This window comes from Triticum urartu, chromosome 4A (genome assembly GCF_056163025.1).
Source record: "Triticum urartu cultivar PI428250 chromosome 4A, HENAU_Tu73, whole genome shotgun sequence".
In the NCBI taxonomy this organism is placed as follows: Eukaryota; Viridiplantae; Streptophyta; class Magnoliopsida; order Poales; family Poaceae; genus Triticum; species Triticum urartu.
Window position 1 is genome coordinate 13097802 of NC_141876.1, and position 72089 is coordinate 13169890.

The following is a 72089-nucleotide window of genomic DNA, read 5'->3' on the forward strand; positions in this document are numbered from 1 at the left end:
GGAGAGAGTACATATTAAAGAAGAACGGAAGAGGAACATGGTAAAGAAGAGCAAGCAGATTTTGGATAATAAAATGTTGGTTGCGCAGTGCCCACACATGATGAACCAGAGCGCATTAAGAATGCAACTCCTAGTTGTCTCTCGACCATTTCAGGCGGTTGGATGAAGATCCTACGTCTCCTAACCCTTCTTCTTCGCCGTCTATGATTCTTCCCATACAAAACACCGCACGGGCCGCCGGCCGGACCACCGGCCCCCACCGCCTGTGTTCCTCCGCCACCCCCCCACCCCCACCCCAACCCCCACCCGCGTCAAGTTTTCTTCGTTCGGCGAGGCCCCACAACCACCCGAGCCCCTTCGATCGCACTGGCGAACTCCGGCGAGCTCTGAAAAATCGACTGACCCAATTTTGAAATTTAGTCTACTGTGATTTAACTAGTGTGGAATATAAAAGGGGAAAACCATAAGCATTGTGAGTATGGTGTTGAGCGTGCCATGGCGGATCTGAAGGTGCAAACCGGACAAAGGCGACTTCGCAACCAAGACAAGAAATCAGACTAAAGCAGTGGCGATCTATTTTCTTGATGCGATAAATAAGTCGAGCAGATACGAAAGAGTGCCGCCTCTGGTGCGGCGCCATGTAGGCATCTGCTGAGAATTTGATGGTGCTGCGGTAGCGATGGCTGTCGGCGGCGTGGAAGCAGATCTAGGAGGGTAGACGGTGGCGGCGGGGCCCAGTGGACGAGACGGTCGTAGGAGCGGCGCCGGCAAGGTGGACGACGGCGGGGATGAAGCGAGAGGACGGGATGCAAGGATCCCGGTCCGAAGCCGTGGATGAGAGAGGTCGATCTCTTGTAATGGACGGCGGCGTCGGGGTATCAGCTCCGGCATGGTGGAGGAGGACGGCGGTGGATGGGGTGGCGGACGGCGGCGGACGGAGGAGGGTGGGGTGGAGAGGGTGTTTTGGCGCCCACGGAGTACGAATGGGGAAAAGGGAGGTAGAGAGGAAGGGGGCACCATGTATTCAGGGCGCGCTTGTCTCAAATGCGAGGAAATTTACAAACTTAGCCCCCATTTCAAATTTCTACTACATCACAGCAACACTAGTCGGCCGGGGATAGGACGGTAATCTCCCATACACCGAATATTTGCCGACGAGAGTTTGTTTTTGGCGCCCACCGTGTATGAATATGAATCGGGGAGGGAGTCGATTTCGGCCGAGGACACACTATGTTTTGGCGCCCACCATGTATGAATCCGGGTGAGAGGCGGTTACATCACGTTTGTTTGAAATTACAAACCTACCCCTATCGAAACCTATAGAAATCCAGCATATAGGCTTTGCGTGGCAGGGATAGGCAGTAGTGATTTCCATCTCGCAGATTTTGGTTCCGGGCGGTTACTGCGACTTTCCCCGCTTCGTTCAAATTTTGCATAGTGCACGTTTACCGTGCCAACTCAATTCGAATCCCGTTTGTATTCTATTTTTTTCGGGCGGGATCCATTTTCAATTGGAATTACATTCTATATACATCATTTTTTTATATATACTTTCAAAGCACAACACCATTTATACATAAATATGGTTTACAAATGGCATGATCTCAGATTCATAAGGTTGTATCCATCAATTTGGATTTTCAAATATTTGAAACCACTTTATGTTGAAATCCAATGTATGCATTCCTCGCTAACTGTCTCCAATTAATGTATGTTTCATGCGGGTTTTTTTTACATCTCAAACATGTATAATGTGTTTCACACACGCAACATATAGTGTAATCCCGTTTAGACATTAATTGCATATAAACCATGCATTGTTTGTAATTGAAGAATCTATGGATCACCAATATTGACAAACTATATAACATTACACGTGTGCCCAAATTCAAATGAATATGCATGTTTGATACACCAATTTGCGTTATGATATTATCGATGTCGTGATCTCCAGTTTAAATATTTGAATCCCCTTTAATCCAGATATTCGTCTCATATAGCTATCACTCATGCTTATATAGGACTATCTCTCTGGACCTATACGCGTTCATCGTCTCTCAGGTATCTCTCGTGCTACCTGTATGTCGACAATGATCTTTTATCTTCGTAACACACTGACGGTACTCTCTCCCTCGACCTTCATCACTCTATCTCTCTCTAAGTATATCTCACTCCCTGCTATGTGTCTCTAACTATGATTCTCCAAGTGGAATCTCTTCCTCTCACACAAACACAAAACTTTGTCTCCCGGGGTCTCATTTCTCTCTACTATTCCCATGTGTGCCACTCGCACACCCCTCATACATAGATGTCTTTCGCTCCTTAGATATGAGAACCTACAACTCTTCCTCATCAATATCTCTTTCTCACACACAAACACAAACTCTGTCTCCCAGTGTCTCATATTTCTCCATTGTTCTCTTGTATGTCGCTCACACACACCCTCTCTCCCTAGAGATATCTTGGCGTTCCCTCGTATGTCTCTCTAGCTATCACTCTCGTTGTGAAATATCTTTCTCTCTCGCAGACACAAAACTCCGTCTCTCTGGATCTCATTTCTCTCTGATATCTGCTTGTATGTGACTCACACGCACCCTCTCTCTATCTCTCTCACACCCACACACATAACCCAACCTTCTGATCCACTCGACTCCTATCTCTAACGCACACTAGCTAGCATCTTTATATTTCTATTTATCTGTTTCTCCATCAACCTTCTTTCTCGCCCTCACTCTTGATTCCTATCACGCACACTACATATGTTTCTCTCTACATGCAGTCAAGTGCCCTCTCACACACATATATAACTTCACCCTTTGAACCACCCGACGGTCATCTCCAACACCCAAACTAGCGGATGTCCCTCTAGCTAGCATCTCCAACACCCAAACCACGGTTTTTTCCGTCATGGATGGCCCAAAGAATGTCATGCAGTTGCGTCTCCGGCCCGCCCAGGACGAAAAGCCCATTTTCTGTCATGGTTTTTTGTCATAGAAGTAGGAGCCCACCACATCTATGATGATACCGGGTTTTGTCACAATTATCGTCATAGAAGTGTCATATGTATGATGAAAAAAAAAATCATTCGGCCCAAAATGTCACGGATGTGTCTTTTTTTTGTAGTGTAACAGGATGAATCAGGAACGATGAACTAATCAAATTTACAAAAACAAGATAGGTCGAGTTCATACCAGCTTTTCTCATCTCAATCAATCCATCATATATCGTCATTATTGCCTTTCACTTGCACAACCGAACGGTGTGGATAATAATAATAGTGCACGTGCATTGGACTAAGCTGGAATCTGCAAGCATTCAATACAAGGGAGAAGACAAGGTAATATGGGTGATACGTCTCCAATGTATCTATAATTTTTGATTGCTCCATGCTATATTATCTAATGTTTTGGACTATATTGGGCTTTATTTCCAATTTTATATTATTTTTGCGACTAACCTATTAACCGGAGGCCCAGCCCAGAATTGTTGTTTTTTGCCTATTTCAGTGTTTCAAAGAAATAGAATATCAAACGGAGTCCAAACGGAATAAAATCTTCGGGAACGTGATTTTCTCACCGAACGTGATCCAGGAGACTTGGACCCTGCTCCAAGGAACAAAAGAGGCGGTCACGAGGGTGGGGGCGCCCCCCTAGGGCGCGCCCCCTGCCTCGTGGGCCCCTCGGTGCTCCTCCGGCGTACTTCTTCCTCCTATATATACACACGTACCCCCAAACGATCAGAACAGGAGCCAAAAACCTAATTCCACCGCCGCAACTTTCGGTATCCACGAGATCCCATCTTGGCGCCTGTTCCGGAGCTCCGTCGGAAGAGGGCCGTCATCACGGAGGGCTTCTACATCATCATAGCCTCTCCGATGAAGTGTGAGTAGTTTACCTCAGACCTTCGGGTCCATAGTTAGTAGCTAGATGGCTTCTTCTCTCTCTTTGAATCTCAATACAAAGTTCTTCCCCTCTCTTGTGGAGATCTATTCGATGTAATCTTCTTTTTACGGTGTGTTTGTTGAGAACGATGAATTGTGGGTTTATGATCAAGTCTATCTATGAATAATATTTGAATCTTCTCTGAATTCTTTTATGTATGATTGGTTATCTTTGCAAGTCTCTTCGAATTATCCATTTGGTTTGGCCAATTAGATTGGTAGTTCTTGCCATGGGAGAAGTGCTTAGCTTAGGGTTCGATCTTGCGGTGTCCTTTCCCAGTGACAAAAGGGGCAGCAAGGCACGTATTGCATTGTTGCCATCGAGGATAACAAGATGGGGTTTATTTCATATTGCATGAATTTATCTCTCTACATCATGTCATCTTGCTTAAGGCGTTACTCTGTTTTTAACTTAATACTCTAGATGCATGCTAGATAGCGGTTGATGAGTGGAGTAATAGTAGTAGATGCAGAATCGTTTCGATCTACTTGTCACGGACGTGATGCCTATATACATGATCATGCCTAGATATTCTCATAACTATGCTCAATTCTGTCAATTGCTCAACAGTAATTTGTTCACCCACCATAGAATACTTATGCTCTTGAGAGAAGCCACTAGTGAAACCTATGGCCCCCAGGTCTATTCTCATCATATCAATCTCCATCACTTTAATCTTGCTTTGCTTTTTTACTTTGCCTTTACTTTTTACTTTGCATCTTTATACCAAAAATACCAAAAATATTATATCTATCAGATCTCACTCTCGTAAGTGACCGTGAAGGTATTGACAACCCCTAATCGTGTTGGTTGCGAGTAGCTATCATTTTGTGCAGGTACGAGGGACTTGAGCGTGGCCTCCTACTGGATTGATACCTTGGTTCTCAAAAACTGAGGGAAATACTTACGCTACTCTGCTGCATCATCCCTTCCTCTTCAGGGAAAAACAACGCAAGCTCAAGACGTAGCAAGAAGGATTTCTGGCGCCGTTGCCGGGGAGTCTACGCAAAAAGTCAACATACCAAATACCCATCACAATCCCTATCTCTCGCATTACATTATTTGCCATTTGCCTCTCGTTTACCTCTCCCCCCACTTCACCCTTGCCGTTTTATTCGCCCTCTCTCTCTCTCTATCCTCCCTCTCTATTTGCCTCTTTTTGCCCGTTTGCTCTTGTTTGCTTGTGTGCTAGTTTGCTTGTTTGTCGCGATGGCTCAAGATACTACCAAATTGTGTGACTTCACCAATACCAATAATAATGATTTCCTTAGCACTCCGATTGCTCCTCTTACCGATGCTAAATCTTGTGAAATTAATGATGCTTTGTTGAATCTTGTTATGAAAGATCAATTCGCCGGCCTTCCTAGTGAAGATGCCGCTACTCATCTGAATAGCTTTGTTGATTTATGTGATATGCAAAAGAAAAAAGATGTCAATAATGATGTCGTTAAATTGAAGCTATTTCCTTTTTCGCTTAGAGATCGTGCTAAAGCTTGGTTTTCGTCTTTGCCTAAAAATAGTATTGATTCATGGAACAAGTGCAAGGATGCTTTTATCTCTAAGTATTTTCCTCCCGCTAAGATCATCTCTCTTAGAAATGATGTTATGAACTTTAAACAACTTGATCATGAACATGTTGCACAAGCTTGGGAGAGAATGAAATTAATGATACGTAATTGCCCTACTCATGGTTTGAATTTGTGGATGATTATACAAAATTTTTATGTGGGATTGAATTTTGCTTCTAGAAATCTTTTAGATTCGGCCGCGGGGGGCACTTTTATGGAAATAACTTTAGGAGATGCTACTAAACTCCTAGATAATATTATGGTTAATTATTCTCAATGGCATACTGAAAGATCTTCTAATAAAAAAGTGCATGCGATAGAAGAAATCAATGTGTTGAGTGGAAAGATGGATGAACTTATGAAATTATTTGCTACAAAGAGTGTTTCTTCTGATCCTAATGATATGCCTTTGTCTACTTTGATTGAGAATAACAATGAATCTATGGATGTGAATTTTGTTGGTAGGAATAATTTTGGTAACAACGCTTATAGAGGGAATTTTAATCCTAGGCCATATCCTAGTAATCCTTCTAATAATTATGGGAATTCCTACAACAACTCTTATGGAAATTATAATAAGATGCCCTGTGAATTTGAGAATAGTGTTAAAGAGTTTATGAATTCACAAAAGAATTTTAATGCTTTGCTTGAAGAGAAATTGCTTAAAGTTGATGATTTGGCTAGAAACGTTGATAGAATTTCTCTTGAGATTGATTCTTTAAAGCTTAGATCTATTCCTCCTAAGCATGATATCAATGAGTCTCTTAAAGCCATGAGAATTTCCATTGATGAGTGCAAGGAAAGAACCGCTAGGATGCGTGCTTCCAAAGATGCCTTTATTAAAGCGTGTTCTTCCAATTCCTATGAAAATGAAGATGAAGATCTAAAAGTTATTGATGTGTCCCCTATTAAATCTTTGTTTTGCAATATGAATCTTGATGAAACTGAATATGATCTTCCTTTACCTAGAAGGCGTTCTAAAAATTCGGAGTATTTAGATCTTAATGATGAAATTGATGAAAGTGGGATTGAAAGAAATAAAAATCTAGATGTTGCTAAACCCACTATATTGGATTTCAAGAAATTTAATTATGAAAGTTGTTCTTTAATTGATTGTATTTCCTTGTTGCAATCCGTGCTAAATTCTCCACATGCTTATAGTCAAAATAAAGCCTTCACCGAACATATTGTTGATGCCTTTATGCAATCTTATGAAGAAAAACTTGAGTTGAAAGTTTCTACCCCTAGAAAACTCTATGATGAGTGGGAACCAACTATTAATATTAAAATTAAAGATCATGAGTTTTATGCTTTGTGTGATTTGGGTGCTAGTGTCTCCACTATTCCCAAAACTTTGTGTGATTTGCTAGATTTCCGCAATTTTGATGATTGCTCTCTAAACTTGCATCTTGCGGATTCCACTATAAAGAAACCTATTGGAAGGATTAATGATGTTTTTATTGTTTCAAATAGGAATTATGTGCCCGTTGATTTCATTGTTCTTGATATAGATTGCAATCATTCTTTCCCTATTATTCTTGGTAGACCTTTCCTTAGAACGGTTGGTGCGATTATTGATATGAAGGAAGGGGATATTAGATTTCAATTTCCATTAAAAAGGGCATGGAACAATTTCCAAGAAATAAAATAAAATTACCATATGAAACTATCATGAGAGCCACTTATGGATTGCCTACCAAAGATGGCAATACCTAGATCTATCCTCGCTTTTATGCCTAGCTAGGGGCGTTAAACGATAGCGCTTGTTCGGAGGCAACCCAATTTTATTTTTATTCCTTGCTTTTTTATCCTGCTTAGTAATAAATAAATTATTTAGCCTCTGTTTTGGTTGTGTTTTTTGTGTTTAATTAGTGTTTGTGCCAAGTAGAACCGTTGGGAAGACTTGGGAAAAGTCTTGTTGAACTTGCTGTAAAAAACAGAAACTTTAGCGCTCACGAGAACTGCTGTCATTTTTATTTGAAGAGTTATATTTAGTTAATTCTTTTCGCAGATGATTAATAGATAAATTCCTCACGTCCAGAAATTTATTTTATAATTTTTGGGGTTCAGATCTTGCGCTAGCTACAGATTACTACAGACTGTTCTGTTTTTGACAGATTCTGTTTTTCGTGTGTTGTTTGCTTATTTTGATGAATCTATGGCTAGTAAAATAGTTTATAATCCATAGAGAAGTTGGAATACAGTAGGTTTAACACCAATATAAATAAATATTGAGTTCATTACAGTACCTTGAAGTGATCTTTTGTTTTCTTTCGCTAGAGCTCACGAGTTTTATATTTTTAGTTTTGTGTTGTGAAGTTTTCAAGTTTTGGGTGAATTCTTTTGATGGATTATGGAACAAGGAGTGGCAAGAGCCTAAGCTTGGGGATTCCCATGGCACCCCCAAGATAATCCAAGGAAACCAAAAATTCAAAGCTTGGGGATGCCCCGGGAGGCATCCCCTCTTTCGTCCACTTCCATCGGTAATTTACTTGGAGCTATATTTTTATTCACCAACATGATATGTGTTTTGCTTGGAGTGTCTTGTATTATTTGTGTCTTTGTGTCTTAGTATGCCACAATCATCCTTGATGTACACACCTTTTGAGAGAGCCATACATGAAATTAAAATTTGATAGAATACTCTATGCGCTTCACTTATATCTTTTGAGCTAAGTAGTTTTGCTCTATGTGCTTCACTTATATCTTTTGAGCTAAGTAGTTTTGCTCTATGTGCTTCACTTATATCTTTTGAGCGTTATAATTTTGCTCTATGTGCTTCACTTAGATCTTTTAGAGCACGGTGGTGGATTTGTTTTAAAGAAACTATTGATCTCTCATGCTTCACTTAAATTATTTTGAGAGTCTCTTAATAGCATGGTAATTTGCTTAATAATAATATGCTTGGTATTCAAGATTTGTGAAACTTTCTTTTGAGTGTGTTGAATACTAAGAAAAGATTGAAGCTTGATAATTGTTTTGAGATATGGAGGTGATAATATTAAAGTCATGCTAGTTGAGTAGTTGTGAATTTAAAGAATACTTGTGTTAAAGTTTGTGATTCCCGTAGCATGCACGTATGGTGAACCGTTATGTGATGAAGTCGAAGCATGATTTATTTATTGATTGTCTTCCTTATGAGTGGCGGTCGGGGATGAGCGATGGTCTTTTCCTACCAATCTATCCCCCTAAGAGCATGCGCGTAATACTTTGCTTTGATAACTTCTAGATTTTTGCAATAAGTATATGAGTTCTTTATGACTAATGTTGAGTCCATGGATTATGCGCACTCTCACCCTTCCACCTTTGCTAGCCTCTCTAATACCGCGCACTTTTCGCCGGTATCATACACCTACCATATACCTTCCTCAAAACAGCCACCATACCTACCTATCATGGCATTTCCATAGCCATTCCGAGATATATTGCCATGCAACTTTCCACCATCTAGTTCATCATGACACATTCCATCATTGTCATATTGCATATCCCGGTACACCGCCGGATGCATTCACATAGAGTCATATTTTGTTCTAAGTATCGAGTTGTAATTGTTGAGTTGTAAGAAAAATAAACGTGTGATGATCATCATTATTAGAGCATTGTCCCAGTGAGGAAAGGATGATGGAGACTATGATTCCCCCATAAGTCGGGATGAGACTCTGGACAAAAAATAAATAAAAGAGGCCAAAGAAGCCCAAATAAAAAAAAGAAAGAAAAGAGGCCATAAAAAAGAGAAAAGGCCCCAATAATATATATATATATATATATAATATAAAAAAATGAGAGAAAAAGAGAGAAGGGACAATGTTACTATCCTTTTACCACACTTGTGCTTCAAAGTAGCACCATGATCTTCATAGTAGAGAGTCTCTCATGTTATCACTTTCATATACTTGTGGGAATTTTACATTATAGAACTTGGCTTGTATATTCCAATGATGGGCTTCCTCAAATTCCCTAGGTCTTCATGAGCAAGCAAGTTGGATGCACACCCATTTAGTTTCTTTTTGAGCTTTTATATACTTATAGCTCTAGTGCATCCGTTGCATGGCAATCCCTACTCACTCACATTGATATCTATTGATGGGCATCTCCATAGCCCGTTGATACGCCTAGTTGATGTGAGACTATCTTCTCCTTTTTGTCTTCTCCACAACCACCATTCTATTCCACCTATAGTGCTATATCCATGGCTCACGCTCATGTATTGTGTGAAGATTGAAAAAGTTTTGAAAAAGTTAGAGTATGAAACAATTGCTTGGCTTGTCATCGGGGTTGTGCATGATTTAAATATTTTGTGTGGTGAAGATAGAGCATAGCCAGACTATATGATTTTGTAGGGATAACTTTCTTTGGCCATGTTATTTTGAGAAGACATAATTGCTTTGTTAGTATGCTTGAAGTTTTATTATTTTTATGTCAATATAAACTTTTGTCTTGAATCTTTCGAATCTGAATATTCATATCACAATTAAGAAGATTTGCGTTGAAATTATGCCAAGTAGCACTCCGCATCAAAAATTCTCTTTTTATCATTTACCTACTCGAGGACGAGCAAGAATTAAGCTTGGGGATGCCTGATACGTCTCCAACGTATCTATAATTTTTGATTGCTCCATGCTATATTATCTACTGTTTTGGACTATATTGGGCTTTATTTTCCACTTTTATATTATTTTTGGGACTAACCTATTAACTGGAGGCCCAACCCAGAATTGTTGTTTTTTTGCCTATTTAAGTGTTTTGAAGAAACGGAATATCAAACGGAGTCCAAACGGAATAAAATCTTCGGGAATGTGATTTTCTCACCGAAGGTGATCCAGGAGACTTGGACCATGCTCCAAGGAACAAAAGAGGCGGTCACGAGGGTGGGCGCCCGCCCCCCTAGGGCGCGCCCCCCTGCCTCGTGGGCCCCTTGGTGCTCCTCTGGCGTACTTCTTCCTCCTATATATACACACGTACCCCCAAACGATCAGAACAGGAGCCAAAAACCTAATTCCACCACCGCAACTTTCTGTATCCACGAGATCCCATCTTGGGGCCTGTTCCAGAGCTCCGCCGGAAGAGGGCCGTCATCATGGAGGGCTTCTACATCATCATAGCCTCTCCGATGAAGTGTGAGTAGTTTACCTCAGACCTTCGGGTCCATAGTTAGTAGCTAGATGGCTTCTTCTCTCTCTTTGAATCTCAATACAAAGTTCTCCCCCTCTCTTGTGGAGATCTATTCGATGTAATCTTCTTTTTGCGGTGTGTTTGTTGAGACCGATGAATTGTGGGTTTATGATCAAGTCTATCTATGAATAATATTTGAATCTTCTCTGAATTCTTTTATGTATAATTGGTTATCTTTGCAAGTCTCTTCGAATTATCCGTTTGGTTTGGCCAACTAGATTGGTAGTTTTTGCCATGGGAGAAGTGCTTAGCTTTGGGTTTTATCTTGCAGTGTCCTTTCCCGGTGATAGAAGGGGCAGCAAGGCACGTATTGCATCGTTGCCATCGAGGATAACAAGATGGGGTTTATTTCATATTGCATGAATTTATCTCTCTACATCATGTCATCTTGCTTAAGGCGTTACTCTGTTTTTAACTTAATACTCTAGATGCATGCTGGATAGCAGTCGATGAGTGGAGTAATAGTAGTAGATGCAGAATCGTTTCGATCTACTTGTCACGGACGTGATGGCTATATACATGATCATGCCTAGATATTCTCATAACTATGCTCAATTCTGACAATTGCTCAACAGTAATTTGTTCACCCACCATAGAATACTTATGCTCTTGAGAGAAGCCACTAGTGAAACCTATGGCCCCCGGGTCTACTCTCATCATATCAATCTCCATCACTTTAATCTTGCTTTGCTTTTTACTTTGCCTTTACTTTTTACTTTGCATCTTTATACCAAAAATATTATATCTATCAGATCTCACTCTCGTAAGTGACCGTGAAGGGATTGACAACCCCTAATCGCGTTGGTTGCGAGTAGCTATCGTTTTGTGCAGGTACGAGGGACTTGAGCATGGCCTCCTACTGGATTGATACCTTGGTTCTCAAAAACTAAGGGAAATACTTACGCTACTCTGCTGCATCATCCCTTCCTCTTCGGGGAAAACCAACGCAAGCTCAAGACGTAGGAATGGGCTCTTTGTTAGATCAACAATAATGCATATGAGAGCCACTCAATATTTTCATCATGGTCTTCTCCTCTCGACCCCCAAAGAAAAGAAAAGAAAAGAAAAGAAAAGAAACTATTTACACGGGAAAGCTCCCAACAAGCAAAATAAGAACGAGAAATATTTTTGGGTTTTCTTTTAATTATTAATACTGCAGGCATGGAAAGTAAACTAGCTAAAAGTTACAACTAATTATTTTTTTTGTTTTTCTTAAGGTTTTTCAAACACACAAGAAGAAGGCTTAAAAAGAAAATTAACTAGTATGGATAGTACAATGAAAAAGTATGAGCACCGACAACTGGCATGAGTGTGTGAACATGAATGTAATGTCGGTGAGAAATACATACTCCCCCAAGCTTAGGATTTTGGCCTAAGTTGGTCTAGGTCCATGGCTCAAAGCTGCCCTCTCCGGTGTACGGAGGAGTGTCCTCTGGGTGCCACTGGTTGGCGATCTCCTCCGGATCCCACTGATAAACATACTGTCGATAAGGGTCAAGGGGTGGCTCCGGCTCAGGCTCTGGAGCTGGTGTCAGGCTCCAGTATGCATGAACGGCCTCCAGCAAAACGAGGTACGTGCCTGAAAATATGTTAAACAAAGAGGGCGCAGGCAAGGTAATAATCTCATAGTAATTTTTATCAAATATCAATTTATACTTAAGCATCTTCTTCTTATTTTTAACAATAAAATCATGTGATACCATACTCTTATAATCTAGAAAAATAGGGGGCAGTGCTACCTCTTGAGTATGCGTTGGTTTTCTCTTGAAGAGGAAAGGGTGATGCAGCAAAGTAGCGTAAGTATTTTCCTCAGTTTTTGAGAACCAAGGTATCAATCCAGTAGGAGATTACACGAAAATCACCTAGTACCTGCACAAACAAATAAGAACCTTGCAACCAACGCGATGAAGGGGTTGTCAATCCCTTCACGGCCACTTGCAAAAGTGAGATCTGATAAAGATTAAAAGATAAATATTTTTGGTATTTTTGTATAGATTGGAAAGTAAAGATTGCATAATAAATAGTAAACTAGAATTGTAGATCGGAAACTTATATGATGTAAAGTAGACCCGGGGCCATAGGTTTCACTAGTGGCTTCTCTCAAGATAGCATATATTACGGTGGGTGAACAAATTACTGCCGAGCAATTGATAGAAAAGCGCATAGTTATGAGAATATCTAGGCATGATCATAAACATAGGCATCATGTCTGTGTCAAGTAGACCGAAACGATTCTGCATCTACTAATGTTACTCCACACATCGACTGCTGTCCAGCATGCATCTAGAGTATTAAGTTCATAAGAACAGAGTAACGCATTAGGCAAGATGACATCATGTAGAGGGATAAACTCAAGCAATATGATATAAACCCCATCTTTTTATCCTCAATGGCAACAATACAATACATGTCGGTTCCCTTTCTGTCACTGGGATCGAGCACCGCAAGATTCAACCCAAAGCTAAGCTCTTCTCCCATTGCAAGAAAGATGAATCTAGTAGGACAAACCAAACTGATAATTCAAAGAGACTTGCAAGGATATCAAATCATGCATATAAGAATTCAAAGAAGAATCATATATTGTTCATAGATAAACTTGATCATAAACCCACAATTCATCGGATCTCGGCAAACACACCACAAAAAGTATTACATCGAATAGATCTCCAAGAACATCGAGGACAACTTTGTATTGAGAACCAAAGAGAGAGAGAAGAAGCCATCTAGCTAATAACTATGGACCCGAAGGTCTGTGGTAAACTACTCACACATCATTGGAGAGGCTATGGTGTTGATGTAGAAGCCCTCCGTGATCAAATCCCCCTCCGGCAGATCACCGAAAAAGATCCCCAGATGGGATCTCATGGGTACAGAAGGTTGCGGCGGTGCAAAAGTGGTTTCGTAGCTCCCCTGGATGTTTTTGAGGGTATAAGAGTATATATAGGTGAAAGAAGTAGGTCGGTGGAGCTACGAGGGGCCACGAGGGTGGGGGCGCACCACCCTACCTCGTGGCCGCATTGTTGCTTCCTTGACCTCCACTCCAAGTCTCCTGGATTGCATTTGTTCCAAAAAAGATCCTCGCGAAGGTTTCATTCCGTTTGGATTCTGTTTGATATTCCTTTTCCGCGTAACACTGAAATAGGCAAAAAAAACATCAATTTGCAATGGGCCTTTGGTTAATAGGTTAGTCCCAAAAATAATATAAAAGTGCATAATAAAGCCCATTAAACATCCAAAACAGATAATATAATAGCATGGAACAATAAAAAATTATAGATACGTTGGAGACGTATCAAGCGTCCCCAAGCTTAATTCCTACTCGTCCTCGAGTAGGTAAATGATAAAAACAGAATTTTTGATGTGGAATGCTACCTAACATAATTTTCAATGTAATTTTCTTTACTGTGGCATGATTATTCAGATTCAAAAGATTCAAGACAAAAGTTTAATATTGACATAAAAACAATAATACTTCAAGCATACTAACCAAGCAATTATGTCTTCTCAAAATAACATGGCCAAAGAAAGCAATCCCTACAAAATCATATACTCTCGCTATGCTCTATCTTCATCACACAAAATATTTAAATCATGCACAACCCTGATGACAAGGCAAGCAATTGTTTCATACTTTTGATGTTCTTAAACTTTTTCAAGCTTCACGCAATACATGAGCGTGAGCCATGGATATAGCACTATAGGTGGAATAGAATGGTGGTTGTGGAGAAGACAAAAAGGAGAAGATAGTCTCACATCAACTAGGCGTATCAACAGGCTATGGAGATGCCCATCAATAGATATTAATGTGAGTGAGTAGGGATTGCCATGCAACGGATGCACTAGAGCTATAAGTATATGAAAGCTCAACAAAAGAAACAAAGTGCGTGTGCATCCAACATGCTTGCTCATGAAGACCTAGGGAATTTCGAGGAAGCCCATCATTGGAATATACAAGCCAAGTTCTATAATGAAAAATTCCCACTAGTATATGAAAGTGACAACATAAGAGACTCTCTATCATGAAGATCCTGGTGCTACTTTGAAGCACAAGTGTGGAAAAAGGATAGTAGCATTGCCCCTTCTCTCTTTTTCTCTCATTTTTATATGAAGATCTTGGTGCTACTTTGAAGCACAAGTGTGGAAAAAGGAAATCATCGTAGCAATTCCCAAAGGTAGAAGTGATAAGTATGGAGTGTCGAACCCACAAGGAGCTAAAGGTAAGATCAATATTCTCTCAAGCCCTGTCTGCCACTGATATGACTCTACGTACACCGAACGTTTTCTTCCAATTAGAAACGAGAAATAAAACTATGTTGTGGGTATGAAGAGGATAACTTTGCATGATATCGGAGAGCTAAAATATGAAAGTAGGTGCTGTTATCATAAAGTTAGAATATATTACTGAATATTATAAATAGCGAGTGTGGAATAATGATGGGTCGGTGTGCGGAATTATCCTAGGCAATCGTTAACAAGACCGGTGGTCGTCATTGCAATTTCATATGAGGGAGAGGCATAAGCTAACATACTTTCTCTTCTTGGATCATATGCACTTATGATTGGAACTCTAGCAAGCATCCGCAACTACTAAATATCATTAAGGTAAAACCCAACCATAGCATTAAAGCATCAAGTCCCATTTATCCCATACACAACAACCCCCTTACTCGGGTTTATGCTTCTGTCACTCAAGCAACCCACTATAAGCGAATCATGAACGTATTGCAACACCCTACAGCGGGAACCCCTCACGCTTGCGCGACGCGGAGGGCACAATAGGACAGCACCAAAATAAAACATACAGCTCATACCAATCTAGATCAACAATCAGCCCAAAGACAAAGGATATCTTCTCAAAACATCATAGGATGGCAACACATCATTGGATCATAATATGTGGCATAAATCACCATGTTCAAGTAGGGATTACAGCGGGGTGCGGGAGAGTGGACCACGTAAAAGAGATGAGGATGGTGATGATGATGGTGATGTTGATGAAGACGATCACCGCGGCGATGATTCCCCTCCCGATGGCACTCCGACGCCATTGAGAGAGAGGAGGAGAGGTTCTCCCCCTTGTGCTTCCTCCTCCATGGCCTCCCCCTAGATGGGGAGAGGTTCTCCATCTGGATCTTGACCTTCATGGCGATGATGGCCCCTCCATGATCCTCCTCCATAGCCTCCGGTGATGATGGCTCCCTCCGGCAGGGTGCCAGAGAGGGCCTAGATTGATTTCTCATGGCTACAGGGGCTTGCGGCGGTGGAACTTCCGATCTAGGTTTCTTTTTGGAACTTCCGATCAGCATCCCCAAGCTTAATTCCTGCTCGTCCTTGAGTAGGTAAATGATAAAAGAAATAATTTATGAAGTGTGAATGCTACAAGTGCATGGGTTTGATCAATGATAGTTCCAATCACTTTTTCTAGCATCATTAGATATCATAACAGTATCTCAACTCATAAAACTTCTCATGATCAAGTAACAAGCTATTCACATGTTAAAGTATAGATCATAAACTTTCTTGAAAACTTAACAAACCATGCTCTTAGTCTTACAATTGCAATTCATCTTATTTTCGGGAAGGGTCTATGTAAGAGCTTTGGTTCAGCAAACTCCACATACTCAACTATCATTTAATCTTTCACAATTGCTAACACTCACGTGATATTTATGGGTTCAAAGTTTTAATCGAACACAGAGAAAGATAGGGGCTTATAGTTTCGCCTCCCAACCTTTTACCTCGAGGGTAATGTCAACAATAATAATTTATGAAAACCTACATCCAAGTGATATATATATATCTGGATCGCTTCAACACAAAGTGCTTGCCAAAGGAAAAAAGTGTAAAAAGGGAAAGGTGATGATCACCATGACTCTTGTATAAAGTATAGGACAAAAATAAAAGATAGGCCCTTCGCAGAGGGAAGCAGAGGTTGTCATGTGTTTTTATGGTTGGATGCACGAAATCTTAGTGCAAAAGAATGTCACTTTATATTGCCACTTGTGATATGGACCTTTATTATGCAGTCCGTCGCTTTTATTTCTTCCACATCACAAGATCGTATAAAGCTTATTTTCTCCACACTAATAGATCATACATATTTAGAGAGCAATTTTTATTGCTTGCAACAATGACAACTTACTTGAAGGATCTTACTCAATCCATAGGTAGATATGGTGGACTCTCATGGCAAAACTGGGTTTAAGGATATTCGAAAGCACAAGTAGTATCTCTACTTGGTGCAAAGAATTTGGCTAGCATGAGGGGGAAAGGCAAGCTCAACATGTTGGATGATCCAAGACAATATAACGTTTCCGATATAGGAAAACATAACCCATTAAGTTGTCTTCCTTGTCCAACATCAACCTTTTAGCATGTCATATTTTAATGAGTGCTCACAATTGCAAAAGATGTCCAAGATAGTATATTTATATGTGAAATCTCTCTTCCTTCAATATTCTTTCATGAATTGTTCAAGTGACCAATTCTGCATTTGCTAACTTCCAATAAGTTTACTACCTATACTTATTATGTGTGAACTCATTACTCCCCACGTTGTAAGCATATGAAACGTATATAAATTCAGATTTATTATATTCAATTCATTCAACCATTTACTCATAGGATATATGTGAAGCACGTGGGTAAATGACAAACTACTCCAAAAAGATATAAGTGAAGAACACTAAGTAGTCAAATAATTAACTAGCCATGGGAGGATTATTTTTCATTCAAGATTTCAGATCCAATGATTTTATTCCAACAGCAAGTAAAATTTAAAATACGCTCCAAGCAAAACACATATCATGTAACGAATAAAAATATGGCTCCGAGTAAGGTATACTGATAGTTTTGAAGACGAAAGAGGGGATGCCTTCCGGGGCATCCCCAAGCTTAGGCGCTTGAGTCTTCCTTGAATATTACCTTGGGGTGCCTTGGGCATCCCCATGCTTAGGGTCTTTCCACTCCTTATTCTCCTCATATCGATATCTCACCCAAAGCTTGAAAATTTCAATCACACAAAACTTAACAGAAGTTCGTGAGATAGGTTAGTATGATAAAGAGTAAACCATTCACTTTGGTACTGTCAAAGACAAGGTTCATAATTGTTCTCACACAAATACTACTGTACCATATCATTTCTACAATTTATATTGAGAAATATAAGCCATAGAAACTAGAAAACAAGCAAACTATGCAATGAAAACAGAATCTGTCAGAAACATAACAGTCTGTAATGATCTGAACACCAACCATACTTCTGCTACTCCAAAAATTATGAAATAAATTGGTGGACGTGAGGAATTTTTCTATTAATCTTCTGAAAAAAGAATCAACTCAATCGCACTCCTTTGTAAAAAAAATTACAGCTAATCTCGTGAGCGCAAAGTTTCTGTTTTTTACAGCAAGATCAAATTAACTTTCACCCAAGTCTTCCCAAAGGTCTTACTTGGCAATTTATTGAAACAAAAGCTATAATACATGATTACTACATTAGCTTAATCATGAGAACATACAAAAACAGTAAGGGTAAATATTGGGTTGTCTCCCAACAAGCGCTTTTCTTTAATGCCTTTTAGCTAGGCATGATGATTTCAATGATGCTCACATAAAAGATAAGAATTGAAACATAAAGAGAGCATCATGAAGAATATTACTAGCACATTTGAACCTAACCCACTTCCTATGCCTAGGGATTTTGTGAGCACACAATTTATGGGAACAAGAATCAACTAACATAGGAAGGCAAAACAAGTATAACTTCAAAACTTTAAGCACACAGAGAGGAAACTTGATATTATTGCAAATCCTACAAGCATTTCTTCCTCCCTCATAATGATTTTCAGTAGCATCATGAATGAGTTCAACAATATAACCAGCACATAAAGAATTTTTTCATGATTTACAGTCATACAAAATTTTACTAGTCTTCACATAAGCAAAATTCTCCTCATTCGGAATAGTGGGAGCAAACTTCTTCTAAATCCACTTTAGATGAAAGTATTATTCATACTCCAAAAGATATAAATGAAGTTCATGGAGCATCCTACAATTAATATAGACTAAGCAATATCCAAGCTCAAAATATATAAGTGAAGCACACGAAGCATTCTATAAAACCATACTCAAAAGATTTAAGTGAAGCACAAAGAGCAATTCTATAAGATCATACTTAAAAGATATAAGTGAAGCACATGAAGTATTATATAAATCAATAAAGGGCTATCTCATAATAGCATAGTTCTTAAAGAAAAAACAAAAACACAAAGGACGCAAATTATGTGAACAAAACAAAAACCGAGGTATACCGATAATTGTTGAAGAAGAAAGATGGGATGCCAACCTGGGCATCCCCAAGCTTAGATGCTTGAGTATCCTTGAAATATTTACTTGGGGTGTCTTGGGCATCCCCAAGCTTGAGCTCTTGCCTCTCTTTATTCTTCTCATATTGATAGCTCCTCGATCTTCGAACACTTCATCCACACAAAACTTTAACAAAAACTTTGTGAGATCCGTTAGTGTAAATAAAGCAAATCACTACCTTTACAATTTCATATTAGAACTATATATATTGTATTCCAACTTCACCATGGTTCATACCCTCCCCCCCAATACTACCCATAGATTCATCAAAATAAGCGAGCAACTCATAGAAAACAGAATCTGTCAAAAACAAGACAGTCTGTAGTATTCTGGAAGTTTAGTAAACTTCCTTAACTCCAAAAATTCTAAAAATATATGAAAATTTAAACAATTTGTACAGAAGTAATGTGAAAAAAGTTTCAGACCCATTTGACTTTCCAGTAAAAAATTTAAAATCACATGCTACAACCAAAGTTTCTGTTTTTGTACTGCACAAAGTAAACAAGCAATTTAATCATCCTAAAACCGAGGCTTGGCACATTATTTTTATAATACAATGGATATATACAAGGGGATAATTATTTTCAGAGAAGCTTCCATGAATTTTTTTACATTGTTTCCATGAGCATGAACACAAGTGTTCAAGGTCGACCCTCATTTCTCCAATGCATAACCTTCCACTCACTTCTCTTATTGAAAAAACTTTTTAGGTATGAGAGGCAAGTAATTTTTTTGTATTTTCATTCTTTTAAAAAAATTGTTTGTTTCACCCACAACTAAACAGAAACAAAAAAGGAAAAACAAAATCTACTTAGTGAAGAAAGCAAACAAGCATACACAAGAATATCAACCCCACGCTATTGCTCCCCAGCAACGGCGCCAGAAAAGAGCTTGATAATCCCCAAGTGCAGGAAATCATCATAGCAATTCCCAAAGGTGGAAGTGATAAGTATGGAGTGTCAAACCCACAAGGAGCTAAAGGTAAGATCAATATTCTCTCAAGCCCTATCTGCCACTGATACGACTCTACGTACACCGAACGTTTGCTTCCAATTAGAAACGAGAAATAAAACTACGTTGTGGCTATGAAGAGGATAACTTTGCATGATATCGGAGAGATAAAATATGAAAGTAGGTGTTGTTATCATAAAGTTAGAATATATTACTGAATATTATAAATAATGAGTGTGAAATAATGATGGCTCGGTGTGCGGAATTATCCTATATAGGCAATCGTTAACAAGACCGGTGGTCGTCATTGCAATTTCATTTGAGGGAGAGGAATAAGCTAACATACTTTATCTTCTTGGATCATATGCACTTATGATTGGAACTCTATCAAGCATACGCAACTACTAAAGATCATTAAGGTAAAACCCAACCATAGCATTAAAGCATCAAGTCCCCTTTATCCCATACTCAACAACCCCCTTACTCGGGTTTATGCTTATGTCACTCAAGCAACCCACTATAAGCGAATCATGAACGTATTGCAACACCCTACAGCGGGAATCCCTCATGCTTGCGCGACACGGAGGGCACAATAGGACAGCACCAAAATAAAACGTACAACTCATACCAATCTAGATCAATAATCAACCCAAAGACAAAGGATATCTACTCAAAACATCATAGGATGGCAACACATCATTGGATCATAATATGTGGCATAAAGCACCATGTTTAAGTAGGGATTACAGCGGAGTACGGGAGAGTGGACCGCGTAAAAGAGATGAGGATGGTGATGTTGATGAAGACGATCACCGCGGCGATGATTTCCCTCCCGATGGCACTCCGACGCCATTGAGAGAGAGGAGGAGAGGTTCTCCCCCTTGTGCTTCCTCCTCCATGGCCTCCCCATGGATGGGGAGAGGTTCTCCCTCTGGATCTTAGCCTTCATGGAGATGATGGCCCCTCTAGGATCCTCCTCCATAGCCTCCGGTGATGATGGCTCCCTCCGGCAGGGTGCCAGAGAGGGCCTAGATTGATTTCTCATGGCTACAGGGGCTTGCGGCGGTGGAACTTCCGATCTAGGTTTCTTTTTGGAAGTTTGGGTATAAATAAGAGGTGTTGGAGTTGGGAACAAGTCAGGGGGGTCCCCGAGGCAGCCACGAGATAGGGGGGCGCGCCCCCCACCCTCGTGTTGGCCTCGGGACTCGCCTGGTCCATCTCCGGTACTCCGTGGGCTTCTTCTGGTCCAAAAACAATCTCCGTGAATTTTCAGGTCAATTGGACTCCGTTTGATTTTCCTTTTCTGTGATACTCAAAAACAAGAAAAAAAACAAAAACTAGCACTAGGCTCTAGGTTAATAGGTTAGTCCCAAAAATTATATAAAACAGCATATAAAGGCCCATTAAACATCTAAGATGGGTAATATAATAGCATGAATACTTCATAAATTATAGATACGTTGGAGACGTATCAATTATCATTCTTGGATGTTTTATAATCATTTTATAGTCATTTTATATCATTTTTTGGTACTAACCTATTGACATAGTGCCAAGTGCAATTTGTTGTTTTTTGCTTGTTTTTACATTGCAGAAAATCAATACCAAACGGAGTCCAAATGCAGCGAAAATTTTTGTGGATTTTTTATGGACCAGGAGACACCCAATGGGCCGAAGAAGCACCTAGGGGGTACCCCGAGGGGGGCACAACCCACCAGGGCGCGCCTAGGCCCCCAAGCGCGCCCAGGTGGGTTGTGCCCACCTCGGTGGCCTCCCGCACCACCTCTTTGCTCTATAAATGCCCCAATATTCTAGAAACCCTAGGGGAGTCGACGAAAATCAATTCCAGCGGCCGTAGTGTCCAGAACCACTAGATCCAATCTAGACACCACCACAGAGGGGTTCACCACTTCCATTGGTGCCTCTCTGATGATGCGTGAGTAGTTCTTTGTAGACCTTCGGGTCCGTAGTTAGTAGCTAGATGGCTTCCTCTCTATCGTTTGATTTTCAATACAATGGTATCTTGGAGATCCATATGATGTAACTCTTTTGCGGTGTGTTTGTTGTGATCCGATGAACTTTGACTTTATGATCAGATCTATCTCTTTTTATCCATGAAAGTTATTTGAGTTTCTTTTATCTCTTATATGCATGATTGCTTATAGACTCGTATTTCTTCTCCGATATTTGGGTTTTGTTTGGCCAACTTGATCTATTTATCTTGCAATGTGAAGAGGTGCTTTGTAGTGGATTCGATCTTACGGTGCTTGATCCCAGTGACAGAAGGGGAACCGACATGTATGTATCGTTGCTACTAAGGATAAAACGATGGGGTCTATTTCTACATAAATAGATCTTGTCTACATCATGTCATCGTTCTTATTGCATTACTCCGTTTCTCCATGAACTTAATACACTAGATGCATACTGGATAGCGGTCGATGTGTGGAGTAATAGTAGTAGATGCAGGCAGGAGTCTGTCTACTAATCTTGGACGTGATGCCTATATAATGATCATTGTCTCGATATCATCATGATTATTTGAAATTCTATCAATTGCCCAACAGTAATTTGTTTACCCACCATTTGCTATTTTTCTCGAGAGAAGCCACTAGTGAAACCTACGGCCCCCGGGTCCCTTTCTCATATTATTTGCCTTTGTGATCTATTTTATTTGCCTTTTATTTTCAAATCTATTAAACCAAAAATACAAAAATACCTTGCTGCAATTTATTTTATTTGGCGTTCGATCTATCAATCTACTACAATTTATTCACGTCCGTTTGCCAATTTCTGGCGCCGCTACCGGAAAGGGATTGACAACCCCTTTTACACGTCGGGTTGCGAGTATTTGTTGTTTGTGTGCAGGTGTCATTTACGTATTGTTGCTTGGTTCTCCTACTGGTTCGATAACCTTGGTCTCATCACTGAGGGAAATACCTACCGTCGCTGTGCTGCATTATCCCTTCCTCTTTGGGGAAATACCGACGTAGTTTCAAGTCGCATCATACATCATCTTGTAACTAACTCCTTAGTCATTTTGCTTGCAAGTTTCTTGTGATGCTATACTACAAAGAGGGCCCAGAGATACCTCTCCGTCATACGGAGTGACAAGTCCCAAACTCGATTCACGCTAACTCAACAGACACCTTCGAAGATACCTGTAGAGCACCTTTATGATCACCCAGTTACGTTGTGACGTTTGATAGCATTTAAGGTATTCCTCTGGTATCCGGGAGTTGTATGATCTCATGGTCGAAGGAATATGTATTTGACATTAAGAAAGCAGCCGCAAAAACTGAATGATCATATGCCTAACGGTTGGGCCTTGTCCATCACATCATTCTCCTAATGATGTGATCTCGTTATCATATGACAACTCATGTCTATGGTCAGGAAACCTTAACCATCTTTTGATCAACGAGCTTGTCTAGTAGAGGCTTACTAGGGACTTAGTATTTGCTTATGTATTCATTCATGTATTTAAGTTTCCAATCAATACAATTATAGCATGAATAATAAACCTTTATCATGGTTAAGGAAATATAATAATAACCACTTTATTATTGCCTCTAGGGCAAATTTCCAACAGTGTTGTCTTATTTGCACGTGGCATCGTCGGTGTTAGATTTGGAGATGTTGGTTGTCTAGTTGTTGCTTGGGCTGCTTCCCTGGTTCGCGAGTTTAGTTGTGTTTTTTCTTTATTTGGGTCGAGCATCTCTTGTCTCTCTGCTTCAGCAACCATGTCCGTGCCTCTTGCGTTCGTGCCATGGGTTGTACCACCCCCTGTACTCACTCTAACTTCTTCTATCAATGAAGTGATACACAAGCTTTGCGTATTCATGAAAAAAGCTTTCATTGCAGGAAGTGCAATAAAGGTGAAGAAGAAAAGGAGTGGAAACTACAAACAAACAAGTTGAAGATTTGCATCAACACATCAAAACTGTCGGTTCACACATTATTCATATTCGTCAACTATCTCACTGATGCCCATGATATGGAATTCATCCTCAGGTATGATTAGTTACCCTCCATGTTATTATTTTGATCCACATATGCAATATAATTTCTTACGCCGTGAGAGGGTATTACCACATCCCTATACATTCGATTAGCTGCACTTTTATTGCTAATCCAATACATTATTATCGTCCTAAGTGTAAATATGGTCGAATATACTTATTGCCATTAGCACATAAAAATGGCCAATGGAGTGTTAACATCGTCCTTGGAACAAACTCGATGCAAGTTATTTTTTGGCACACGAGCTTTGCCAAACAAATTGAGGCATATGTTGATACCGGATTTTATCATGATAGAAAACGTAAAATAAGATGGCCTCAAATTAATTAGTGTCCACTATGAAAACCTTGTGCCAACAAAACTAACAAATTTAATGTTTGGGTCATCTTAATCTGAGTTCATCTCGAGGGCCAAAATAGTGCTCGTGGTGCTGAAAGTTGTTGCTCGGTTAATTACACACCGAAGATCACATCAGATGGAAAACCTTCTTCTCGTTTAGGAAAACGGTTTTGATATTTGGATCCTCTCAATTCAAGATCGCATGCAAAAGTTACAACCAAGATAATGCGGCCCGACCACATGTAAAAAAGTGACGTCCGACATGAGACATCATGTATACCCATGTCTGATACATGGCTCCAGCCATCACTTTTTTGGCGGGAGTGATTCGATTCTTAAGATGACCTCCGATCAAAAAGCGTTCAACATGAAATTTCTTATTTTGCTTTTTGGATCATTTTAATCCGAATTCGTTTGTGGCATGTGGATCTCGAAAACCGAACTACTGTCTTAGGCTCACGTATAATCCGAGTTCGGTTTATTTGAATTTGGGGTCCTTCTCTTGTACGGAAGTCTAGCGGTCTCATAAATAGGTAAGAAATGATGGTTGATTGGACAACACACAATCGATCAATCAATCTATCATCTTTTATCTTTGATCTCTTCTCATTTACCCTAGTTTTCTTCTTCCTCATTATTCGTTGTTCTACTTGTTGCAAGGCAACGATCCACGAGGCCTGGGGGCGACTATGTCGACTTATGGCAGACCATAGCCGTTGCGCGGCCCGACGGGTCTCTCCCGGACGTGATGGGGTTTCGGGTCCTCAAAAACCTCGCCGGCTTGGCTAGCGCACCGCGCTCTCGACGAGGCTCCTACTCCGACGTGTCCCGCGTACCACGCTTGACGTCGGGGCTCACGGGGCTCACGTACCATAGATTTTTTTTTTGAAAAGAAGAATAACCTCCGACCTCTGTATCTGGGAGATGCATGCAGCCACAACCATAGATAGGCCCAACCGTAGGTGGACGGGCTAGGGCTAGGGCTAGAGTACATTATCCCGGAAAAAAAGGAGGGGGCAGAGTACATTGAAATCGTCGCCTCCTTCTCCACCACGCCAAACATTTTCGTCTTGCTCTATTTATTTTGCGCTTTTAGTTTAGGGGGTTCCTTCTTTACCCTTTCTCTTTCGAGAAAATTCTTTAGCTTGGACGTTGTTGGAGGGTCACCACCCGTGCCCCGTTGGTGGTCAGGAGAAGCAAATGAACCCCGGCCGGCCTGTTTGAAACTTGTTTGGTAATAAATGAATGAGCTGCGAGATACCGTAATGGTCACATCGTTCCCCGGGTGTCACATAAATCGGGAACCGGCCGAGGAGTACAACCGAGCGCACTTGGTGGGGTTTTTTCTTTTGATAACCTTGGTGGGGGTTATTACTACAAGGGACAAAGCTCGCAACAAAGAGACTGCCCGGGGGGACCCACACCAGACCAGACCGCTTGTGTTCAGCTCACATGATGCCCGCCCGCCCGCCCGGAAGAGACATGCATGCGTCGCCGCCGCGTACGTACATATACATGCACACATACGTGATTCCTCAGGGTATACAAGACAAGCATTGGCAGCACAATGCCGTGCCGGCGAGCCGCTGCGTCCGGGTGCCGGCGCCGCGTGGGAGACGGCGGCGAGCGGCGCACGGGCGGCGCGAGCGAGCGAAGCCGAGGGAGGAAGGGAGGGGAGGCGCAATGAATGAAGGCGGGCCTTGAAAAGCGTCACCTCAACCTCGTGACCGCGCAGGGTGACGGGTGATGCGACGGGGATGGGGGCCTCCTGCCTGCACCTGCCGGCACGCCACGCCACGCAGCCGCACTGCCAGAGCTCGCTCCTGCACGCGCCGTGCTTTGCGTGCCGATGTGCGCGCGCATACATACCCGCCGCTCTCTCTCTCTCTCTCTCTCTCTTCCTTAGGAAAGAAATCAGATGTATTACAAAAGGTTCTGCCAAAAATACAAAGTACCTCAAACATGATAAAATTACATCAAGATTCTAACATCATCGAACAACCACATCAAATCCACGAGAAAACCTTAACCTCACTATCCCAAAGAGACACCAGGAAGCGCCGCCATCCCCCGAGCAAGTGAATCTACACCGAAACTCCGTCGACTACGTCCAAACAAACAAATAAGCTCGAGTACCACCGAAACCCGCAAGACAAACTCGAACAAGAAGCGCCGTCATCCCCTCCAAACGCCGCACCCGCGAGGACTAAAAACCCTAACCAAAACTAACGGAGGCACCGAGGTTCTCGTCCCAGGCCCCATTCGCCGGAGGAGCAGACAGAGGGGAAGCGAATCCATATGCTCTCCGCCTCTCCTCTGCTCGGCTTTGTCACTACTCCATCACTTCCTTTGAAATGTACTACAACAAATGCATACCGTTTTTGTGTCACCACAAGTGTTAACGCGTGTCTTGTTGCCCTTGACTCGGGAAGGAACGAACGGAGCAAGCCTAGGGAAAGAAGAGAGAATGCGTAGCCAGCTAGGTAGGCGTCGTCCTCCATTAACGCCCGGGCTCAAGACGATTTCGATTTGAAAGCGAGCGGCCGTGCAGGGTGCTTGGGGGGAGACATTCATTCACTTGCAAGCATACAAGGGCACTACTCCTACTTAGTAGTAGTAGTAATTGCAGGTACTCACAAGGAAATTCATTGTGCTCGCGCGTACCGCGCGCCATGTAGTTATGGAATCGCATTGCTTGCAACCCCTGCTAGTCGTACCACAAAGTTACTACTACAGCACCCCAACTAATTGCTATAGAAAAGGCCGGCTGGCTCTTGCGAGTGCTAGAAGTACAACCAAACTTTTTTAATTAATATTTCAACCAAGTAGCACTGCTATCTCCTGTCCTTTTTAGTCGATGTAAAATTTGTCCGAAGCCAAAATTCGTAAAGTTTGATCAACTTTATGGAAAAAAACATCAACACTCGGCATACGAAATCAATACCACTAGACGGGTCACTAATTTAATTTTCATATTGTAGCGGCGCGTCGACAACTTGTTCGGACGGCGGCAATGGTCGGTCGGTGGTCCATGAACATCGACGTATTTTTTATTATGTTTGAGATGCTTGGCACTTCCGGTGAATCTTTATACAGTATATTTGATCATTGTCGAAAAAAATAACCTTTGAATTATTTTTTCATACTAATATAGTCATTTTTTTGTAAGGTTCGACTTCAGACAAATATCACATGCAGAGTAAAAAGGACCGAAGAGAATATCAGCACTGTACTTCCAAGCCATTGAGGCAAGAGCCGTGGGCCACGAGCCGGGCACACTATGCGCGCATCTATCACCACAGCGCAGTGTAAATACGTGCCATCACCATTACCACCACTCGCTGTCACCGGCCACCAAAGCGTCGTCGAGCATCACTCGCTCAAAAACACCGACGATAAAGAAAGAAAACGAGAGCAAAGCAAAAGGCCCCAGTGAAAAGACAGGCCGTTGCTATTTAAGGGCCACCCCCAGTCCCCCAAAGAGGCACACTCCCTGCCTCCCACTCCCACTCCCACTCCACTTCAGCCACGCCACTGCCTCCAGCTCCAGCGATGCCCGCCGCCCCCTCCCCGCTCCCCCCTAACGCTTCCTGAGCTCCCCGCCGCCGCCATGGAGCTCGGGCAGGTGCTGGGCTACACGCCGCCGGCGACCAAGGACGCGAGATCCGGCGGCGGCTTCACCCAGGCTGCCGCTTGCCCCTACCCCTACCCCTCCCCCTTCCTCGACGAGCAGAAGATGCTCAGCTTCTCCAAGGCCGCCGCCGCTCACCAGCCGCCCTCAGGTCTTTCTTGGATCCGCTCCTCCCTCTTCCACACATTTTTTCTGGCATCTGTGATGTACTCCGCTCGATCTGCTCTCTGCAAGCCATGATAGATGGGCAGTCCTCTGGCGTCCTACTGTTCCCATGTTCAAAGATAAAAGGAAAAGAGTCAAAAGCAGCACTCCATGAGCCCTCTCTCTCACCTCTCACTCAGCAGCGCCACCAGCTCGATTCATGGCCATGGGGATTCGCTCGAACCTACCCATTCACTGGGGGCCCTCCTGCTCAGCCAAGGCTGCTCCATTCCATTGCTTCTTTTTACTGCTTTATTTATCTACACTTTTGTCTTCACTCGGCGCCTGCAATAACAAGAAACAAATAAATAAGCATATCCATGGATATTTTCAAGATAAGGCTGTTGCTTCACTGAGCATTTTTGCTCATGCTGAGTGGGGTTTCCTCTTCTTCTTTTTGCATCTAGGTATGGATTTTGGGAGGTCCAATGAGCAGAGGCTGTTGCTGGCCAGGAGCAAGATGCCCTTCACCCCTTCACAGTGGATGGAGCTGGAGCACCAGGCCCTCATTTACAAGTATCTCAATGCAAAGGCCCCCATACCTTCCGGCCTGCTCATCTCCATCAGCAAGAGCTTCAGACCCTCCTCCGATAGAAGTAAGCATCCAGCCAAAAACATGTACTATACTCACATCTCATTTTTTTTACTGAGGTAGAAACGCAGCCAACGTTGTGTATAGATATGACTGCCTGTAAATGTGATGCAGTAAAAGATCTGTCTTGGTAGAAAAAGTACTGTCCTGCACGTGATATCTAAAAGCATGTCAGCAAATATTGTTTTTTTTGCATATTTGTAAGTATTTCTAAATAAGAATATATCAGTCAGTAGGCATGGCACAAATGCTGCATATAAGATGTTGCCTCAGCTATCTATTTAGATTTAGTCACCAAGCAAGTTAACATATGCATCAAGCACAACCTTAATACTGTCTACTACTACCTCCGTATCAAAATATAAGACGTTTTGAACTGCAAAAACGCCTTATATTTTGATACAGAGGAATACTTGGTTACAAAGCTATAAATGCAAGCAGAGCATGACCTGCTTCCCTGCAATGCAGTGCCCTGGAGGCCTGTCTATCAAGGGTTCACCAATGCAGATTCTGACCCGGAACCTGGAAGATGCCGTCGAACAGACGGCAAGAAATGGCGGTGCTCAAAGGAGGCGATGGCCGAGCACAAGTACTGTGAGCGGCACATCAATAGGAACCGCCATCGTTCAAGAAAGCCTGTGGAAAACCAAACAAGGAAGAACGCCAAAGAGACACCTGCTGCTGGCTCGATATCGGCCCCTGTCTCACAGGGTGGCTGTAAGAAAGCAAAAGCTGGTGATGAACTGAAGCCAGGGAGCGTCAGTTATTGGACAGATAATTTAAACAGGTTTGTATACATTGAATCTTAGTTTCTTATATGGATCAGAACTATTTCACAGCTATGGAGTGACTGAAAAAATGCAACTGCTAAGCTAGGGAGGCAAAGAAACAAGCAAAAACATTTAAATTTTATTGCAAGGTCATAATTTCGATTTAACACTTGTACTCGTTTGCAGGGCAATGGTGAGCAAAGCCAGGGGAAACAACCCTGAAGAAGGCAACAGTGCTCCACTCCTGAATTCTACTAATCAACAACACACATTGTCCTTGTTCTCTCAACTGAAGCAACAGAGCAAACCAGATAAGTTCAGCCCGGCAGTCGATAGTGAATCGATCTCCTCAAATACTGTATTGAAGCCTTGGGAAAGAAGCAACCAGCAGAGCAGTAAGGACGTTTCTTCCACGACACTCCATGATCGCGGGTGCCTTCAATCAGTCCTTCAAGATTTCAGCATGCATAAGAATGACAAGATCGAGTCTCAGAAAAACAATGCTTCAGTGCCATCTACTTTCTATTCATCTACAGAAGGTCGACACATCAGCTGCCTTGCATCTAACATGATGCAAGTGCAGGAGGATTGCATCTCAAGCTCTTGGGAGATACCTCAAGGTGGGCCTTTAGGTGAAATCCTAACAAACTCCAAGAATACTGATGACTTGACCAATAAGTGTGAATCAAGATCATATGGTTGGTTACTGAGTCTTGATGAACATGAAATGTGAGTTCGCAGTAAATGGAGAGCTAGACATAGCAAAATTCACCATGGAAGGGAACAATGCTGATGGAAGCAGGATGAAGTAGCTTAGATGTGTGACCCATCCATGCTTGTTCTTCTCTCCATATTTTCAATCTTCTGTTTTGTAATATCCAGTAGTTGCAACTTTTAGTGTTTAGGAATTTGGCTGTATCCTAAAATATTATGGCTTGCCTTGTATCAAGCTTATTAGCTACATCTTTTAACAGGTAAACTATAAGGATCCATTTCTTCATATCCATCCAGTAGTTCCAACTTCCAAGGAACTTTTCTGAAATTATTTGAGCCCATAACACCCATGGTTCTGTTTGTCAATGTCCAAGACCATAACTGTCAACTCTTCATAAGGATGGCATATATTGTAATAATCATATAACAAGCAGATGAATATCAATTCAAATCGTCCTGACAAACATATAAGGCCATTTGGTTATCAAGCCTTGGACAACTTACTGCAGGTTAAATGAGCCCAGTAATCATAGTACAATTATACAGTCAATTTCTGGAAACTTTTATCATACTTTCTGAGGACAGTTTATCATCTCTAGTATGATTCAAAAGAATGAACCCATGTCTGGTACGGTGATGGCCCTTAAATTTGATATACTCCTGTATTGATTATGTCCAGGACAGGATTGATACAGTGAGGAGTATTACAGCAGAGATACGTATCAATAGGACATCCGGCAGATAAGAACAGTATCCAGCTAGCTACCTATACAGGAGGATCATACAGTCTCTCTTAGGCCGATGTTATTTGATTTTGCCAGTTTATCAGTATGAAGCAAGTTCCTGAAAAACCCATTGTTTTGTTGTGCCCGTACGGAAATATCAACCATAAGAACAATTTTGATGTCAATCACACATGAAAATGCAAAGCGAATATGATGAATTGATCATATCCGCCTAATCTAGTTTGCAAATGCATGAGAATCAAGAAATACGCAGAGTTGATATAAGTACCTTTAACAGTCGGTTAATCAGAAACAAAACCTGGGCAAACCAAACTGAAATAGTACAAAAGGTTTAGCAACAAGGAGCACACCGAGAATAAGCAGCATTGGCTCGGATATGCACAGAGCTCGTCAAATGATAAATAAAGTATCAGCACCAAGAAACAGAATATCTCAGCTAGACAAGAACACTATACAAAACCGAGCTAACACACTACAAAGCACAAAGGCATATTTGCATATGTCGAAGGCAGGCCTAACCCGAAGTCCAACCATATTCATGGAACAAGGGCTATCTTGCATTGCATCAATATGGGAGTAACTGAAGCCAGTAGCTATCAAGAAGCAATGGCTTGCCAAAACTGTGGAACTCCCATGAACAATGATTGGTGATGTTACATAAACCACAATAGATACTGGAGAATGCAAAATCGATATGCTAGTTCGTCTAATACACAGTTTTCACCTAAAATACAAGAACAAATAATAGAGACCAAAAAAACTTAATAAGGTAGGAGAGAATGAAACTTAAAAAACTGTACAGAACAAGTGCTCCGGCTCAGACACGCACAAACAAAGTCATCGGTTTTGGTCCTTAACTGAAATTAAGGTATGAAGAAGTAATCTTGTTGTCATCACAGCCACGCAAACTAGTTCCTCTAATAAACAATTGTCGTCACCTAAAACACAGACCAGAAAATTGAGACGAAAATAAACTTAAGAAGGTGGGACAGAATCGAACTTAAGCAACTGTACAGACATACAAGTGTGCCGGCTCAAACACGCACAAATAAAGTCGTCGGATTTGGTATTAACTGAAATTAAATTATGAACAAGTAATCTAGTTGTCATCACAGCCTCCCAAACTAGTTCCTCTAATACACAACTGTCGCGTAAAATGCAAGAAACAAAATCTGAGACGAAAATCAGCTTAAGAAGGTAGAAGAGAATCAAACTTATACAACTACACAGAGAAACAAGTGCGCCGGCTCAGACACGCACAAATAAAGTCATCAGGTTTGGTCCTTAACTGAAATTAAGTTATGAAGAAGTGATCTTGTTGTCATCACAGCCACGCAAAACTAGTTCCTCTAATACACAATTGCACCTAAAATACAAGAGCAAAAATCAAAACAAAACCAACATAAGATGGTAGAAGAGAACCAAATTTAAACAACTGCACTGCATACACAAACAAGTGTGCCGGCTCAGACACGCACAAATAAAGTCATCAGATTTGGTCCTCAACTGAAATTAAGGTATGAACAAGTAATATTGTAGTCATTGAAGCCACGCAAACTAGTTCCTTTAATAAACAATTGTCGCCTAAAATACAAGAAACAAAATCTGTGACGAAAATCAGATTAAGAAGGTAGGACAGAACCACTTAAACAACTGCACAGACAAACAAGTGTACCGGCTCAGACACGCACAAATAAAGTCATCAGATTTGGTCCTTAACTGAAATTAAGGTATGAATAAGTTATCTTATTGTCATCACAGCCAGGCAAACCAGTTCCTCTATTACACAATTTTGTCACCTAAAACACAAGAACAAAAATCATGACAAAAACCAACGTTACAAGGTACTCCCTCCGCTCACAAATATAAGATGATCTTTTTTTTTTCTGAATAGGATGTATATACACACGTTTTAGTGTGTTTGTTCACTCATTTCAGTCCGCATGTAGTCCATTTGAAATTTCCAAAACAACTTATATTTGTGAACGGAGGGAGTAGAAGTAGAAGAGAACCAAATTTAAACAAGTGCACTGCATAAACAAACAAGTGCGCCGGCTCAGACACGCACAAATAAAGTCATCAGATTTGGTCCTTAACTGAAATTAAATTATGAACAAATAATCTAGTTGTCATCACAGCTAGGCAAGCTAGTTCGTCTAATACACAATTGTTGCCTAAAATACAAAAACAAAAATCCAGACAAACCAACGTAAGAAGGTAGAAAAGAACCAGATTTAAACAGCTGCACTCAAGACACAAACAAGTGCGCCGGCTCAGACACGCACAAATAAAGTCATCAGATTTGGTCCTTAACTGAAATTAAGGTATGAAGAAGTAATCTAGCTGTCATCACAGCCAGGCAAGCTAGTTCCTCTAATACACAATTGTCACGTAAAATACAAGAACAAAAATCCAGACAAACCAACGTAAGAAGGTAGAAAAGAACCAGATTTAAGCAGCTGCACTCAAGACACAAACAAGTGCGCCGTCTCAGACACGCACAAATAAAGTCATCAGGTTTGGTCCTTAACTGAAATTAAGTTATGAACAAGTAATCTAGTTGTCATCACAGCCGCACAAACTAGCTCCTCCAATACACAATTGTCACCTTAAATACAAGAACCAAAATCGAGACAAAAACCAACATAAGAAGGTAGGTACTGTATAAGAGAACCAAACTTGAACAACTGCGCTCCAGGAAAAAAGAACAAGTGCAGAGGCTCAGACACGCACAAATGAAGTCATCAGCTTTGGTCCTTCGCTGAAATTAAGGTATGAACAAGTAATCTTGTTGTCATCACAGCCACGCAAGAACAATTGTATGTAAGGATCCTAAAAAAAGATGGAGAAATCACATATGCAGACTCCTGACAGTAATAATGCAGAAATAACCAAACTAAAAAAATGAAGCGCCAATTAAAATACTGAGATTAATTAAAGAACAAAACGCAAGCGCAACAATAAACTTATAAGCGTGCGGGGGAATCTATTTCTCGGGCTATGGCTATCAGAATCGCAGGATCTGGTAGTAACTGGAAGAAGAAAGCTACAGGTCGTCAAAATGACCCCAACTCCTGTAAAATCGATCCGTCGGGCTGCGGCGGCTCAAGATGCTATCCAGCGCGTGCTTAATAATCGGGGAAAAGAAAATTCACAATCGATTTGCGGAGGTCGACGAGCCTACAATCGAGGCCGATAGAAATTGCAGAGGAGAGGGGGGAATTCGCCGGAAAATAGCTTATCCCTGGTAGAATCAGGGAGGAGATCTGGTCAGATCTGGTAGCTGCTGATTCAGTGTGGGGGGGGGGGGGGGGGAAGCTGCAGGTCTGACAGTAGAGCACTGGTCAGATCTGTTCGGGATGCAGGTGCTCAAAACAGAGGAACAGAAAAAAAATGTAGGAACAGGGTGGAGGACAAAGTCAAAATCTACAGGCTTGAAATTGGAGGAATTTTTTTAACTAGTGGTGCTCGGAACGCAGGAAGCCAGTGTAGCTGTACTGGAGATAGAATGCGCTTATGGCTGGACTAAAAAAATCAAGGGCAACCTGCTGTGCTTAAATTTCGTGTTTTGACCCCTTTTCTGATATCTATTCATGTTCTGACCCTAGTCTGATAAAATTTCGAGATCTGATCCTTTTGCTACCGTCAAGGTCCATGATGGTAGGGTCTAACAGCCTACCGTCAAGGTCCCTGACGATAGGGTTGCATGCCCTACCGCAAAATTCTCCTAAATGTTGAACATAATACGTGCTCGTGCCTACCGTCAGGCACCTTAGCGGTAGGGTTGTACAGGCTACCGTCAGTATGTTTGGCAGTAAGGATGTTTCCTACCGCCAAGGTCCCTGGCGGGTAGGCTGTTACACCCTACCGTCATGAACCCTGACGATAGCAAAAGAGTTAGATCTTGACTTTTTTTAAACTAGGATCAGATTTTGAATGGGTTTCAGAAAAGAGTCAAAACACAGAATTTTACCACCTGCTATGCATGTGAATCGTTGTTACATGTGAACATAGACCACATGCACCACCACCGTTTTAGCAACACAGATCCATGCATGGTCCATGTAAACCAGGTCTACCCCACTTCTGGAGCCAGACATGTCAAATCCAGTTACTCCTACACTGCGCCAGTTTTCCTCGGGCCTACACGAAAAATGAGCTTCCAGCGGATGTTTCAGTTCCCATAAAAACCGCAGGCTAAGAAGCCTTACCTTTGGAATCTATTGGGTTGTTTCATTTGTACCGAACGCTCCTAAAGAAAAAAAATACCGAAGGAAAGGAAACCACCACAATTCCCGTAAAATCCCTTCGTCCCGAACAGGGCCTGAGCTTGTGCCTGCTGCCATTTGGAACTCACAGAGACTGGGCCGAGTTGTTGTTCTTCGGCCTGTGGTGGTTAGATGGTTAGAGAGACTGTGGTATTTACAGCCCATTACGATTCAAATTCTGATGCTCGCATTTATTTCTGGATTTAATTTAGGATTTCGGCGATGCGCATTCAGTGGGAGGAAACATTCCCGTCAACGACAAGGCGCTTACCGTAACTTCGTAAATCTCAAGATAATATATCGGCTCAGTCTTTCGGAGGTGCTCATAGGGGTAGGGTATGCGTCTATGCGTTTATAAGGGCGAGTTTATGTGCGTGTATATGAGCGCTTATGTCTGTACTAATATTTATAAAAACCATTTTAACCCTGCAGGCCCAAAAGTTTGGACCAGATTATAATAGGGTACATGAGAGAGAAATAACAGTGATCTCCCCACGCCCATAACACCTCAGAATGTTTTGACATATTTAAAAGCTTGTCTGAGAAAAAAAAACTATTTAAAAATTGCAAAATGTATGAAATAAAACTGTAACATTGCTATGACGACTAGTTTCAAATCAAAATCAATATGCAGCTTTAGAAACAAGGAAGAAGACTACATATTCCGTGTTGGTTGTGCTAATAGGCCGAATCCGCGTACCAAGTTAAATTAGTTACTAATCATAGCTAGATTTTTTTGTTTTATTGCTAAAGATGCATTGTGAATTTGGATTTGAACTTTTTTTGTCATCTACTTTTGTTAGTTCATTTTTGTGACTTATGTTCCCAATACCTGGGATATGATCTTTTAGCACCGGAGACGCCCTTTTTCATGACGTTTGTGGTGATTTTTTTTATTTGGAAATACCCCATGTGTGGGAGTACCCCGATACGTTTACAGGAACACATGCCAAAGCTCTCATAGGAGGAGAACACGTAGAAGCAATACAAGTGAAAATGAATAAAACTGGTCCTTATATGAAACTTCAACGCAAAATGACCTCAATCTAAAAACATTTCACGAAATGGCCCTCTTTTGCATGACGCCCGTAGCTAAGGCGCCATGCTAGAGAGCATGACACCCTGGGCTAGGGCGCAATGGTAGCGACATGTAGCATGACGCCCCGGCCTAGGGCGTCATGCTAGGCCGTCATGCCACATAGCATGACGCCCTAACCCGGGGCGTCATGCTATCCAGCATGGCGCCCTAGCCCCGGGCGTCATGCAAAATGGGCCATTTCGTGAAATATATTTAGATTGGGGCCATTTTGTGTTGAAGTTTCAGATAAGGGTCATTTTTTTCCATTTTCACGCAATACACGATGAATAAAAGGACGCACACACACGCACACACAATCCTAGTAGACTAAGGCCCAGTTCTTTTGAGCAGATTATGGAGAATCTCGGTCTGGAAAATCTTTGATCGAAAGAACTCGGTTGCCTCTCCAAAATCTCGAGAGGATTCTGTAGAGTCCTAGTGCAATCCAAAATCTCCTAAAAACTTGGATTTTCCCAGAATATTGGCATTTTGCAGAGTCCCTCAAACAAAAATTGTTCGAGTTAAAAGAGTACCCCTATTGCAACAAGTTATTACGACCAAAATGCCATTGAAGCATCCACGCTTCGTACAGAAGAAAACGAGCGCGCGTTTGCGCTCGATGCCCAACAATTTCGCATCGAGGGAAATTCGACCCGCATCACGCACCGAGCACTAGGGTTCGAGCACCGCCGCCGGCCGCGCCTTGCCGTCCCGGTCCACGACGTTGCCGGCCCCATCCCCCGCCACAGACCCTCCTCCTCAGCCCCCGTGGGACGCCCGAAGCTGCCTGCGCTGCTCTGCACATATTGCAGCCGACACCTTCCTTCCTTCCTGAAGCTGCATGGCGACCGCAAGTCCACTTCGAGCCATCCCCTTTCTCAGCATGTTGTTCTTCTTCTTTTTAGCTAAAATGTTCGAAACAAGTGTTAACAATTCATCAAACATTTTATGTCTAGGGGTAATACAGAGATTTTATCATATAACTCAATCCACAATCTCAAACTACAATCTCAGAAAAGAACTCGACGAAAGATTCTTGGGGAAGCAGATTCTGGGAGAATTTTCCACAATCTTGATTCTGCAAAATCATGTACGAAAAGAACTAGGGCTAAGAACCATGTGTCCAGATGAAGTGTTGCAAGTGTCCACCGCTAAAGAAGCACGGGAAGAATGTGGAGCATCGAGTAGGTCAAGCCCCTAGTGTAGGATGCTACCTCTTGAGCATTGCGTTGGTTTTTCCTTGAAGAGAAAAGGGTGATGCAGCAAAGTAGCGTAAGTATTTCCCTCAGTTTTTGAGAACCAAGGTATCAATCTAGTAGGAGATCATGCTTGAGTCCCATGCACCTACATAAACAAATAAGAACCTCGCAACCAACGCAATAAAGGGCTTGTCAATCCCTTCACGGTCACTTACGAGAGTGAGATCTGATAGATATGATAAGATAATATTTTTGGTATTTTTATGATAAAGAGAAATAAAGATGTAAAGTAAAATAAACGGCAAAGGAAATAACTAAGTATTGGGCGATTAATATGATGGAAGATAGACCCGGGGGCCATAGGTTTCACTAGTGGCTTCTCTCGAGAGCATAAGTATTATGGTGGGTAAACGAATTACCATCGAGCAATTGATAGAATTGAGCATAGTTATGAAAATATCTAAGTATGATCATGTATATAGGCATCACGTCCGCGACAAGTAGACCGAAACGATTCTGCATCTACTACTATTACTCCACACATCGACCGCCATCCAGCATGCATCTAGAGTATTAAGTTCATAAGAACAGAGTAATGCTTTAAGTAAGATGACATGATGTAGATGGATAAACTTATCCAATATGATATAAGCTCCATTTTTTATCCTCGATGGCAACAATACAATACGTGCCTTGCTGCCCCTGCTATCACTGGGAAAGGATACCACAAGATTGAACCCAAAGCTAAGCACTTCTCCCATTGCAAGAAAGATTAATCTAGTAGGCCAAACCAAACTGATAATTCGAAGAGACTTGCAAAGATAAACCAATCATACATAAAAGAATTCAGAGGAGATTTAAATATTGTTCATAGATAAACTTGATCATGAACCCACAATTCATCAGATCTCGACAAACACACCGCAAAAGAAGATTACATCGAATAGATCTCCAAGAGAATCGAGGAAAACTTTGTATTGAGATCCAAACAGAGAGAAGCCGCCATCTAGCTAATAACTATGGACCCGTAGGTCTGAAGTAAACTACTCACACATCACCGGAGAGGCCATGGAGTTGATGTAGAGGCCCTCCGTGACCAATGCCCCCTCCGGCGGAGCTCCGGAAAAGGCCCCGAGATGGGATCTCTCGGGTACATAAGGTTGGGGCGGTGGAATTAGATTTTCGTGGTGCTCCTGGATGTTTGGGGGATACGTGGATATATATATAGGAGGAAGAAGTACATCGGTGGAGCATCGAGGGGCCCACGAGGGTGGAGGGCGCGCCCAGGGGGGTAGGCGCGTCCCCTGCCTCGTGCCCTCCTCGATCGTTTCTTGACGCCCACTCCAAGTCTCCTGGATCATGTTTGTTAAGAAAATCACGTTCCCGAAGGTTTCATTCCGTTTGGACTCCGTTTGATATTCCTTTTCTTCGAAACCCTAAAATAGGCAAAAAAACAGCAATTTGGGCTGGGCCTCCGTTTAGTAGGTTAGTCCCAAAAATGATATAAAAGTGTAAAATAAAGCCCATTAACATCAAAAATAGATAATATAATAGCATTGAGCAATCAAAAATTATAGATACGTTGGAGACGTATCAAGCATCCCCAAGCTTAATTCCTGCTCGTCCTTGAGTAGGTAAATGAAAAAAGAAGAATTTTTAATGTGGAATGCTTTCTAACATATTTCTCAATGTATTTTTTCTTTATTGTGGCATGAATGTTCAGATCCGAAAGATTCAAGATAAAAGTTTAATATTGACATAGAAATAATAATACTTCAAGCATACTAACTAAGCAATTATGTCTTCTCAAAATAACATGGCCAAAGAAAGTTATCCCTACAAAATCATATAGTCTGGCTATGCTCTATCTTCACCACACAAAATATTTAAATCATGCACAACCCCGATGACAAGCCAAGCAATTGTTTCATACTTTTGATGTTCCCAAACTTTTTCAATCTTCACACAATATATGAGCGTGAGCCATGGATATAACACTATATGTGGAATAAAATGGTGGTTGTGGAGAAGACAAAAAAGGAGAAGATAGTCTCACATCAACTAGGCGTATCAATGGGCTATGGAGATGCCCATCAATAGATATCAATGTGAGTGAGTAGGGATTGCCATGCAACAGATGCACTAGAGCTATAAGTATATGAAAGCTCAAAAAAATAAACTAAGTGGGTGTGCATCCAACTCGCCTGCTCACGAAGACCTAGGGCATTTTGAGGAAGCCCATCATTGGAATATATAAGCCAAGTTCAATAATGAAAAATTCCCACTAGTATATGAAAGTGATATCATAAGAGGCTCTCTATCAGGAAGATCATGGTGCTACTTTGAAGCACAAGTGTGGAAAAAGAATAGTAGCATTGTCCCTTCTCTCTTTTTCTCTCATTTTTTTATTTGGGCCTTCTCTTTTTTTTGGCCTCTTTTCTCTTTTTTTTCGTCCGGAGTCTCATGCCGACTTGTGGGGGAATCATAGTCTCCATCATCCTTTCCTCACTTGGGACAATGCTCTAATAATGATGATCATCACACTTTATTTACTTACAGCTCAAGAATTACAACTCAATACTTAGAACAAAAATATGACTCTATGTGAATGCCTCCGGCGGTGTACCGGGATGTGCAATGATGCATGAGTGACATGTATGAAGAATTATGAACGGTGGCTTTGCCACAAATACGATGTCAACTACATGATCATGCAAGCAATATGACAATGATGAAGTGTGTCATAATAAAGGAACGGTGGAAAGTTGCATGGCAATATATCTCGGAATGGCTATGGAAATGCCATAATAGGTAGGAATGGTAGCTGTTTTGAGGAAGGTATATGGTGGGTTTAAGGTACCAGCAAAAGTTGCGCGATACTAGAGAGGCTAGCAATTGTGGAAGGGTGAGAGTGCGTATAATCCATGGACTCAAAATTAGTCATAAAGAGCTCACATACTTATTGCAAAAATCTATTAGTTATCGAAACAAAGTATTACGCGCATGCTCCTAGGGGGATAGATTGGTAGGAAAATACCATCGCTCGTCCCCGACCGCCACTCATAAGGAAGACAATCAATAAATAAATCATGCTCGGACTTCATCACATAACGGTTCACCATACATGCATGCTACGGGAGTCACAAACTTCAACACAAGTATTTCTCAAATTCACAACTACTCAACTAGCATGACTCTAATATCACCATCTCCATATCTCAAAACAATTATCAAGTATCAAACTTCTCATAGTATTCAATGAACTTCTATGAAAGTTTTTATATTAAAGCAAATTTCCATGTTGTTCTAAGGGACTCTCAAAATAATATAAGTGAAGCATGAGAGATCAATAGTTTCTATAAAACAAATCCACCACCGTGCTCTAAAAGATATAAGTGAAGCACTAGAGCAAAAACTATATAGCTCAAAAGATATAAGTGAAGCACATAGAGTATTCTAATAAATTTCAAATCATGTGAGTCTCTCTCAAAAGGTGTGTACAGCAAGGATGATTATGGTAAATTAAAAAGCAAAGACTAAAATCATACAAGACTCTCCAAGCAAAACACATATCATGTGGTGAATAAAAATATAGCTCCAAGTAAAGTTACCGATAGACGAAGACGAAAGAGGGGATGCCTTCCGGGGCATCCCCAAGCTTAGGCTTTTTGGTGTCCTTGAATTTTACCTTGGGGTTCCATGGTCATCCCCAAGCTTAGGCTTTTGCCACTCTTTGTTCCATAATCCATCAAATCTTTACCCAAAACTTGAAATCTTCACAACACAAAACTCAAAATAGAAAATCTCGTGAGCTCCGTTAGCAAAAGAAAACAAAACACCACTTCAAGGTACTGTAATGAACTGATTCTTTATTTATATTGGTGTTAAACCAAATGTATTCCAACTTTTATATGGTTTATAAACTCTTTTACTAGCCATAGATTCATCAAAATAAGCAAACAACACAAGAAAAACAGAATCTGTCAAAAACAGAACAGTCTGTAGTAATCTGTAGCTAACGCAACTTATGGAACCCAAAAAATTCTAAAATAAATTTCTGGACGTGAGTAATTTATCTATTAATCATTTTCAAAAAGAATTAACTAAATAGCACTCTCCAAATAAAAATGGCAGCAATTGTCGTGAGCGCTAAAGTTTCTGTTTTTTACAGCAAGATCAAAAGGACTTTTCTCAAGTCTTCCCAATGGTTCTACTTGGCACAAACACTAATTAAACACAAAAAACACAACCAAAACAGAGGCTAGATAAATTATTTATTACTAAACAGGAGCAAAAGCAAGGAATAAAAACAAAATTGGGTTGCCTCCCAACAAGCGCTATCGTTTAACGCCCCTAGCTAGGCATAAAAGCGAAGATAGATCTAGGTATTGCCATGTTTGGTAGGTAATTCTTCAATAATACACCTATAACTCTTAGGAATTTCTTTATTTTTATTAATTATCAAACTCCTAGGCACGAAATCAAGAAAATCATTTGTAGCAAACGGTTCCTTAATGATAGCAAAAAGATTGGGGTGAACACTTATTGATTTTAAATCCACAGTTTCCTTACTAGAGGATTCACCCTTATTTTTAGGAACATAAACAAGCTTGGCAATTTTGGTAGGAGGATTTGGAGTATTTTTAACGGAAGAAAAAGTGGACCCCAAGTTGGTGATAATTCCCTCAAGTTTATCGATTCTAGTAGAATCTTGATCTATTCTTTCATTAACTATGGGTTCTTTTTCCGTAAAACTTTTCAGAGTAACTCCCACCTTAGATCCATATTGGATAATTTGGTTGTGGATCTTTTTATCCAAATTCTCAATCAACTCTACAGTAGCAACTTTATTCTCAATAATTTCAAGCCTTTGCATCACATGTTCCAGAGTTAACATAGTTCCATTAACCAAAAGAGGTGGTGAGCCAAACAAATCTATCATAGCATTATAAGAATCAAAACTACGGCTACCCAAGAAATTCCCTCCGATAATGGTATCAAGAATATATCTATACCAAGGAGTAGCGCCTACATAAAAATTGCGAAGAAGATTGCTTCCTGGTAGATCTATTTTGAGCATTGCAAATTCTATACCAAGCGTCTATTAGATTTTCTCCCTCCCTTTGCTTAAAATTAAGAACTTCATTCTCGGGAGACAACGAAGAAGATAGAGGACTAGCCATAACGACAAGGCAAGCAAGAAAGCGACAAAACGGAAAAGAGAGGGCGAATAAAACGACAATGGTGAAGTGGGGGAGAGGAAAACGAGAGGCAAATGGCAAATAATGTAATGCGAGGGATAAGAGTTTGTGATGGGTACTTGGTATGTCTTGACTTGTGCATAGACTCCGGCAACGGTGCCAAAAATGGATCATTGTTAGGAGTCAAATCTTGACTTGACTTGGCGCGAATCTCCCCGGCAACGGCGCCAGAAATCCTTCTTGCTACCTCTTGAGCACTGCGTTGGTTTTCTCTTCAAGAGGAAAGGATGATGTAGCAAAGTAGCATAAGTATTTCCCTCCGTTTTTGAGAACCAAGGTATCCATCCAGTAGGAGATCACGCTCGAGTCCCACGCACCTACACAAACAAATAAGAACCTCGCAACCAACGCGATAAAGGGGTTGTCAATCCCTTCACGGTCACTTACGAGAGTGAGATCTGATAGATATGATAAGATAATATTTTTGGTATTTTTATGATAAAGATGCAAAGTAAAATAAATGGCAAAGGAAAAAACTAAGTGTTGGAAGATTAATATGATGGAAGATAGACCCGGGGGCCATAGGTTTCACTAGTGGCTTCTCTCAAGAGCATAAGTATTACGGTGGGTAAACGAATTACTGTCGAGCAATTGAAAGAATTGTGCATAGTTATGAGAATATCTAGGTATGGTCATGTATATATGTGTAAGTGCATCTAGTGCCACCCCTAGTTGGTTTTGGAGTATTGACGACAAACCTAGTTGAGGGACTAATGTGTTTGTGAGAATTGCAGGATAACACAGGTAGAAGTCCCTCATTGATTCGGTTTTCCTACCAGAGATGACCCCTAAAAATGTATGAAGACATTGAAGTCAAAGGTGGTATGTGAAGACATTCACATTGAAGACTATGACAAGAGAAGACATCGCATGAAGACTATGGAGCGCGAAGACTTAGATCTTTCGTAGTTCTTTTTCTACTTTGTTGAGTCATAGGAACCACCGTACTGTTAAGTGGGGTCCAAGAGAACCAGTCAGAATGACTGAAGTGATGCTTAACTAAAATCCTATGTCTTCGAGTGAAGACTATGAGAGCGAATCTTGTCCAGAGTTGGACAAGTCAGCTTTGCTTGTAGCCCAAGTAAAGTTGCCGTGTGTGTTTGAAATCTGACCGTTGGAACACGTGTCAGTTCCTTAGTGACCCAGGGTCATTTCGGACAAATCAGGTCAGGTTGCCTAGTGGCTATAAATAGCCCAACCCCTACAACCATAAACGGTTGGCTGCTCAGAGTTAAAGTACGGCTTTTGTCGTTTGAGAGAAAACCACCTCGAAGCCTTTGAGAGAGAATTCCTTGAGAGGATAAAGCCCTAACCACCCAGAGCCAAAGAGTGTTAGGAATCACTTAAGTCTTCTTGTCTGTGTGATCTGAAGACTTATTACACTTGAGGACTGTGAATCCTCCAGCCGGTTAGGCATCGCGTTTGAGCATCTAAGAGTCATTGTGGATCGCCGGTGAACGAAGTCTGTGAAGGTTTGGAAGTCTACCTTGAAGACCTACCAGAGTGATTGGGCGAGGTCCGTGTGACCTTAGCTCAAGGGGAATACGGTGAGGACTAAGTGTCCTGAGCTGCGTGTTCAGGACTAAGTGTCCGGGACTGAGTGTCCTCAGGTTTAAATACCTATCCGCCCTAACCAGACGTACAACTGTCACCGCAGTTGGAACTGGTCTACCAAACCTTTGTCTTCATCACGCACACTGGTTCTATCCTTCTCATCTCTTTATTTACAGTTGGCACTTGTGAAGTCAGTGCCTATTTGCTTTATCTATTTGTCTTCACTGTGTACCTGATCCTTACTGCCTAGCTGCTATTGGTCATTGTGGTTTCACTTCATTAAATGCTTGACTATGGTCTGCCTAGTGTAGTCTACCTTCCGCTGCATGGTAATAGGTTTATTTCTATCATTTGTCTTTGAAACTTCCATGTTTTGAAGACTTTCATAAAAATTGCCTATTCACCCCCCCTCTAGTCGATATAACACACTTTCAATTGGTATCAGAGCAAGGTACTCCCTTGTTCTGTGTGATTTTGGTTTAACCGCCTGGAGTTTTAGTTATGTCGACCACAGGTATGAAGACTATGTCATGCCCCATCTTTGACGGTCACGAGTATCCCAAGTGGAAGGCCATGATGAAGAAGCGCCTCATGGCAACAAACAGCGAGCTGTGGACCGTCACTAAGATTGGTCTGACCGATCTGTGCAAGATGGCGGAAGCTGATGACATTCGCAAGTACACTCTTCTCAACCTCACGGCGAAGGACGTCATCTGCTCCTATCTATCTCAAAATCAGTTTAGGAATATCATGCATCTCGATCATGCGAAGCTCATATGGGACCGTCTCTCTGAGGTCTATGAGGGTCATCGAACTCGTCATGATCCTTGGTTCGAGGACTTTAAGGAGTCTCTCAAAGCGATGACATTCGAACCAGAATCATCATCTTCTGCATCATGCCTTATGGCAAATGATGCTAAGGTAATAGAATGCTATTTATCTGAATCCAGTGATGATGAATCTGGTGATGAATTTGGACCCAGCTATGCAAAACTTGCTTCCCTTGTCACTAAGCAACAGAAAGCTATGGAACATATTCAAAAACTGTTAGAAAAAAGCGATGACCTGTTGGACGCTGAAATGACTCGATCTCAGTCCTTAATTGAAGACATAAAAAATCTTCATATGAAGTATGAGGAACTTGAAAGTCGTCATGAAACGCTCTCAACAACTCATGAAGAACTCGAGAAATTGAGAACGACTCATGAAGGTCTTCAAAAGGAAAACGAGTCACTTCGCGCCGAACAGATCAGTTCAGCTCAGGAAGGATTTGAACCACCATGTATTAAATGCCTTCAGCGTGATAACTCTACTTCTGTTGCTAATTGTTCTACTGCTGCCACTGTTGCACTGTGTTCAACTGTTGATGTGGTAACTAACCCCTCTGCTAAGGATACCACTGCTATTGCTGATGAGAATGCTAGGTTGAAGACATTGCTTGAAATAGAGATGTACAAAAGTCTCAAAGGGCATCAGACACTATGTGATGTCCTCAAAAGGCAGATCCTGAACCGAAACCCTAGGAAAGAGGGTGTTGGGTTCGAAAGGAAAATGAATGCTGATGGCTCTTACTGGAAACCTGAGCAGTACCCCAAAACCACATGGGTTGCTGCAAAGGAACCTTCAGCAGATCCATCCACCCTATCTGGCTTCACTTGTGCTAACCCCATTGTTATTGATGAATCCTTTGATGCAAACTATAAACTGTTTAAGGATCAGAATGGTGAAGTGTTTGCCAGGTACATCGGTACTAACTGCAGGAATGGACCGCCTATGAAGAAGATCTGGGTGCCGAAAAGGTGTTTGGAGAATCTTCCCGTGAATGTCATCATGACACCACAGGTGAAGAAGACAAACCCCAGACCACAGGCTTCATACGGTCCAAAGGCTTCATACAGATAGAGGACTCACCAGAGTCACACTAATGCAAATGTTTTGCAGGGAAGCCATACTCAGGCCTATGAATATGAGCGCGGTCCATCAAACCGCCATGTTCATAAGACCAAGAACTATTCTGCTTATTCTTATGAGTACTATTGTCCACCTGCAAGACTTTTTGCTAGGGCTCCAAAGCCAAAGTTCTCAGATGCTGCACTTAGACTTACTGCTTCGAAGCCACCCCTGAAGATGTGGGTGGCTAAGAAAGCTTAACTCTCTTTTGCAGGGAAAGGTCTCCAGCCGAAGACCAAAATCGTCTGACACTATTGCTGGGGACCTTAAACATCTTGTAGGGCGCAAGATCAAATGCCCAAATGGTCTTACTATGTACTTTGTTTCTGAATCGCTTGCAACTTGCCTATCAGTCCTAATCTCGATCTAAGCTTTAATAATCCACTGGTTTGTCAAATGTTTTTTCTTCACAATTCTCTTCGTGAAGCCTATCCCCCTAACTGCACTGTAGGGTACGACACCAGCTGCTTCAGAATGGATTATTGATAGTGGGTGTACAAATCACATGACTGGCAAGCGAAGCCTTCTCATGGACTCAACTTTACGTCCATCTGACAAAAGTCACATCACATTTGCTGACACTGGTAAAAGCAAGGTATTGGGTCTAGGTAGAGTTGCAATCTCAAAGGATCAACACATGGATAAAGTCATGCTTGTTGAATCCCTTGGTTTCAACTTAATGTCTGTCTCAATGCTTTGCGATTTAAACATGATTGTGATGTTTGGAAAATATTGTTGCCTTGTACTAATGGAATCTGACAAGTCTCTAGTGTTTGAAGGGTATCGGAAAGATGATTTGTACGTGGTAGATTTCTCAGCAGGACCACAACTTGCCGTATGTCTTCTAGCAAAAGCTTCTGAATGCTGGCTCTGGCATCGAAGGCTAGGGCATGCTGGCATGAGGAACCTCCACACCATTGCAAGGAAGAAGCATGTCATAGGCATCGAGGGCATCAAGTTCAAGAAGGATCACTTATGCGGTGCCTGTGAAGCAGGAAAGATGACGAGGGCGAAGCATCCCTCGAAGACAATCATGACAACGACTCAACCCTTCGAACTGCTACACATGGATCTTTTCGGTCCCACTCATTACTCAACTCTTACTACTACTGCTTTTCTCTATGGCTTTGTCATTGTTGATGATTATTCAAGATATACTTGGGTGCATATAATCCTTTACAAGACTGAAGTGCAGGATGTCTTCAGACGCTTCGCCAATCGAGCAATGAACAACTATGGCGCCAAGATAAAGCACATCAGAAGTGACAATGGCACTGAATTCAAGAACACTGGCCTAGATACATATATTGATACTTTGGGCATCACACATGAATTCTCAGCTCCGTACATGCCACAGCAGAATGGCACTGAATTCAAGAACACTAGCCTAGATACATATATTGATACTTTGGGCATCACACATGAATTCTCAGCTCCGTACATGCCACAGCAGAATGGCGTAGTCGAACGCAAGAACAGAACACTTATTGAGATGGCTCGGACGATGCTTGATGAATACAAGACTCCAAGAAAATTCTGGCCTGAAGCCATTGACACTGTATGCCATATCATCAACCGTGTTTATCTTCACAAGCTTCTGAACAAGACATCCTATGAGCTCCTTACTGGCAAGAAGCCAAATGTCAGTTACTTCAGAGTATTTGGCGCCAGGTGCTGGATCAAGGATCCACATCACACTTCAAAATTTGCACCAAAATCACATGAGGGTTTTATGCTTGGATATGGAAAGGATTGGCACTCCTACAGAGTCTTCAATCTCTTTCATTATAAAGTGGTTGAAACAGTGGATGTGCGGTTCGATGAGACTAACGGCTCACAAAGAGAGCACCTGCCAAATGTGCTGGATGAAGTTCCATCCAGTGAATCAATCAAACTTATGGGAACTGGAGAAATCATACCTTCTGAAGCTCAACCTGAAGAAGAACTTATCATCTCCGCACTTGATCAACCTGAAGACAATGCTCAGCCTGAAGACAATCCCTCTAACAATGACAATGATCAGCAAGAGCAAAATCTTCGTCCTGTACATCCTCGTGTTGTAAATGAAGTGCAGATTGAGAGAATAATTGATAGCATCAATGCACCAGGTCCACTCACTCGTTCAAGGGCAACACAACTAGCAAATTTCTGTGGGCACTTCACATTCGTCTCAATAACAGAACCCAAGAAAGTTGAAGAAGCCTTCATGGAACCTGAATGGATTCAAGCTATGCAGGAAGAGCTTCAACAATTTGAGCTGAATAATGTATGGGAACTGGTTAAGCATCCTGATCCTCGGAAGCACAATATAATAGGCACCAAATGGATCTATCGCAACAAGCAAGATGAGCATGGTCAAGTTGTCAGAAACAAAGCTCGTCTCGTTGCTCAAGGATACACTCAAGTTGAAGGGATTGACTTCGATGAAACACTTGCTCCCGTGGCTAGACTTGAAGCCATACGCATACTGCTGGCCTATGCAAATCATCATAACATACTTCTATATCAAATGGATGTGAAGAGCGCTTTTCTCAATGGCAAGATTGAAGAAGAAGTATATGTTGCACAACCGCTTGGCTTTGAAGATCCAAAACATCCTGACATGGTGTACAAGCTCAACAAGGCACCGTATGGCCTCAAACAAGCCCCTCGGGCTTGGTATGACACACTCAAAGACTTCCTGAAGAGCAAAGGCTTTAAATCTGGTTCCCTCGACCCCACTCTCTTCACGAAGACATATGATGGTGAACTGTTTGTGTGCCAAATATATGTGGATAACATTATCTTCGGCTGCACCAATCAGAAATACAGTGAAGAGTTTGGATATATGATGCAAGAGCAATATCAGATGTCCATGCTGGGTGAGCTGAAGTTCTTCCTTGGTCTTCAAATACGTCAGCAACGCAACGACATCTTTATATCTCAAGAGACGTATCTCAAAGATTGCCTGAAGAAGTTTGGTATGCAAGACTGCAAAGGCTTCACGATGCCAATGCCAGCCAAACATCATCTGGGTCCCGACGACAATGGTAAAGAGTTTGATCAAAAGGTATACCGCTCCATGATTGGTTCTTTACTTTATCTATGTGCATCTAGGCCAGATATTATGCTTACTGTTTGCATGTGTGCTCGATTCCAAGCGGCACCAAAGGAATCGCATCACTTGGTAGTGAAGCGAATTCTTTGATATTTGGCTTACACCCCAACTCTAGGATTATGGTATCCAAAGGGCTCAGAGTTTGATCTGGTTGGATTCTCGGATGCTGATTATGCTGGTGACAAGGTGGATCGCAAGTCTACATCAGGCACATGTCATTTTCTGGGACGATCACTTGTATGTTGGTCTTCAAAGAAGCAGAACTGTGTATCTCTCTCCACTGCTGAATCTGAATGCATTGCTGCTGGATCTTGCTGCGCTCAGCTTCTGTGGATGAAGCAAACACTCAAAGACTATGACATCCATCTGAAGCAAGTGCCACTCTACTACGACAACGAAAGCGCCATCAAGATTGCCAACAACCCAGTTCAGCACTCGAAGACAAAGCACATTGAAATTCGTCATCACTTCCTCAGAGATCATGTTGTGAAGGAAGATATTGATATCATACACGTCAGCACTGAAGATCAATTGGCAGATATCTTCACCAAGCCCTTGGATGAGAAGAGATTTTGCAAGTTACGGTGTGAGCTAAATATCTTGGAATCCTCAAATGTCCTGTGATCAGGCACACATCCTAACACTTATGCATATTGATGACTTAGGTGTGCAACACACGAAGTAAAGTATATCTTCAATCAATGAAGACATACATTCTAAGTGTGAATACATTAATGTGGAATTTGTCTTCGGAGCGCCATGATAATTGTGCGCCGTGTCTGGGTCTAATACTTCCTATACGGTGGGTAACGCCACCACCAAATTCTTCTGTTTGAAGTGTTTTACCCATGTTGTTGCATTTGCTATGTCTTCACATTTGGTTTGGCTTCAATCTCAACCTGTCTTCATGATTATCTTCACTATGTTGATTATATATACTAGTGTTCTGTCCTCTACAGCATTCACTTATAGCTATGTCTTCTTGTTGAATCTTTTGAACTAAGTGAATGTGATCGGACTCTAACCTCTCTATGCTTTCTATCTCAAACTCTATATCTCCAAATCATATGCATTCTCTTGAAACTGTCGAATGTCTTCTCTGCGTCCTTGTCAGCAGAAGATACAGAGACAAACATTAAGTCCGCTTTCAATGCTAATTCCTTCACCTGAAACCCGGAGAAGTGGGAACGACCACCCGACAATCCAGGCATGCGTGGGACGTGGAACAACCTCCGATATGTTGCATGATGGCCACGTGTCCTTCAGATGTGAATCGCCAGGGGCACCTGTGTAATAACACTGTGCCGTCCTTGTCCCTATAAATACACGCCTCACCACAGTCATTATCCTTTCTTCCACTCTTGCACAAACCCTAGCGCCACCGCTAGCCCTCGACGACGCCGGCGATGAAGCGCTTAGCTGTCGCAACCTCTCCGACGCCGTCTTCACGCCGGCCGCGGACATCGTCTTCTCCGCCGTCGCCTTAGGTGTCCTCCGTCGCCAAGTTAGGGCACGGACGATCGAACTGCTCGGCCTCCTCTTCCACTCCGTCTAGCAGTTCTTTGTGTGGTAAATAAAACTTCCTTTTTACGGCCCCTTTGATCCTATAGATTCATCACTTTCTACCACAAGCAGTTTCTGTTCACACAAGTTGGATCTATTTCATACTACATCTCATAATATGCCTAGTATGTTCACTTATGCTTCACAAAGTAGTTAGATTCCACACTTGTACTGATCCGTGGATTCATACAAATCTGGAACCAACTCCTTATCTATGAGTGAATGTCTTCGCACGATGAGGTCAATGTCTTCTAAACTGATTTATCTTCAAAATCTTCTGAGAATGCATATGACCTCTTCCCCTTCCCTCGCACCTTAATGCTGTCACAGGTACATGTCCATGGGAGAATCCCTTGGTTCTCATAGTCTGCATTCATTTGCAGAATTCTTACAGCATCATATAAATTCTCCCGAAGCCAGTTCCTGTTTGTCCAGCAAGCGAAAGCCTTTGAAGCCTTTGAACGTATTGAAGCCATTCGGTTTAAAGTTCATGGCTGCAGAGAAATCAGCAAGGAAGGGTGGCAGAAAGCATCGAGGTGAAACATCAAGAGATCTGCCCGATGACCTCTCAGAGCTGTACAAGACAGATCCAGAAGAGGATTACAATCAGCGCAAGACACGAATCCAATGGATTCGACGATATTGGGCAGAACAGTGGTTTAAGTACAGGTTTGTGACCAAGGAATATGCTGAGAAGAATGCCATCAAGCGACCATGGGGAGACATCCTATACAGAAATCTTCAACCCAGGTCCAGAGATGAAGCCATTGAACAAGGCTTCTATCGCTGCATGGTCCGTGGACCACAGCCTGTGGATGCTGACCCATCGTCACTGCTATGGTGTCGTGACGACAATCTGTTCAAGCGCAACTTCCAGTTTGTCCAGAATTCGGTGAAGCAGAATAAGAAGTCATTGGGACTAGACTTCAACCCTGGTCCCTCTGCTCCCCGTGCCAATGGCACCCGAGAAGCTGAACCCAATCTTGTTGGGCCCTTCTACAACCTGGAAGGTCTCATCACTCATATCGTGGTTCAAGGGACAGCCATGGATGAGCCTGCAGAAGACGCTGAATCTGATGAAGCGCCTGCATCGCCGAAGCCAAAGAAACTGAAGCAGCCTAAAGCTTCAAAGCCTGCCTCAGCACCAAAAATATCATGGGCGAAGCCACTGGCTACTGCACCTCCTGAAGACAGTGTGCAGTCTGAAGATTTGTCACGCATCTCCAAGCCCTCGAAAGTCAAGCTGCCTCTGCAACACACCAGCTAAGAACTGACTGTAGTTGCAATTCTGCGCAACAACACTATTGATCTGTCCAGCGATGAAGATCTTGCAGATGACGCTCTTGAGCAACTGATCAAGAGCAAACAAGAAGCAGAAATCTTCAATAATTTGCCTCTCTTTGATGTGGCAATCATCCATAACTTCATTGATGAGTGGTTTGACACGCCCAACCTCAGCTTTGAAGATCTGCAACTTCCGATTGGCCTCAGTGTTGCCTTCCATGGCGCCATTGCTTCAGAGCTAGCTATAGCCCAGTGCATCGTTGAACTGAAGCAGAAGATCGACTTTGAGAAAACTCAGTTTAAGAAGCATATGGCCAAGCTCAACGTGCAAGAGGTCAAGAACTTCAAGATCATGCTGCACGAGCTCAAAGAAGCCTTTCTCAAGAAGCGTGAAGAAGCTCAAGGTTCTCGTGAGCGCATGAAGAGCCTGGCTGACAAGTGTGTGCAAGCCTACAATGAGGCTGAGAAGCGCAAGGCCCTTGGTCGCCCTGGCATCGACCCCAGGATGGATGTAAAGAAGAAGAAGCCCGCTGTGGCCGCACCCGGCGCACCAAGGCAGGAAGCACATCCCATTGTCTTCCCAGCCAGCATGACTGGCTCGAAGCCAAAGGCCAGGTCAACCGCTTCAGAACTGAAGAAGACGAGGACTGCTGAGGCTGAAGCCAGAAAGAGGAAACATCCTGAAGCCTCTGCTGCTACTCCCTCCAAGAAGAAGCGCAAGACCAAGAAGGATCGGGCTGCTCCCACAGAGCCCTTAGTTGTTGAACCTATCTCCATGGTTCGCCCTGCCGCTGAACATCAAGAGCGCCAACTGACTATCCATGAGCCTGCTTCCACAGAGGCTCATGAAGCTGAAGACATTCTAGCAGCTGATCCCACCGCTGCTGAAGACATTGGTCACCATGACAATGTTGACGATGATGTAGTTCTTCCTCTGATCGAGCACCAACAGGTATCATCGCCTATGCTTACGCACAGCGAACTCATCAGCATTGGTCGTCCTCTGACGCCAATTTCTCAGGATGCATCATGGGCTGATCACCCACAACAACAAGTCACACCACCCCGGCAAGAAGAAGAAGATGACTTTGAGGCCCAACCAACTCCATCTCCAAAGGCGTCGCCAGTGTTACGCAGGCTTCGCAAAGGACCAAGGTCTCAAGTCTCCGAGTCTGAGGCTAAAGCTGCTAAAGACATTCTGGCTGCATCAGCCGACGACACCCAAGAAGAAGAACATGCCCCTACTCCCCCAACCACTGAAGAAGCTGTTCTCGAGGAGAATGTGTTTGTGCCCGACCCTCCAGCTCATCAAGTGGAGGTAGAAAATCTTGAGGCAGCCACCACCAACACGAATGAAGCCACCGACGTTGTCATGGCTGAAGCAAATGTGGAGCCTACACCAACCCATGAACCAGAAGTCAGCGAAGCCAATGATGCTACTGCTCATGTTCCTGCGCCTGCTGCTGGTCCTCAGTTTGACTATCATATTGAGCATAGGCCTCAGGTACAGAAGCCAATGCCAAGGTTGCCCAGATTTCCAGGTCCTGCATCAGCACCTGGATCCTTTAATGTCAACGGCTTCAAAGCAGACAACACCTTCTTCAATAGCTCCAAGAACCCCTACTCAAGGGAAAGAATATCTTCTGATCAGTTCTGGAGCTATCCGCAGCGAAGTTATTACTCATGAATTCTGTACAATCAAGGTCACATCTTCCCTCATATGCGTCTTGACACCGAAGCAATAACTGGTCTGCCCTGCTTGGAAGAAGCTCTGGATTGCTTCAAAGAGGTTGGATTGTTGCCTTTCGTCACCGACCAAGAGCACTGGAACGAAGAGTTGCTGCTCCAATTTTATGCCACTCTCCACATTCATGGCTACAACAGAGATCCGAAGACTTGGGTCCTTGAGTGGATGACTGGAAATGTTCATCACGAAGCCAAAGCCTTTGATATTATTGAGCTCACTGGTCTGCCCACTCCTGGAGATCTCTATGAACCTGGCTGTCAGCTTCACAGTGAAGTTATGGAGAGCATCTTTCAGAAGCTTGAACCGAACATGAGTCAGATGCTCAGTATGATGAAGCCTTTGCCTCCAGATGTTGCATATCCTAAGGAGTTCTTTGTTGAAGACCTTGAGTATCTGCCACGGACTATCTATCACATTATAAGGCGAACTCTCTGGCCCATCAAAGGACATTCTCCACATGCAAAGCTGGAAGGTGCAATGAAGACTTTGGTCTTCTATATTCTTCACGGCAAATGCTTCAACGCACAAGACTTCTTCATCCGCCAACTTGCTGCATCAGGATCTGATCTTTTTGGCTTGAAGTTCTACGCTCCATGGATAATGCGGCTGATCAAACTCCACTCAGCTATCTCATATCATCCCTCTGCTCGCAATCATTGGATCTTTCTGCCTGACGTGGATATGTCCGTTGAAGCCATCTATCCAGAGCCTGCCAAGGAGCCTCTTAGTCTTCAGAATGCGGAGCATCAAAGTTTCTCTCAAAACATTGAAGGAGTTGAAGCAGTCACTCGTGTTTATCCTCTGGCTGGTACTACACGTGCACCTCATTGTGCCCTCACTGAAGCCACTGAAAGCACCATTGCCCAACGGCCCAAGAAGCGATCTCGTGTTCTCAATGATCGAGAGCTTCTAGTAGCTCTTCATCAGAAACAGGATAGGCATCATGACTGGCTGAAGCGTCAAATGCAAAGCCTCTTGGTGGATGTCAACCGCATTCGCAATCTTGCCACCAAGAATGCCTTTGTTGCCCATGAAACCTGTTGGCGTACATGGAAAGGGCTGATGCTTATGTGTTCTGAGGATGATCTTCAAGAGGATGGCTTCTCTGAACGTTTCAAGTTTGACTCCACACCTCCCCGAAGGACTATGCTGCGACGAACTCCATCTCTTGAAGACTCTGAGTTCTCTTCCTCTGCGGCAACTATAAATGCCAGAGTGATCGAGGACAAAGATGATGCCACTTCACCGCCCCCTACTTTTGCACGCATCGACACTGCTCCAAGTTCTTCTGCACCGCCGCACACCACCGGCGACCTTGCTGCTTCACCTACTCTTCATGGGAACGAGTAGATGCTCTATGTCTTCAAACCTTTTTGGTCCTCACTGACAAAAGGGGGAGAAGCATATGAGTTTGATAGTCTTCAAGCGGGTCCATATAGGCGGTTACTTTATGTTTTGCCTAGTGTTTACAACTCTCGTTTTGATACATTTGGTTCTTTGAGTTGTAACACTTAAACTCGATGGTCGTCTGCTACTTATTTGCTATTTTGTGATGCGATGATAAATTCTGCATGTGCGACGATAAATTTCGCACTTAGATCATTTTGCAGACGTCCATTTTTCATTATGCATGTCATTATCTTCACATACTTTTCATGCATGATGAATTGTCATCATGAGTTGAAGAGGATCTCCACAAGTACAACCTGCTATGTGCATTTGCATTCCAAAAGCAAATTACTTATATGCACATCTTCAGGGGAGCCCTTGCAACTTATGAAGACAAATCCTTATCCTTTACAATTTCACATATTATATTCCCCGTTGAAAACTTCAACTAGTTTGTCACCAATCACCAAAAAGGGGGAGATTGTAAGTGCATCTAGTGCCACCCCTGGTTGGTTTTGGAGTATTGACGACAAACCTAGTTGAGGGACTAATGTGTTTGTGAGAATTGCAGGATAACACAGGTAGAAGTCCCTCATTGATTCGGTTTTCCTACCAGAGATGACCCCTAAAAATGTATGAAGACATTGAAGTCAAAGGTGGTATGTGAAGACATTCACATTGAAGACTATGACAAGAGAAGACATCGCATGAAGACTATGGAGCGCGAAGACTTAGATCTTTCGCAGTTCTTTTTCTTCTTTGTTGAGTCATAGGAACCACCGTACTGTTAAGTGGGGTCCAAGAGAACCAGTCAGAATGACTGAAGTGATGCTTAACTAAAATCCTATGTCTTCGAGTGAAGACTATGAGAGCGAATCTTGTCCAGAGTTGGACAAGTCAGCTTTGCTTGTAGCCCAAGTAAAGTTGTCATGTGTGTTTGAAATCTGACCGTTGGAACACGTGTCAGTTCCTTAGTGACCCAGGGTCATTTCGGACAAATCAGGTCGGGTTGCCTAGTGGCTATAAATAGCCCACCCCCTACAACCATAAACGGTTGGCTGCTCAGAGTTAAAGTACAACTTTTGTCGTTTGAGAGCAACCCACCTCGAAACCTTTGAGAGAGAATTCCTTGAGAGGATAAAGCCCTAACCACCCAGAGCCAAAGAGTGTTAGGCATCACTTAAGTCTTCTTGTCTGTGTGATCTGAAGACTTATTACACTTGAGGACTGTGAATCCTCCAGCCGGTTAGGCGTCGCATTTGAGCATCCAAGAGTCATTGTGGATCGCCGGTGAACGAAGTCTGTGAAGGTTTGGAAGTCTACCTTGAAGACCTACCAGAGTGATTGGGCGAGGTCCGTGTGACCTTAGCTCAAGTGGAATACAGTGAGGACTAAGTGTCCTGAGCTGCGTGTTCAGGACTAAGTGTCCGGGACTGAGTGTCCTCAGGTTTAAATACCTATCCGCCCTAACCAGACGTACAACTGTCACCGCAGTTGGAACTGGTCTACCAAACCTTTGTCTTCATCACGCACACTGGTTCTATCCTTCTCATCTCTTTATTTACAGTTGGCACTTGTGAAGTCAGTGCCTATTTGCTTTATCTATTTGTCTTCACTGTGTACCTGATCCTTACTGCCTAGTTGCTATTGGTCATTGTGGTTTCACTTCATTAAATGCTTGACTATGGTCTGCCTAGTGTAGTCTACCTTCCGCTGCATGGTAATAGGTTTATTTCTATCATTTGTCTTTGAAACTTCCATGTTTTGAAGACTTTCATAAAAATCGCCTATTCACCCCCCCTCTAGTCGATATAACACACTTTCAATAGGCATCACGTCCGCGACAAGTAGACCGAAACGATTCTGCATCTACTACTATTAGTCCACACATCGACCGCTATCCAGCATGCATCTAGAGTATTAAGTTCATAAGAATAGAGTAATGCTTTAAGTAAGATGACATGATGTAGAGGGATAAACTCATGCAATATGATATAAACCCCATCTTTTTATCCTTGATGGCAACAATACAATACGTGCCTTGCTGCCCCTACTGTCACTGGGAAAGGACACCGCAAGATTGAACCCAGAGCTAAGCACTTCTCCCATTGCAAGAAAGATCAATCTAGTAGGCCAAACCAAACTGATAATTCGAAGAGACTTGCAAAGATAAACCAATCATACATAAAAGAATTCAGAGGAAATTCAAATATTGTTCATAGATAAACTTGATCATAAACCCACAATTCATCGGATCTCGACAAACACACCGCAAAAGAAGATTACATCGAATAGATCTCCAAGATAATCAAGGAGAACTTTGTATTGAGATACAAAGAGAGAGAAGAAGCCATCTAGCTAATAACTATGGACCCGTAGGTCTGAAGTAAACTACTCACACATCACCGGAGAGGCCATGGAGTTGATGTAGAGGCCCTCCGTGATCAATTCCCCTCCGGTGGAGCTCTGGAAAAGGCCCCGAGATGGGATCTCTCGGGTACAGAAGGTTGCAGTGGTGGAATTAGGTTTTCGTGGTGCTCCTGGATGTTTGGGGGATACGTGGATATATATAGGAGGAAGAAGTACGTCGGTGGAGCATCGAGGGGCCCACGAGGGTGGAGGGTGCACCCAGGGGGGTAGGCGTGCCCCCTGCCTCGTGCCCTCCTCGACCGTTTCTTGACGCCCACTCCAAGTCTCCTGGATCATGTTTGTTGAGAAAATCACGTTCCCGAAGGTTTCATTCCGTTTGGACTCCGTTTGATATTCCTTTTCTTCGAAACCCTAAAATAGGCCAAAAAACAACAATTTGGGCTGGGCCTCCGGTTAGTAGGTTAGTCCCAAAAATGATATAGAAGTGTAAAATAAAGCCCATTAACATCCAAAATAGATAATATAATAGCATGGAGCAATAAAAAGTTATAGATACATTGGAGACGTATCATAGGACAAGTCCACTACCATGGCATGGCTAAGCTTAATGTTGTCAGCTCCACCGAGGAAAAAGGGGAGCTTTTGCTTTGGGAATAGCAATGGTCCAACAATGGGAGCAGACACACGCCATGCTCGAGCATGAAGCTCTAGAGCAGCTGATAACAATCACATATAGTTTACTTCTAGTTAATCAGGTGGAAGCATTCAAAACGAGTTATTGTCCAACTTTATCACTAATGGTGGGAAGATGTGGATCGACACCATGCCGGAGATGGTGCCCTGGACTAAAACATGGAATGAAGCATAAACGTTGGCCGCTACGTCAAAATGGACTCGAATGCTGGGGAAGCAACCCACAAACATTTGCAAACCAATTATCACCGCAATTGATAACATGGCCTGAGCGTTGTTGAAGGAGGTCGCACCCATGGGTACATCTGTTAAGCGCAATGAACCCCACTGAGGGAGTCCTGGACTAAGGGGTCCTCGGGCGTCCGGCCTGTTGTACATAGCCGGACTAATGGGCTGTGAAGATACAAGACCGAAGACTCTCTCCCGTGTCCGAATGGGATTCTCCTTGGCGTGGAAGACAAACTTGGCGACCAATTATGAAGATTCCTTTCTCTGTAACCGACCTTGTGCAACCCTAGTCCCCTCCGGTGTCTATATAAACCGGAGGGTTTAGTCCGTATGGATATATTCAATCATAATCATAGTCATATAGGCTAGACTTCTAGGGTTTAGCCATTACGATCTCGTGGTAGACCAACTCTTGTAATACTCATATTCATCAAGACCAATCAAGCAGGAAGTAGGGTATTACATCCATAGAGAGGGCCCGAACCTGGGTAAACATTGTATCCCCTATCTCCTGTTACCATCGACCTTAGACGCACAGTTCGGGACCCCCTACCCGAGATCTGCCGGTTTTGACACCGACATTGGTGCTTTCATTGAGAGTTCCACTGTGCCATCCTCAAAAAGGTTTGTTGGCTCCTTCAATCATCTACAACAATGCTGCCCAAGGGGAAGTCTTCCTCCCCGGACATATCTTCGTGTTCGGCGGCTTCGCACTGCGGGCCAACTCGCTTGGCCATATGGAGCAGATCAACAGCTATGCCCCTGGCCGTCAGGTCAGATTCGGGAGCTTGAACTACGTCGCAGATATCCGCGAGACTTGATCTTCGAAGGATTCGAGACCACGGCAGCCGCTCCCCGTCACCTCGATGAACATGACTTAGATCTGTCATCGAGCCATACCCAGGAAATTGCACCCGTAACTGCTCTGGCCTTAGATCTGGAGCAGGTTGAGCCATACGAGGACGGGAAGCTCAACCCCGCCACAGAAGCCGCAGACTCCACGGTGTTGGAGCCGCACACAGACCTAACTTCCGGCAATGCCTGTGTCACCGGAACCTCAGACTCATTTTCGGCTATAAGTTCCGAACTATGTGCGTCCGCGCCTGTCGAGCATGATCGGTCATTGATCGCCTAATTCAACGTCGCTGACATCTTCCGGCACTCCCCTTTGGGCGATGTGCTGAACTCATTAAAAAAATCTATCCTTAGCGGGGGATTCACAGTCAAACTATATCCGGTTCAAACTAGAAGCAGATGACGGGGAATTTGGCTTCCCACCCGCCACCCACTTCATAGCCACTGTCGAAGACTTAACTGACATGCTCGATTATGGCTCCGAAGACATCGATGGTATGGGCGACTGTCGGTGGGAACGACACCTATGGGATCACAAGAATCCCTACTACGGTTAGCGGGGCGCGGGGTCATGAGAAGAGCGGATCAAACAGATAGTACACAGTTTGTTTATCCAGGTTCGGGCCGCGAGGATGCGTAAAACCCTACTCCTGCTTTGGTGGATGTATATTCCTGTTCTTGAGCTAGCTCTGGGGCATTAGGAGCTCCAAAAAAGCCGAATCCTCCTCCTGGTCACCTCGGGCCTCCTTTTATAGAAAAAGGGGTTGCCACAGTGGCACACAGGAGGTGGAAAGGGTACAGTGATGCGAGGTTATCCCTCGCATTACATGACAAGGCACATTTAATGTGTCTTGCTTAGGTGTCCTTGCTTTATTGGGGACGGGGGAGAAACCTGTCTCGTCTGTCACCGCTCCTTCTTGTGTCGACACGCGCCCTGGCCAGCGATGCCTGTGATGCCATGTAGGTAGGTAGGCAACTGAGGTGGCGTACTGGAGGGTTTTCACGAAGATCTGCATGCCGCCACGTAGGTGCCTGCCCAGCTGGTTGGGTCGGCAGCCGCATGCGTACAGTGGTGGAGGTTTAGTTGGCGTGGGCCTAATGGTGGCCCTGCGGATGTCCTCGGCAAGGGCCTTGCTGGGGCCCCGACAAGGGTCTTGCCGAGGCGCCTGCTGTCATCCCCGGCAAGGCGCTTGCCGGGGGTCTCGTGGTCTTCCCTGGCTGGTATCTCGCCAAAGGTCGTCGTCTTCTTAGTGCGTATCTGATCTTGAATGTCTTCACAAAGATCTGCATGCCACCACGGGGATGTCTCCCGAATCCTTGCCCCTTGGGGGCAGTGGACTCAAGGGTAATTTGCTCCGTAGGCGTGGGGTTACCAAAGCTTTCTCCCGGCAAGGATCTTGCCGGGGGAGTCCGCTTCGTCCCTTTTTCTCTTCGTGTTCTTGGCCTTGGCGTCGTCCTAGTTCCCTTGAGCTTCGGTCTTACCCTGGCTCACCTCCCTTGCCTTGCTTGGTGTGGTGGTGCCCGTGGCTCAAACTGTCCGTGCATAGTTATAGGGGTACAAAAAAGTGTACCCCTCTTTTTGTACACCGACAGGAGCCTGTAAAACATATGATTTGGGGACTGCTTGACACTCTAACCTAGGGTGTGGCTATCTCATCATATAGAAGTACCCAAGGGGTACAATACAATGTTACAATACATGTATACAGAGGTTACGTGTATATACAGTCTAACACCCTCCCTCAATCTTAACTATGTCCTAAAGTACAAAGCAAGTTAAGATTGCGCCTACAGCCTACAAACTGTGGTTGTGGAAGAGGCTTCGTGAAGATGTCAGCAAGTTGATCCTTTGATGAGATGAACTTGATACAGAGTAGCTTCTGTGCAACACGTTCCCGAACAAAGTGATAATCCACCTCAATGTGTTTTGTCCTAGCATGAAACACCGGGTTAGAAGAAAGATATGTAGCACCAATGTTGTCACACCACAGGACCGGAGGATGAGCTTGAGGGACACGCATCTCTCTCAACAGAGATTGTACCCATATGATCTCAGCTGTCGCATTAGCAACAGCTTTGTACTCAGCCTCAGTACTACTGCGAGACACTGTTGCTTGCTTGCGAGCATTCCAGGCGATCAAGTTAGGACCCAGAAATACCGCATAACCCCCCGTGGATCGCCTGTCATCAGGACTACCAGCCCAGTCTGCATCAGAAAACGCCGAGAGTTCATACGCCGGTGCAGACTGAAGAAGCAAGCCATAGGAGGCAGTAAGGCTGACATAGTGCAAAATACGCTTCACAGCTGACCAGTGAGACATCCTGGGTGCATGCAGAAACTGACAGACACGGTTGACGGCATAGGAGATATCAGGCCTGGTAATAGTAAGGTATTGCAGACCACCAACGAGACTGCGATACTCAGTAGCATCATCAGACGAGAGAGTGTCACCATCAAGAGCAGACAACCGATCAGTGGCAGACATCGGAGTGTTAACATGTTTGCATTTGAGCATTCCAGCACGACGCAACAAGTCCAAGGAGTACTTCTTCTGAGTGAGAGTCAAACCAGCAGAGGACCGTGAAACCTCAAGACCAAGGAAAAAGTGAAGAGCACCTAAATCCTTGACAGCAAAATCATCACGGAGAGCAATCACAAGGCGATCAGCAGCAGCAGCAGATGAATTGATGAGAATGATATCATCAACATAAACCAAGAGATACATCGTAACCTCAGGACGCTGTAGGAGAAACAGTGATGTATCAGCAGTGGAGGGAGTAAACTCAAGAGCCCGAAGAACAGAGCCAAGGCGAGCATGCCATGCACAAGGAGCCTGTTTGAGGCCATACAGTGCCTTAACCAGTCGACAGAGATGATGAGGCCGTGTTGGATCAACAAAACCAGGCGGCTGACGCATATAAACCTCCTCCTCCAGAATGCCATGGAGAAAAGCGTTCTGCACATCAAGCTGACGAAGGAACCATCCGCGAGTAACCGCAAGAGACAATAGTAATCGAATGGTAGTAGGCTTGATGACTGGACTGAACGTGTCTTCACAATCAAGACCATACCTCTGTTTGAAGCCCTTGGCAACTAACCGTGCCTTGTAGCGTTCAATGGAGCCATCAGCATGTCTCTTGACTTTGAAAACCCACTTGGAATCAATGACGTTGACACCAGACACTGGAGGAACAAGATGCCAAGTGTTATTCTTTTGTAGAGCCTGAAACTCTTGTTCCATTGCATCACGCCAATGAGGAATACCCAGTGTAGCCTGAAAGTGACAAGGCTCTGAAGTGGGGTCGGCGACAGTGTGAGCCATGCACGCAGCAAGCCACGCGACCGTCCCATCCGTGCGCTCCTTTGGACAAAATACATCGGATTGGCTCCTTGTGCGAGGATGCAGAGTGACAACAGGTCCTGCCGGCAGAACTGGTGCAGCAGAGGATGTCGATGAGGATGGTACAGAGTCGGGTGAGATGGGCTCACAGGGGACCGAAACGGTGCTGGTCGGAGACCCTGGCAGCAAGACCGACCCGGCCGGTGCAGGCGACTGGACCTCCGGGCCAGTGGCAGCAGTAGCCGACCCAGGCGAGGGGCCCGCCAGTGGCCCGGGCGAGCCAGGCGAGGCGGCCACTGGCATGGACGGGGCCTGCGAGCCAGAAGAGCCCGGCACTGGCGAGCCCACCGCCCGCATGGCCAGCATGGGGCTGGACGGACCCGACACCCGTGAGGCAGCCTCCGGTGGCGAGATGAGAACGGGTTGGCGGGTGCCGCCCGGCATGCATGACGCATGCACGTCCCGATTAGGAGGATCATCCGCAACCTGTTCATCAAGCAGCTCGAGCCGAGCACCACGTCCAATACCTGCAGCATGATTAGGGAGCAACGCAGGGGCATATGCAACATCCACAAATTGATCAGGCGTAGGTGTAGACACGGGCACTGGTGGTGTAGAAGTGGTAAGGTCAGTCGGAAGTGCGCGAAAAGGGAATACATTTTCATCAAACACAACGTCACGAGAGATGTAGACGCGGTTGGTAGGAACATGTAAGCACTTGTACCCTTTGTGAAGAGAACTATACCCGAGAGAAACGCACTTCTTAGACCGAAACTCTAGCTTGCGCTTGTTGTATGGACGGAAGTGAGGCCAACATGCACACCCGAACACTTTGAAGAATGTGTAGTCTGGAATCTCATTAAGCAGAAGTTCAAGTGGGGTTTGCATTTTCAGGAGTCTCGAGGGAAACCTGTTAATGAGAAAACAAGCTGTGGAGAAAGCATCACTCCAGAACCTAAACGGGACGGATGCATGAGCTAGCAAGGTTAAGCCAGTTTCAACAAGATGACGATGCTTACGCTCGGCAGTACCATTCTGCTGATGTGTGTGGGAACATGACACACAGTGCGAAATCCCAAGTTTGTTAAAGAACGAGTTGAGGTTGTGGTACTCACACCCCCAGTCGGATTGGACATGGATGATTTTCTGCTTAAGAAGACGCTCAATGTGTGCTTGAAACTGAAGGAAGACATCGAACACATCAGACTTACGCTTAATAAGATATAACCAAGTAAAACGGCTGTAAGCATCAATGAAACTGACATAATAATTGTGACCACTGACAGATGTCTGGGCATGGCCCCATACATCAGAAAACACAAGCTCAAGAGGATGTTTCACAACACTACTAGATTCTGAAAAAGCATGCTGATGACTCTTGCCCTGCTGACAGGCATCACAAATAGTTTCAGCAGTTTTATTGGACACAACTGGGAGATCATGACGATGCAAAACATGTCGAACTATGGGAGCCGCCGGGTGACCAAGGCGCGCATGCCGGTGTGTAGGCGACACACGAATACCACTGAACACCTGAGGAGAAGACGACATGGAAGATGGGCGCGACGCATCAAGTGCATACAGGCCATGGCGAAGAAGACCACTAAGTAGAACGACCCTCGTGTCCCGATCCTTGATAAAGAAACGAAAAGGGTGAAACTTGGCAAGGACATTATTATCCCGAGTAAGTTGAGGAATGGACAACAAACTACGCGTAGCAGAAGGAACACGAAGGACATTAGATAGATGCAATGTGCGAAAATTGTGTGCAAGGAGAGAGGCCTGACCAACATGGGAGATGCGCATACCTGCTCCGCCGGCGGTGTGCACCCGATCATGACCACGATATGGCTCCTGAGTGGAGATCTTACCCATCTCACCGGTGAGGTGGTTGGTAGCTCCAGTGTCCATGTACCATGCAGGATCAATGGAATAAGGCGGAGTGCGACCATGATCATGACTCGTCACGGCGGCGGCGGCCTGCTTGTCGTTCCCTTTTCCATTGTTGCCGAGGCCCAGAAAATCTTGCTTGTAGCGACGATGACAATGAGAGGCAATGTGGCACTCAAGACCACACAGCTGGCAGGCCTGTGGAGCACCACAAGAGGAACAGCACGCCACTGGCCGGTTACCACCCGTGATGGTCGGAGCATTGCCCCGCGAGGATGGTTGTGAAGTCGGCGCCGGCTTGCCACCTGATGACCGTTGGGGCTTGCCACGAGTTGCGGCATTGGCGGAGGCAAAACTGGGGGAGGCCTGACGCGCCTTAATGCGCTGCTCACGGCCAAGCAGACGTGCATAGAGCTCACGAGGTGGGAGCGGATCATCGCGGCCATGAACATTCTCAATGAGGTTGTCATAATCATCATCAAGCCCATTGAGCAAAAAGGTGGTGAACTCCTCATCCTGCAGCGATTGACCAACTGAGGCCAATGTGTCGGCAAGACCCCGCATCTTGTTGAAGTAGTCGGTGATGCTGAGGTCGCCAAGCTTGGTCTCGCCTAGCTCGGTGCGTATGGAGTGAGCACGCGCCTGAGACTGAGAGGCGAAACTGGTGTGAAGCGCCACCCACGCCTCCCGGGACGTAGTGGCGAAGATGACCAGCGACGAGATGCTCGGAGTGAGCGAGGACTGGATGGTGGAGAGGATGGCCCGATCCTGAGCCACCCAGGTGTGGTATGCCGGATGGTGAGGGGGCGGACACAGGATGGATCCATCAATGTATCCTTCCAGATAGCGACTCCGCAGAAGAGGGAGCACATGGGCATGCTAGGATAGATAGTTGTCCGGCGTGAGCTTCACCGGTAGCAGATGCGAGAAGTAGAAGGGCGCCGGCACCGTGGCCGAATCAGCATGGGCATGCGGTGATGCATACAGGCCCATTGACGAGGCCGCCCCAGGATGTGCAGGATACATCAAGTAGGGCGGGTAGGATTCGGAGGAAACCGCCCCGGGGGCGCCGTAGTGTGCCGGAGGGGCGCCGTAGGATGATGCGGGCGCAGCGTGGTAGGGAGCCGCGGGATCGCCGTGGTGTGCCGCGGCCGGAGCTATGTGCGAGGAGACTGCCGCAGCCCCTTGCGGGTGCGGGGACGACGGCGGGTAGGTTAGCGGCGGAGGAGCACCGTAGTAGGGATGCGGCGGCGGAGCGCCATAGGGCTGCCGTGGAGGCGGCGTCCCGTAGGTTTGAGGCGGTGGCGGCCAAGACAACGGCGGGGGCGGCACACCATAGGCTTGGGGCGGCGCCGGCCAAGACGATGGCGGCGGCGCCGGCCCACCATGGACCGCGGGAACACCGCCCGCAGGAGGAGCAGCGCCAGGGGGCACCGCACTAGACGGGGTGGCGGCGCGACCTCCCGATCCGATCGGGGAGTCTGGCGAGGTCGAGGCACCGAAGGCCATCGCGAGCGGCTGCGAGGCGAGGAACGGTGAGGCAGTGGCGAGGGCTGGCACCGCGGCGGCGGGAGGAACCGAGGTCGGCGCGGCGGCGGCGGCGGAAGACATCGTAACCTAAACTGATACCATGTAAAACATATGATTTGGGGACTGCTCGACACCCTAACCTAGGGTGTGGCTATCTCATTATATAGAAGTACCCAAGGGGTACAATACAATGTTACAATACATGTATACAGAGGCTACGTGTATATACAGTCTAACAGAGCCCCCGGGCCTGGGCCACACATAAGCGCAACGTGTTGTTGGGCTAGGCCCAAAAACGGTGCGCGGGCAGGCGGGGCAGTTTTTTACCGCGGTAAGATTTTTCACGCGTTGCGCTTCCCACGACTCCCACGCGCGGCGTGGGGAGGTGCATGTGACGTGGGCGGCATGCGTGGGGTTGGTCTCTACACGCATGCGTCACGTCGTAGTAAAGGGGCGGTTCGCGTCTTCCCCATAAACGGAGGGAGGCGTGGAGGCGCGGCCCATTTACTGAATGGGGCCGAGGCGCGGTCCTCAAGGCGTCCACTCCCCACGATCACGGGGTGGGGAGAGGTCGCCTCACCCGTCCCCTCGGTTCTGCACGTCTGCCACGTGCCTCCTATGTGCTTGGGGTGGCAAACGGCGGAGGCAGGAAACCGGGGCATCGCTGGTTGGGGCAGCGGGTCGGTCCTGGCTCCCTGCGCCTTCCGTGTTTTGATTGGCCGAGCGGGGCGGCCGAGCCCCAACCCCGTTCCTTTATAAAGAGCGGGAGGGGGGATGGCATCCCGCATTCTTCCATCTCCTTCCTCCTTCAGCTTCTGCTCCTCTCTTCTATTCGTCATGGAGAGAGGAAATCCCGGTCCTTCAACGGTGGCGGCGAGGGTCGCCGCTCGACAACGCATCCCTCCTTCTCCTGTGCCTGCGGTGGCAGGGCCGGCCGCGAGGGGAAGGGGGAGGGGGCGAGGCCGTGGGCGAGGCCGGGGCGCTCGGGGAAGAGGAGGACGGGGTGGCGCGCCGGCCTCGCCTCCGCCAGCAGCTCCTCCTCCAATGGAGGGCCATGTTGGGGATGACCCTTGTGAGTTCTTTGTCAGGCTGCGCCGGTCGCCACGCCGTCGCCTTCGTCTCCCGACTCCATTTGCGCGGGAGATGGAGCTGGATCCGCTGGAGTCATTGCGGCTGCATACAAGGGGCCGCGGGATCAGTGGCACGCGGGTCCGCGTCGACTTCCCCGCTCCTCACGTGATGTATCTTCGTCGGGGATGGAAGACGTTTGCTCATATCCATAGCTTGACGGAGAGGCTCACTCTCCATTTTAAGCTGATGGAGGGTGGCCTTCTCTCTGTCAAGGTCTTCGGGCACTTTGGGACTCGTACAAGGTGCTGCGTGGAGAGCTCTTCTGATAGCGAAGACTCCTCCTCGGGCGGGAGTGACGAGGAGGACAGTGGCAGCAACGACGAGGGCGGTAGGAGGCAGGATGACGGGTCCGACTAGGTGTCGGGTGCCGCTCCGTGCGGCACCGGCGACCCCATCATCCGTGTCACCGACTCCTTGAACTTCTCGGGGTCATCTCCTTGGGCGGCTGGCATTGGGAGGCTGCGGAAGAGGAAGAGGGCGGGCGGCAAGGCCGTCAAGTCGGAGTACGCGGGCACCGATGCCTTCGACGCATGCTGACGTCCTGCCGCCTCGTCTTCGAGCTCTGCTTCCGGCGCCGCCATCACCATCCAGCCTTTGGACGGCCACCAAGATGTTCTCTCTGCGTCTTCTGCCACCCATAGCTCGCCTAGGTGCTCCTTTTGCCCTTCTCGCCTCCTTGACCTGCCTCCTGAGGAGAGGGACAAGAAAGGGATTACGGGAACCTTATCTCTTTTTAGTTTGTAAGCCTTCGGGCCTTTGTTGAATTTAAAACTTGTAATCCCTTCATTCATGTTTTTCATTCCCTACGGACTGTACCTGAGTGGAATGTTTTTAATGAAAAAGGGATGCTTGCCGGGTCATTTGTTTGCGGGTGGAACCCACAACAAGGAGTAAATCCTTGATATCTCTAAGATAAACATTTTCTCGCCCGGCAACAGGCCTTGCCGTCTCCCCAATTCGCTCAACCTTTCTCACGCCTTTGGCGGAGGCAGGGATGAGGCGGGTTCAGGCTCCTTGTTTCATCCTTTCGCTGCCGTGACTACGACCAAACTTGGTCCCAGGAACGAGCCCTAGGGCCTAGAGTTAGGGGAGCACGGTAGCTTAAGGAAAAACGAGGTTTCACATACCTCGGTCCATAATGGAATGCATGATAAGGGATGAAGAACTTATCTGAAGCTGCAGCCCTCGACAACCCTGGTTTGCCGTGGGTGAATCTTTGCTCTTGCAGCCCCCGGCAATACTGGCTTACCGGGGCCTAGATGCTGGTATGTTCCTTTTTTTTCTCCCCAAGTGGTTCGGCAAGGATATCTGTGTGTCCTGTAAACCAAAGAAGACAAAAGAAAGACAAAGAGACGCACACTCGACCTCTAAGCTAGGGGTTAGTTGCCGCTAAGCACTATCAACCCTAACCAAGGACGAGACTCGACCTAGCATGCATGCTATAACTTAGGGCGCTAGCGCTTCATTTATTTATGCTCAGGGTCTGCGCCTGGCTTTGTACAAAGGGTTACATGCGTCATCGGCAAGGCTCGTACAAAAGGTGGCTTGCCGGGGGCCCCGGCAAGCCGCGCCTCACGGGTAAAACTTGCGAAGATGCTCAATGTTCCAGGAATTACTCACCGGAACGGCATCTTCGGTCTCCAGGCGGACTGCGTCGGGCCTGGTGACTCGTATTACCCGATAAGGGCCTTCCCACTTTGGCGTCAACTTGTTGGAATTCTTGGCCGATTGAACGCGCCAAAGAACAAGGTCGCCTTCCTCAAAGCTTCAGGCATGAACCTTGCGGCTATGGTAGTGGCGCAAGGCTTGCTGGTAGCGCACTGCTCTCATAGCCGCCCGAAGACGATCTTCCTCAAGGAGCGTTGCGTCATCTTGCCGCAATTGCTCTTGCTCAAGCCTGTTATAAGCGAGTACTCGAGGTGACCCATATATGAGTTCCATGGGGAGAACTGCTTCTGCCCCGTATACCAGGGCAAAGGGTGTCTAGCCGGTGGCTCGATTTGGTGTCATTCTGATTGACCAAAGAACCGCCGGCAATTCATCAATCTAGCGTCTTCCACTCTTGTGCAGTCTGTCAAAGGTCTTTGTCCTCAGGCCTCGTAGTACTTCAGCATTTGCCCTCTCAGCTTGGCCATTGCTTCGTGGGTGAGCAACGGAAGCGAAACAGACCTTGCTGCCGAGGTCTTGAATATATTGCATGAAGGTGTGGCTTGTGAACTACGTGCCGTTGTCGGTGATGACCCTATTGGGTACACCAAAACGGCACACCAGTCCTTTGAAGAACTTGACGACTGACTGTGCTGTGACCTTCCTCACTGCTTCCACTTCTGGCCACTTTGTGAACTTGTCGATTGCAACGTACAAGTACTCAAAGCCCCCGACAGCGCGGGGGAAAGGGCCCAGTATGTCGAGCCCCCAGACCGAGAAAGGCCAGGAGAGAGGAATGGTTTGAAGGGATTGAGCTGGCTGATGAAGCTTCTTTGAATGGAACTGACACGCTTCACACCTGGTGACTAGTGTCGTTGCATCCTGGAGGGCGGTGGGCCAGAATAAGCCTTGCCGAAACGCTTTGCCGGCAAGGGCCCTCGACCATATGTGGGATCCACATATGCCTCCATGTATCTCCGCCAATAGCCCCAGTCCTTCCTCTCGAGGGATACACTTCAATTTCACACCGTTCGGACTCTTTCTGTACAGGACGTCATCGACGAACTGGTACATAGTAGAGCGACGGGCTACTTTTTCCGCTTCTTCCTGCTCCTCAGGAAGTTCCCCTATTTGGAGGAATCGGACGGTATGCTGTGCCCATGCTGGAGCCTGGGGCTCGACGGCGAGGACTAAAGGCATTTACTCCGCTATAGGAGCGGTTGTCTCCACGGCAAGAGCTTGATGCTCCATCGGAGCTAGCCGTCCTGTGGCAGGCTCAGTGTCTCCGGCAACATCCTTGCCGGTGGCTTCGGGAGCTCGGCGGGAAAGTACTTGCCGGGCCCTGATTTTCTCCTCTTGTTCTGCTCTGTTGATGGATCAACGGATGGCTGAGTTAGCCGAAGCACAAAGTGTTGGAGAACGTTGCAGAAAACAAAAATTTTCCTACGGTTTCACCAAGATCCATCTATGAGTTCATCTAGCAACGAGTAATCGGATGCATCTACATACCTTTGTAGATCGCGAGCGGAAGCGTTCAAAGAGCGGGGATGAGGTAGTCGTACACGACGTGATCCAAATCACCGGAGATCTTAGCACCGAACGGACGGCACCTCCGCGTTCAACACACGTACGGAACAGCCACGTCTCCTCCTTCTTGATCCAGCAAGGGCAGAGGAGAGGTTGAGGGAGATGGCACCAGCAGCAGCACGACGGCGTGGTGTTGTTGGAGCTGCAGTACTCCGGCAGGGCTTCGCCAAGCGCTATGGAGGAGGAGGAGGTGTTGGAGAGGGAGGAGGAGGCAACCAAAGGCGTGGGATGAAAGCCCTCCTTCCCCCACTATATATAGGAGGGCCAAGGGGGGGGCGCCTGCCCTAGGAGATCCAATCTCCTAGGGTGGGGCGGCGGCCAAGGGGGGTTTCCCTCCCCCCCAAGGCACCTAGGAGGTGCCTTCCCCTCCTAGGACTCTTTCCCTTTGTAACCCTAGGCGCATGGGCCCTCTTGGGGCTGGTGCCCTTGGCCCATGTAGGCCAAGGCGCACCCCCTACAGCCCATGTGGCCTCCCGGGACAGGTGGCCCCACCCGGTGGACCCCCGGGACCCTTCCGGTGGTCCCGGTACAATACCGATAACCCCGAAACTTGTCCCGATGCCCGAAACAGGACTTCCCATATATAAATCTTTACCTCCGGACCATTCTGGAACTCCTCGTGACGTCCGGGATCTCATCCGGGACTCCGAACAACATTCGGGTTACTGCATATACATATCCCTATAACCCTAGCGTCACCGAACCTTAAGTGTGTAGACCCTACGGGTTCGGGAGACATGTAGACATGACCGAGATCGCTCTCTGGTCAATAACCAACAGCGGGATCTGGATACCCATGTTGGCTCCCACATGCTCCTCGATGATCTCATCGGATGAACCATGATGTCGAGGATTCAAGCAACCCCGTATGCAATTCCCTTTGTCAATCGGTATGTTACTTGCCCGAGATTCGATCGTCGGTATCCCAATACCTCGTTCAATCTCGTTACCGGCAAGTCACTTTACTCGTACCGTAATGCATGATCCCGTGACCAGACACTTGGTCACTTTGAGCTCATTATGATGATGCATTACCGAGTGGGCCCGGTGATACCTCTCCGTTATACGGAGTGACAAATCCCAGTCTCGATCAGTGTCAACCCAACAGACACTTTCGGAGATACCTGTAGTGCACCTTTATAGTCACCCAGTTACGTTGTGACGTTTGGTACACCCAAAACACTCCTACGATATCCGGGAGTTACATGATCTCATGGTCAAAGGAAAAGATACTTGACATTGGAAAAACTCTAGCAAATGAACTATACGATCTTGTGCTATGTTTAGGATTGGGTCTTGTCCATCACATCATTCTCCTAACAATGTGATCTCGTTATCAATGACATCCAATGTCCATAGTCAGGAAATCATGACTATCTGTTGATCAACGAGCTAGTCAACTAGAGGCT

At 44.6% G+C, this 72089-nt stretch overlaps 1 protein-coding gene and 8 non-coding genes across 10 annotated transcripts; 1 reads left to right on the forward strand and 8 right to left on the reverse strand.

Annotated features, from left to right (window-relative positions):
* The first annotated feature begins 27733 nt into the window (after nucleotides 1-27733).
* LOC125550239 (growth-regulating factor 9-like) lies at nucleotides 27734-30558 on the forward strand. 2 transcript variants are annotated; one of them, XM_048713185.2, is made up of 4 exons: nucleotides 27734-28143; nucleotides 28604-28792; nucleotides 29257-29575; nucleotides 29745-30558. In XM_048713185.2, exons 1-4 carry the CDS (start codon nucleotides 27972-27974, stop codon nucleotides 30289-30291), a joined length of 1227 nt encoding a protein of 408 aa, XP_048569142.1. In that variant the 5' UTR covers nucleotides 27734-27971; the 3' UTR covers nucleotides 30292-30558. The 2 variants fall into 2 exon arrangements, with proteins under 2 accessions (XP_048569142.1, XP_087373606.1); XM_087517480.1 differs by lacking the exon at nucleotides 27734-28143 and having other exon boundaries at nucleotides 28150-28792.
* Nucleotides 30559-31830: 1272 nt separating this feature from the next.
* On the reverse strand, nucleotides 31831-31920 carry LOC125555186 (small nucleolar RNA snoR126). Its single transcript, XR_007304618.1, has one exon. It is a non-coding gene; the product is annotated as a small nucleolar RNA snoR126 (small nucleolar RNA).
* Nucleotides 31921-32047: 127 nt separating this feature from the next.
* LOC125555192 (small nucleolar RNA snoR126) lies at nucleotides 32048-32136 on the reverse strand. Its single transcript, XR_007304624.1, has one exon. It is a non-coding gene; the product is annotated as a small nucleolar RNA snoR126 (small nucleolar RNA).
* Nucleotides 32137-32261: 125 nt separating this feature from the next.
* LOC125555183 (small nucleolar RNA snoR126) lies at nucleotides 32262-32351 on the reverse strand. The gene has a single exon (XR_007304614.1). It is a non-coding gene; the product is annotated as a small nucleolar RNA snoR126 (small nucleolar RNA).
* A 341-nt stretch (nucleotides 32352-32692) lies between these two features.
* On the reverse strand, nucleotides 32693-32782 carry LOC125555184 (small nucleolar RNA snoR126). The gene has a single exon (XR_007304615.1). It is a non-coding gene; the product is annotated as a small nucleolar RNA snoR126 (small nucleolar RNA).
* A 287-nt stretch (nucleotides 32783-33069) lies between these two features.
* On the reverse strand, nucleotides 33070-33159 carry LOC125555190 (small nucleolar RNA snoR126). The gene has a single exon (XR_007304622.1). It is a non-coding gene; the product is annotated as a small nucleolar RNA snoR126 (small nucleolar RNA).
* Nucleotides 33160-33286: 127 nt separating this feature from the next.
* LOC125555189 (small nucleolar RNA snoR126) lies at nucleotides 33287-33376 on the reverse strand. The gene has a single exon (XR_007304621.1). It is a non-coding gene; the product is annotated as a small nucleolar RNA snoR126 (small nucleolar RNA).
* A 127-nt stretch (nucleotides 33377-33503) lies between these two features.
* On the reverse strand, nucleotides 33504-33593 carry LOC125555187 (small nucleolar RNA snoR126). Its single transcript, XR_007304619.1, has one exon. It is a non-coding gene; the product is annotated as a small nucleolar RNA snoR126 (small nucleolar RNA).
* A 141-nt stretch (nucleotides 33594-33734) lies between these two features.
* Nucleotides 33735-33824, reverse strand: LOC125555185 (small nucleolar RNA snoR126). Its single transcript, XR_007304616.1, has one exon. It is a non-coding gene; the product is annotated as a small nucleolar RNA snoR126 (small nucleolar RNA).
* Between the last annotated feature and the right edge of the window lie 38265 nt (nucleotides 33825-72089).

Coding starts and splice junctions, on each gene's coding strand:
- LOC125550239 (XM_087517480.1), top strand. CDS start 28,357: ATGGCCATGGGGATTCGCTCGAACCTACCCATTCACTGGGGGCCCTCC. Junction 28,793..29,256: donor CAGACCCTCCTCCGATAGAA/GTAAGCATCCAG, acceptor CCTGCAATGCAG/TGCCCTGGAGGCCTGTCTAT. Junction 29,576..29,744: donor TGGACAGATAATTTAAACAG/GTTTGTATACAT, acceptor ACTCGTTTGCAG/GGCAATGGTGAGCAAAGCCA.